Genomic DNA, 72,089 nt, shown 5'->3' on the forward strand with positions numbered 1-72,089 from the left:
GTATGCTTAACCAGATTACATTTCCCACACTAAAAGATGCAAGATCCTACAAAACACACTGGCCAGTGTTGCCAAGTGATTAGATCATAGGCCTGTGGACTAAAGGGTCACAGGCTTGATTCCTGGTTAAGGGCACCTACCTGGGTTGCAGGTTTGATCCCTAGCCCTGGTCAGGTTGAGTGTGGGAAGCAATCAATTGATGTGTCTCTCTCACATGGATGTCTCTCTCTCTCTCGCTCTCTCTCTCTCTCTCTCTCTCTCTTATCTCTCTCCCCATCTCTCCCTTCCACTCTCTCTAAAAGTCAATGGAAAATATCCTTGGATGAGGATTAGCAACAACAACAAAAAGATCCAACAAAAAATATTCTAGTCAATAACATCAGAATTATCTTCAATTCTCACAACCATTCATTCCTGGACCATTAGAAAGCAAACTCTCTGTTTATGTGCTCACTAGTAAGTTATCTGTGCCTATTTTTACAACAGGGCTATCATTTACTAACCTTTAGAGGATTGTTTTACAAAGATAAAATTAAAAAAAAATTGACTTAATCTGGAGCATTTTGATTTTGAAGTATGTACAAGAGACATCCATGAAAAAGTAGCTCTAAGGCATTTGGAAATGTTAGTGTTGAACTCACAAAACAAAGTAGCTTAGGAACATACTCAAAGAGTTGTGAATTATTTTCATATATTTACATTGAAAAGTTCATTGGAAAAAGTTAAATTGTAGCTAGATTGTGAAGGGTCACAGATTTAATAACAAGAAACTCATAACTATTTTACTTGCAAGAGCCGTGAAAGACATCTTGTGGGATTAAAAGTATCTGAAAGGGGGGCCATAGGAATGTCTGAAATGAGATGATGAGGTCCAGAACCAGAATCATGGCAATAGTCACTAATGTACAGGAGAGGTAAGATCACAGAGAGGCATGAAATACCATTTAAAAGAAAACGGAAACAATCTTTTGTTTTTTTTAAGACAAAATTTTGCTGTCTTGCTTAGCTTACTCTAAATAGGCAGAAGAGAAACAATGTGGGCAACATGTCTGAATGCTCGACTGAATTTGAAGAAACAGGGATTTTGATGAGCACGGGGATATCTAATTTTTACCTTAAGTGATTTGTATTACTTTGGTATTAATGTGGTGGATTTTAGGTTTATGGTTGTTTATATTGTTTGCTTTTCTGTGGAAATAAAGGACATAGGCTAAGTTTGACACAGGAAGAGTTAACATGGTATAACAACAAAAATCCATAAATCAAAATTAATCAGCAAATCCAAACTCTCTCTGCCTGTGGTTAAGGGTTTGAGTCAGTTTTATCCTACATCTGAAAGGACAGGTGTACTCTACTGAGGCAGAAAAAAAACAATCTAGGTCTAACATTTAAGTCTTGAATCCACTTTGAGTTTATTCTTCTGTATGGTGTAAGAAGGTTGTCTAGCTTTATTTTTTTGCACATGTCTGTCTAATTTTCCCAGCACCATTTATTGAGTAGACTATCTTTACCTCATTATGTGGTTTTGCCTCTTTTGTCAAATATTAATTGGCTATAAAGGTGTGGGTTTATTTCTGGGCTCTCTATTGATCTACATGTCTGTTTTTATGCCAGTACCATGCTTGTTTTGATTACTATGGCCTTATAATATTGTTTGATGTAAGGTAGCATGATTACTCCAAGTTTGTTCTTCTTTTTCAAGATTGCTATTCATGGTCTTCTTGGTTTCATATAAATTTTTGGAATATTTGTTCCAGTGCTGTGAAATGCACCATTGGTATCTTGATAGGAATTGTGTTCAATCTATTGCTTTGGATAGGATGGACATTTCAGTGATATTAATTTTTCTATCCATGAGTGAAATAAGCTAGCCGGAGAAAGGCAGGTACCATATGATTTCCCTTATATGTGGCATCTAAAGAACAAAGTAAACTAACAAACAAAGTGGAGACAGACTTATGGATGCAGAAAACAGACTAACAGCTTTCAGAGGGGAAGGGTTTGGGGACTCGGGGAGAAGGGTGAAGGGATTAAGCAAAGAATTAAAAAAAAAAAAAAAAGAAAGAAAGGCTCATGGACACAGACAACCCTATGGTGATTGCCAGAGGGAAGTGGGTAGGAGGAGGAAGAAGCTAAAGTGGGTATAAATGGTGATGGAAGGAGACTTGACTTGGAGTGGTAAACACACAATACAATATACAGATGATGTAATGTAGAACTGGAAACCTGAAACCTGTATAATTTGATTAACCAATGTCACCCTGACAAATTCAATAAAAAAAGAGATAAAGTTTTTAACGCCTAAAATTTTAGACATTAGACCTCTATGCAGGATGTCTTCCTAGAAGATTCACATATGTTAATGCCAGCATTGTCCTAGAACAGCAGTTCTCAACCTGTGGGTTGCGACCCCTTTGGGGGTCGAACGACTCTTTCACAGGGGTCGCCTAAGACCATCAGAAAACACATATATAATTACATATTGTTTTTGTGATTAATCACTATGCTTTAATAATGTTCAATTTGTAACAATGAAATTGGGGGTCACCACAACATGAGGAACTGTATGTATTAAAAGGTCGCGGCATTAGGAAGGTTGAGAACCACTGTCCTAGAGAGGAAAGAGACGGCAACGTTCTCTAGCTGTATGAAATTCCTCTAAAAACTCTATAAGGCTGGTATTGTCACCTAATAAATGAAACGGGAGTACAGACGTCTATACAACCAGTCGGAATTCAAACCCTTATCTACCTGATTCGAAAGTTCTCACTTTTTCCATTATGTCAAATGCAATTCCTCAAGGTGGCATTATTATGCATGTCCTTACAGTAGAAGACAGTATCTACACTAATAAAAGAGAAAAATGGTAATTGGCATACGACGATACCCTTTTCATTGGCTAATCAGGGCTATATGCAAATTAACTGCCAACTATGATTGACAGTTAACTGCCAACTAAGATTGGCAGTTAACTGCCAACAAGATGGCGGTTAATTTGCATATGTAGGCACAATGCAGGGAGGCGAAAGGGAAAGCAGGAAGAAGCCCCCTGCCACTGACAGTGATCGGAAACCCAGGGGGGAGCTAAGGGCTGGGGGGCAGGGCAAAGGCGGCCCTGGGGCCGCCTTTGTCCTGCCCCCCAGCCATGATCGGAGAATCAGGCGCCTTTGCCGCCCTGGCCAGTGATAGCAGGAAGTAGGGGTGGAGCCAGCGATGGGAGCTGGACACGGTCGAAGCTGGCAGTCCCGGGAGCTAGGGGTCCCTTGCCTGGGCCTAAAGCGGAGCCCACGATTGCGGGGCCGCTGCAGCTGCGGGTCCCCGCTGCCCGAGCTGGACGCCTCAGCCAGAGGCGTTAGGCCTGGGCAGGGGCGGAGCCTGCAACCACGGGGAGCTGGGGGTCCCCTGCCCAGGCCTGACACCTCTGCCAGAGGCCTCAGGCCTGGTCAAGGGGCCGATCTGGTGATTGGTGATCGGAGGGTGATGAGGGTCATCTCCTCTGGCTGAGGCATCAGGCCTGGGCGGGGCTCAGAGCCAGTGATCGGGGGGAGATGGGGGTCCCCTGTCCAAGCCTGACACCTCTGGCAGAGGCGTCAGGCCTGGGCAAGGGGCCGATCAGGTGATCAGAGGGTGATGGGGGTCTACGCCTCTGGCTGAGGCGTCAGGCCTGGGCAAGGGGCCGATCCTGCGATTGGAGGGTGATGGGGGTCAACGCCTGAGGGCTCCCAGTATGTGAGAGGGGGCAAGCTGGGCTGAGGGACACTCCCCCCACCCCCCCCCACACCCAGTGCACGAATTTCGTGCACCGGCCCCCTAGTGTGGATTATAAAAGTCACCACATATACCTATGATATATATACTAGAGGCCCGATGCACGAAATTTGTGCAAGAGTAGGCCTTCCTTCCCCTGGCTGCCGGCACCAGCTTCCCTCTGGCATCCTGGACCCAGGCTTCCCTTGCAGAGGGAGGCCCTGCCCACCTGCCACAGACCACTGGTCAGTGGCCTGGGCCTCCCTCTTTGGGGCGATCATAGAGCCCCCGATTGACTGCCCCATTGGCTGGTGGCCAGGGCCTCCCTTTGCAGGGTGATCATGGGGCAATTGTCGGACCTCCAACCAATCGTATCGCACCCACCTTGGCTGGCCTGGTGCCAGTGGGTGTCATAGCGTGGTCCTGGATGGCCATCTGGATGGTCGTCCGGACAGTCATTCCGCTGTCCAGCCATTCGGTCGATTAGCATATTACGCTTTTATTATATAGGATGTGTGTGTGATTGTGTGTGTGTGTGTGTATCACCATTACACATAAGCACACATACACACATATAAAGCATTCAGAAATTTCTAATTTAAACCTAATGAAATATCACTACACTCAGAGAACGGCAAAGAAAAACCCAACAAGAAACAAAACCTGACATTAGCAAGCACTGGTGACTATTTGGAGTTTAGGAGCATTTGGAATGCTCATACCTTGTTGGTGGGAATGCAACAGTGGTTTCAGCCACACTGGAAAAATCTGGCAGTCTATTATAATGTTAAGTATAAAATTATATAATCCACCAACCCCACTTTTGGTATTTTATATTAGGTTAATCAAATCTTCTGTCCACACAAAAAACCTCTATGTGAATGTTTATAGTAGCTTTCTTTGTAATAACCAAAAGCTAGAAATCACTCAAAAGTCTGCCTATTAATGAGTAAACAAATTTTGAATACATCTATACAATAGTATACATATGTATGTACCCATACCATGGAATGATGCTCAAAGGTAATATGGAGCAAACCACTAATACATGTAAAAACATGAAGGACTCTCAAAAGCATTATGCTAAATGAAAGAAGCCAGGCACAAAATGCCATATACATGTACGATTCACTTATAGAACTTCGTGGAAATGGCAAAACTATGGGGGCAAAAATCAGATCACTGGTTGCTAGGGACTAAGGTGTGTAAAAACTGTTCATGTGGGTAAAAACTTGTACTTGCTCTATTCACTAAAAAGGATGGAATTTGATTTATGTAAGGTATACCTTATTTAAAACTGCAAATAACTATAAAGGGTCAACTTCTCCATATGCAAGTTAACGTCAATAATCCTCATGTTAACACACACCCCTACACATGTACAAAGGTCTGTTTAGAAAAATGTACTTTAATAGAAAACTGAATGTTTATGTTTTGATCTCTTTAAGCTCTTATCATTTTGCCCTTTTTCCAAATCCCCTCCACAAGGTAGCATTTTTATGGAAGATTTTGTAATGAGTGAAGATACCAGAATATAGTAAGATGGCAATTTGTTCCATCTACTATCACCCAGCAACAGATGCAGACAAAGCATCCGAGTGTGAAAGGATTTGAGCTGCCACCAAGATTAATGGAAACCCAGATAGGGGAGTCCTCAGGAACTAAAAGCTTCCTCTGAAAGCCAGTGGAAAACAACTGTCTTAGAGTCACGTGAATACTATACAAGCTAAAACTTATAACTAAGTCCTATTGCCCTCCAGCACCACTTGAAAGCCTAGTGGGGCCTGAGAGAGGATGGCTGAAAACAGAGATTTATGCCATAAATTAAGCTCCTAAAACCCCAGTGGAATATTTTTGTTAGCCTCTTGTCCATATTTAACTGCTCTGCTAACTGTCACAAGAGAACATTCTACAAATGAGTTTGAATGGGCTCGAGAACAGGGAGTATTTAATTGGGGTGGGGGGGGGCGTGGGGAACTTTGTAAAAATAAAATTTAAGAGCTATTTTGCAATTCCTTAAAACTTGCCTCATGTTCTAATGTCTAAACATGCTTGGGCCATCGTTTAAGTTATTCTCCTTGACCAGTGGAGTGCACATTGTAAATGAGTGAAGATGTCCAAGGATAGTCATGTTTTTCATCTGTGAAAAGCGCAGGACTTTTTCTGAGAATTTCTACTCGCCCTGCCTCTTACTCATTTTCTGAATCAGTTAAGACCTTGGAGGTTCGGGGCATAAATGACATAAACAATGACACTGAGGAAACTTAAAATGAAGAACAGGACAAAACCAGAAACTTTGTCCCAGATGTGTCTTAACAGAGCCACCTATGCCATTAAATATCATTGAACATTTCATGCATTTTTCTACATGATTTGATAGCTTATTTGATATTAGTCATTGTCGACGCAACAAAAACTCCAAATAAATGATTATTAATATTTTAATATTTTTGCAAAATAAAATATGACAATTTTCTCAGCACTTAGTTTTCCATTCAGTTTATTGGGGTGACATTGGTTGACCAAACCATACAGGTTTCAAGTGTACAACCCCAAAAAATATCTGCGCACTTCATTGTGCTTCCATCACCCAAAGAAAAGTAAAGTCTCCTTCCACCCCATATATCCTTGCTTTGCCCTCTTCCACCTCCACTACCCCCTTTCACTCTAGCTATCACCACACTGTTGTCTGTGTCTATGTGTTATATACATATATTTTTTAATTAATTTATTATTATTATTTTTTTTGTTTAGTCCCTTCACCTTTGTTTCACTCAGCCCCCAAGCCCCATCTTCTCCGACAACAATCAGTCTGTTCCATGTACTTAAGCTTCTGTTACTCTTTTGTTTGTTAAATTATTTTGTTCATTGCTCACAGTGTGCACCAAGGTCAAGTAAGCTAGCAAGAGGAAAGACTTATTTAGAGACTATTTGAACAGGAAGAATCATGAATAGTGAATAAATAAATGGAGGGAGGTATATCACAAACTTCTTTGCATTTTGGGTTTGTATCTATATGAATTGGGCCCCAGCCAGTTTGGCTCAGTGGATAGAGTGTCAACCTGCGGACTGAAGGGTCCTGGGTTCGATTTCAGTCAAGGACACATGCCCGGGTTCTGGGCTCGATCCCCAGTGTGGGGCATGTAGGAGGCAGCCAATCAATGATTCTCTCTCATCAGTGATGGTTCTATCTTTTTCTTCCTCTCCCTTCCTCTCTGAAATCAATAAAAATATATTTCAAAAAAAAATATGAACTGGTCCTTCTCTCTATTCCCAGGGGCTGGATTTCAAAATACTAGGCTTTCTGGAATATTTACCTAGTTTCTTATCATTTCACTAAAGCTAAATCCTCACCACAAGAAATAATTGTTCCTTTTTAAAATGTGATTCTAGCAGCTGAATCATTCAGAATTATGCACAAACATTTATGCCCCTCTTTGGCTACACATACACAGAACCAAAAAAAAAAAAAAAAACACACACAAAAAAACAAACAAAAAAAACGCTAAGGAAAACAGAGAAAGCAGAATTGGTGTAACAAAAAATTCATTGACGTTAGTATAAGATGACTAACCAGGGAGCCCTAACTGGACAAGTGGAATTACTGGCAGGGTCATTAGCAAATGAGTAAGCAGAGAACTCAATGAAAGCAAAAAGATAAGTCAAGAAATCATGATAAAGGGTTGTGATAGATTCTATGTAATCAGCTCATGCTCAGAGAAGACATGAAGGTTTGAGATCTTGAAGGAGAACAAATTAATAAATTATTAGTCGTGCAATGAAAAGAACTGAAAAGGTGAGGTGACAGGTAATTCCCAGAGAGAAGGAACCTACTGGGAAAGGCTAATCAGAGAAGGCCTCTTTGAGTTACTAACTCAACTGTTGGTGGCAACTAACCAGAGAACTGATCGAAGAAGGAGCAATTAGTCAAAGTGTTCCAGGAATATGTAAAGTCCCAAGGGAGGGAAAGAACTAGTGAATTTAAAAAAATCATAGGAGGTAAGGCTGGCTTCAGCCCGTAGGAAGAGGGAGATAGTTGGAACCAGGCTACACAAAGCCTTGTTGACACATGATTCCCAATTAGGTCATTGGGTGAAAACTGAGGTGTTAGGGGTTTAGTATATATGTTCTTTGCCTGGTGAGAAATGACCACATAACTACAAGTAAATAAGTACTTTTCCCCTACCAATCTCAGGTTATTAACGTAAGCAAAATCTGGATTTTTGGGGGTCTTGTTTTGTGTTGTGTTTCTCCCCCTACACTTAAAGCATAAAGCTCTAAGTGACTTACTCTCATAAAAACTTAAGTAGGGTGGGGGATATAATGCTGTTCCGGTTAGATTTACTGTGGTTTAACACAGATGGGGAAAGTATTTTAAGAAGCTTAGCTATTTTGTTAAATGTTTACGACTCGTAAATTCCCAGCCTTTTAGGATTATCCAAATTGTTGACATTGATGGTGAATTGAAGGGAAATTAACCAAATATGTTTGTCTAATTAACCAGTGGGGTCTAGTAATAGCTGTCAGGGTTGGCCTGTAAAGCAGGGCTACTTATTTATTGCATGGAGATATGTTCATGTTATTTCCCTTTGAAGTTTAGATTTTTCAATTCTTTCCCACCACTTTCTGGAGAGTCATTGAATGAGCTGTTAGAACATAAATCCCAACTTCTCTTCTTTCTAAAAAGGAAAAAAAAAAGTAGCCTTCTAGTTTCATTTCTGCATAAGTCTGAAGTCTGACTCTTCCAAACTTCTATTTCTGTACCTCTCACAAAATACAGGAGGAAAATCACTCACTTCACATTTGGTTCACTGGTCATAAGAGATAAGGCATTTGAGTTTCTCATAATGGTTTCTAATCTCTTGGGCTAATGTTTTTACAATTCAGTGAATATATATCATCCTTGCTTAAGTAACTGTAGTAGTTAGTTATGCAAAGTTGTAATAATTCTGTCAGACCAAAGTGGTAACATTTAGCAAATTATTATAGGAACTCCTGAAGAGAGTAACAGACAAGGAGGAAGAGTATTGTCATTAAGGAATATAATTTCAGATATCCCTCGAGGTATTTTACATACAATCACACTCATCTTCACCAGCAGTACTCTACCATTTTTTATTATAAATTTGTTTGACACATGAGAAAATGGGTCCATGAGCCCTTAGACTGCATTGGGAAGCATTCATTTAGACCTGGATACTTTAAATTCTGAAGTCTGAGCTCTTTTCTTGTTTTGCTCAATGTTGACTCACCACAGCTATTACCCCAGTGAAAATATTCTCATATTCATGGTTACTTCTGTATTAGGCATACTCATTGGCATATTTTGTGTTTTGATTTTTTTGCTTGTTTGTTTTTAATTGAAGATGATGATGATAATGATGAGTGGTTGTCATTTGTTCATATTTCTCAACCCACTGAATGGGTCAAATAGTCGAATAATTTCATTTGAGTGTGACCATTTATATTTTGGGCTTTAAGGTGAAATATTAACATTTTGGTTATCTCAGCCTACAAGTAATATGAATTGCAGATGTACCATAAATATGAGCTATTTGATATAAAAATTATTATTGATCCAAAAGAACCACCTCTTATCAAATTCCTTAACATACTCACTGAACACTACAGGCAGGTTAAGGAACTACAAAGTAAGTGTTTCTGTATAGATTCTACTACTAATGAATACCAATTGCCTAACCATGAGATAAAGTATTTTTAGAGAAGTCTCTTTTAGATATAATTTTTTTTATATTAGGCTCATAAATATCTTGTAGATTAAACAGGATAATGCATTAAGCATTTTTATTTAAAATTCTAGAGGCCCCGTGCACGGAATTCATGCACTGGGGGGGGGGAGGGCTGTCCCTCAGCCCAGCCTGCACCCACTCCAATCTGGGATCCCTCAAGAAATGTCCGACTGCCCATTTAGGCCCGATCCCTGTGTGGATCGGGCCTAAACGGGCAGTCGGACATCCCTCTCAAAATCCAGGACTGCTGGTTCCCAACTGCTTGCCTGACTGCCTGCCTGATTGCCCCTAACTACTTCTGCCTGCCAGCCTGATCACCCCCTAACCTCTTCCCTGATAGCCTGATTGACGCCTAACTGCTCCCCTGCCGACCCGATCGCCACCAAACTGCCCTCCAATGCCAGCCCGGCGCCCCCAACTGCCCTCCCCTGTAGTCCTGGTTCCCTCCAACTGCCCTCCCCTGAAGGCCCAGTCCCCCCCAACAACTCTCCCCTGCAGGCCTGGTCACTCTTAACTGCCCTCCCCTGAAGGCCTGATCCCCCCAACAGGCCTCCCTTGCCAGCCATCTTGTAGTGGCCATCTTGTGGCCACATGGGGGTGACCATCTTGTGTGTTGGAGTGACGGTCAATTTGCATACCGATCGTGACTAATTAGCACATTTGGGCTAATTAGCATATCCCTCTCTTATTATATAGGATAACGTTGGTTTCCTTCTCTTATCCACACTAATAAAAGATAAAGATGCTAATTGACCACACCTTCGCTATACACTAAGCCATGCCCACCAGCCAATCAAAGTGACTATATGCAAATTAACCCAACCAAGATGGTGGCCGGCAGCCATGGAGCTGGAGTAAGCAGGAGGCTTGGTTGCCCAGGCTATGGAGGAAGCCAGCTTCCCGTCCGCCCTGAGGTGGCTGTGGCCTCTGCTCATAGCAACAAAGTTTCAATTATAGAAGACAAATAAATCCCAGATACCTGCTTCCAGCCAGCCTCCACTGGGAGCTTGGGTGGCTGGGGGTTGTGGCCAGCCTGCAAACAGCCATCAGCCCCTCACCCAGGATGGCCACACCCTCATGGGGTGAGGATCCCTGCTGGGGGGCTTAGCCAGTCTGAAAACAGCCCTCAGCCCCTCACCCAGGATGGCCAGGCACCCCAGTGGGGACCCTCACACTGAAGGGGCTGTAGCCAGCCTGCAAACAGCCATCAGCCCCTCACCCAGGCTGGCCAGGCACTCCTATATAATAAAAGGGTAATATGCAAATTGGCCCTAACAGCAGAATGACTGGGAATGACTGGTCACTATGACACATACTGACCACCAGGGGGCAGGCGTTCAATGCAGGAGCTGCCCCCTGATGATCAGTGCGCTCCCACAGGGGGAGCTCTGCTCAGCTACAAGCCAGGCTGACGGCTGCCAGTACAGCAGTGGTGGTGGGAGCCTCTCCTGCCTCCTCAGCAGTGCTAAGGATGTCCAACTGCAGCTTAGGCCTGCTCCCCGCTGGCAAATGGACATCCTCTGAGGGCTGCCGGGCTGCCAGAGGGATGTCTGACTGCCAGCTTAAGCCCAATCCCCCAGGGAAAGGGCCTAAGCCAGCAGGTGGTCATCCCCCGAGGGGTCCCAGACTGTGAGAGGGCACAGGCCAGGCTGAGGGAACCCCCTGAGTGCACAAACTTTTGTGCACAGGGCCTCTAGTTTTATATAATTCTTAAGTATTTTAGTGTTTGGAATTTATGGGGAAGGAGAGAGTGCTGCTTCTGCATTTTTAGTCCTTTAGAAAATTTTACTTAAGAAAATGCTGAATCATAAGTATACATAAAATGTTTTCTTCTTTTTTGGAAAAGAAATAGCTTTGGTATATTTACTTTAAAATCTGTAGGTAAATTTGCTTTGTATTTTTGGTTTTATTTTTTTAGTTATGTTGACAATGCTATATCAACTTGGCCCCAGGTTAGTAATTAACAACCCAGTCAGAGGTTGCTGGTAATTTTATTTGGAAAGAAGATTTTATAAAGTAAATTGGAATCATGAGTATTAGGAAGAGAAGATTTTTGAAATTGTGTTAAACATAGTAGTATATATTAAAAGGAAATGAGCAAAATAAAATCAAGTTTAGAAGTTAATATTAAGAATTTTAAAAAGAAGACAATCTTTATAGAAAAGACTATTGTTGCCCTCCTAAAATGTTTATGAATATGTTTCATGTCTTTAACTAAAAAAAAAAACAAACAAATCAAAACCAATAAAAAATTTTAAACCCACAATAAGAATGAAAAGGACTGGAATGTTTTTTTTAAAAAATTTGAATGCATAAGAATCATATATTGATATTCCACTGTCTTCTCTTTTTTATTTTTATTTGTATTTTTAAATCCTTACCCGAGGACATTTTTTCCATTGATTTTTTAGAAAGAATGGAAGAGAGAGGGAAACGCGGAGAGAAATATCGATGTGAGAGAAACACATTGTTTGGTTGCTTTCTGCACACGCCCTGACCAGGTTTCAGGCCGGGAAGGAGCCTGTAACCAAGGTACTAGCCCTTGACCAGAATCAAAACCAGGACCCTTCAGTTCTCAGGCCAATGTTCTATCCGCTGATCCAAACAGGCGAGGCTTAACTATCTTCTCTTATCTTGACTTTGTAATACATTAAATTTCAAAAAAAATTGAAATGGTGGAGGCTGTAATCATAATAAGTCAACAACCAGAGCATAAAGTAGGTGTTTTTGAAATGTAAGTGTGTGTTGTCCCCAGCCTCAGAGCCTCAGTCACAACAATATGCTCTGACTTAGAAACATGAGTGACATGGAAGAGCAAAGTGGAGAGTGGGGTTACTGGGTGATAGCAGCTAATGATTGGGGGTAACCCCACAATGATCTCACAGCAAGGCTATAAGATGCTTTTGCTTTTGTTTCTCATTCATCCACTTTAAGGTGCATTGAAGTTAAATGTTAAATAAAATTAGTAGTAGAGTTGTAGAAATAAAGTGTTCTAATTTGGAACATAATTGCAATTTAGATGTAAATAGAATCTTTTTTTTTTAATAACATGACTAAAACTTTTCAAATAAAAACTTTGTTGATATGTTTTGTTGAAATAAAAATCTGATCTGAGTTTTGACATAAAATTCAGTAAAAACTTACATAAAAATCTCTTCATATTGCAGAGATTTTACCTTAGGAAGTTATCTCTATCATGCCTGTGTTTTCTATATATACTAGAGGCCTGATGCATGCAAATTCATGAAGAGTAGGCCTTCCTTCCCCTGGCTGCTGGCACTGGCTTCCCCCTGGCACCCAGGGCCCAGGCTGGCTTCCCCTGGGCCCCCCGCAGGCACTCGGAACCTGGCCTGGCTTTGTCAGGAAGGACATCCGGAAGGTGTCTGGTACAATTAGCATATTACCCTTTTATTATTGCATATTGAATAGTGCAGATACTGACATTATAAGGAGATAAAAAGAACCAAGGCATATTTTACTAATCTACTCCTAGAAATGTATAGCAAAAAGTCTTTCACTCATAAACTATCGGACATAGAAGAGACCATAGCTGTCTTCTAGATGATGGTTGGCAAACTACCACCTGGGACTAAATCCAGTCCGATGCCTACTTATGTCCAAGAGCTAAGAATAGTTTTTATGTTTTTAAATGGTTGAAATTATAAAAATGAGGATAATATTTCATTTTGTGGGAAAATTACATAAAATTTAAATTTCACAGTCCATAGAATTTTATTAGAATACTAAAAGCCCAGTGCACAAAAATTTGTGCACTTGGGTGGGTCCCTCAGCTTGGCCTGTGCCCTCTTGCAGTCTGGGGCCCCTCAGGGGCCCTTTCCCCTGGCTGCTGGCACCAGTTTTCCTCTGGCACCCGGAACCCAGGCCTTCATTCTTCGCTGAGAGGGGCCAAGGCCGGGCCCCAGTGGCGGGGCCGACGTGGCTGGCTTCCCTCTTTGCTCTTCGCTCGCCGTGCCGGCCTTCGCTTGCTGCTCCTGCCTGGGGCCAGCCGGCTTTGCTCTGTCGCTTGGCGCCTACATATGCAAATTAGCTTCCATCTTTGTTGGCGGTTAATTTGCATATCTCCCTGATTAGCCAATGGGAAGTGTAGCGAAGGTATGGTCAATTACCCTTTTTGTCTTTTATTAGATAGGATAGCCATATCCATTATGTATATATTGCCTATGACAGCTTTCATATTCCAATGGCAGAGTGTGTAGTTGTGACAATGAGCATATAGACCACCACAACTAAAATATTTATTATCTGGCCTTTACAGAAAATATCTGTAGACCCCTGATCTAGATGGCAAATATGTTTCCTCTCCAGAATTGATCCTCAGGGCTTACTAAGACTCTTTTTGAAAAGGATTCTGCTTATGGGTTGGGTCGAAAAGTCCACAGTGATTGACAGGCTGTGTCTCTCTGAGACAAGGCAGGGGGATAGTAGCATTTTCTAGTCAAACATATTCTAATGTATAGAGTCCATTTTCTGAGTTTGTATTAAGTGTTAGTAGAGCACAAAATCATTATCTTGCCAAGTCTTATTTTCATTATTTCTGGTATCAAAGTAACCGTCTAAGACCAGCTTAGTGTACACTAAGAATCATGGAAAGCAATGTTTAAAAATACAGCCCCCATGCCAAAACAAACAAGATATAATTTTGTTAGTTTAGTGTGAGGATGAGGGACTTCATTTTCAAAGATGCTGAAACTTAAACAATGTTTATGAAAGACTGTGCTGTCCAAAGCACTAACTGCTCAGGTGAATGTAGCTATTTAAATTTAAATTTAATTTGAAATTTCGTCCCTCAGTTAAACAAGTTGCATTGCAGAGCGTTCTATCAGACAGAGCTAATCTGGAAGATTCATAGTTTTATATCAAAAAGTCATTAATCAGCTTTATAAATCAGTATTAGTTTGTTTTTATATTGTCAGGAATGTGCAAAAAAAGTTAAGAGATGCGTTAACTCAAAATTAAGAAGCCAATCCTCATTCACTATGTAATTCATCCATTTACCATTAAGATGACTAAAAATAAATATAAATTCAGTAAAACTTACAGTGCACTAAAAATGGGGGAAGGATAATATTTTTATGTCAGATACTTGGAAGAATTTTCATAAAACATAGTATAGAAAAGACAGAATTGAGGTAGGACTGATCAACAAATGCAATAGGAAAATTTGCCTGAAGAGTAAGAATTTGCTTATTTAGTGTAAGACAGTAACAGTGTATTTTATAGTTACCATATTACTCTCTTCATACTACTCAAAAAAAAAACCCCAACAATATAGAAATATGTAAACTTGTCAACTGTAAAGATGAACAAACAGAGAAATATGAGCAGATACATGAAACAGACAGTAATTCAAAAACAGAAAACCTGTGGAAGAAAAGATGCTTCTGCAAATGTATGGGACAGGTTTACTGCAAGAAATTAAAGAAAAATATTTTAAAATTTCTCTGATTCAGGGAACTGTTTAGTCTCCAAATAAGCTGCACCTATCAGAAAAGATAGCTTTCACGTGAAAAGGATGATTAACAAACGGTGGTAATGACATGAAGGCAGAAAATATATGTTGTATATCCAGAAAAATGAATCAGTTAATTATTATACCAGATTGGTAAATTGTCCCAGAATTTATAGTAAAAGAATTAAGGAAGTAAATATACTAATAAAAAATATAAAGGGAATCCATGACAACTGTAAGAAGTCAACGATACATACAGGATTAAGGAGAGTAGTTATAGGCAAAGCAATTCCCAAAGAAGTAGTGGAAGAATTTTTTGGGTGGTGGGGACTTAAAACTCAGGAAATATTGCTTACCTAAAATATGATAATCAAATTTGTAAATTTACAAAAAAAAAACCATCAAGATGACAGGAGAATAATTTTATTTATAAAAGGAAAAATATTTCAAGTTGAATTTACACTCTCCACAATTTGAAACATATGGAAGAGAAACAAACACAATACTCTTGAGAGAAATATATTGAAACTCAAGAATGTTATAGCCAGACAAGCTATTTTTCATATTTGAGAGCAGTAGAGAGAAATTAATAGACATAAAATGACTCAATGTTTTTACCCACAATCCTTTTCTGGAAAAAAATTAGAAACTATTTAAAAAAAACATTCTAGCTGACTGAAGAATGAATCAAACTACAACACTAAATAATGAGGATTACATGTTATAAAATAAAATATATTGAGTAATTAAAATAAATAGGGATTAGATTGAATTGTAAAAAGAAGGGTAGTGAGTAATTAAAACCAAGCAAAGAATCAATATTTAAATCACCGTTGTTAATTTAGTGAGAAGTTGAATATAGACAAAATTTTAAGGAATTCTTACCCAAAAAATTAAAATGTTTTAAAAATGATAATGTTCAGGATATGAAATCCCAAATTATACCAACAAAATATTAGAGTAGGCATGTGAATAATTGTTTGCAAAATGTTTCATTTTATGTGTGGGTGTATGGGGGTTCTCAATGACATATATTTTATTTTTGAAGTGATAAAGATATACATCATTACAAAAATAAAGATGTTTTACATGTGAATAACCATTAGTTGGAAAAATTATTTCCAAATTATAAAAAGTAAAAGATACAAAGAAAACTAGGATACATAAAAAACAACCCTGAAAATATACAAGTAAAATAACATGGAAGAAAAAACAAAAACAAAATCATTAATATAAAACTGAAAATCTTAAGTAGATAAATATGACAAGTTGATGATTTTTTTTCTCCTGATACCAACTCACTCCATTTACCAAAAGTTAAACACAATGATTTTCTTCCCTTATTACCTTAGCAATTATTTGTCTTTTTCAAACGTGACAGCTTTATATTTCATTTGGAAAGCTTCTTGAAGTAAACAGAAATACATTTGCATTCCGTAGTTCTCTGTAATTCTAGTTCCGTCACCTTCAATATTAACAGCAGCAGTCAAAACGTCATAGGTGTTTTAGGAAGGATTTTTTTGACTTTCATTTCTTTTTACTTGTGAAGTTCATATGCAGATGCCTTCATGTAAATGTTTTAAATTTATGTATATTGGGTATATATGTGTATGGATATATAATATTATGAACTCATTTATTGATATTTAAACTCTCTTGAGTCCCTGTTTTCTTGTTATTAAAATACAGTTTTATAATAATCTGAGCATTTCATAGAGTGTTCCACAGATTCCAAGATTTTCCATAGAAAGTGCCTAGAAAATGACTCAAAAGACCCCAGGGACTGTGAGAGGACAACTAGGTCTCTGGGTCCCCCACCATCACTTCAGTTCACAGGTGTGTTTTCAGTTGTCCTGTCAGGTTTTATAAAAAGAAAGTATTCTGCAACTTAAAATCTTTGAATACCATGATAGTAGATCCTCGCTTCTCAAGGACCTACAGTGTCAGCACATCTGGGCACATGTTAGAACTGTAGTCTTGCTCCATCTGGACCTTCCAAATCAGGATATGTACTTTAAAAGATCACTAAGAACCCATACCCAATTAAAGCTTAAGGAACATTGTACTTGCTGATCTCTAACGTCACTTTTAGATATAGTATTGTTCTTTTCCATACATTTATACAGTATATAGTTTATCTTTCTTCATTTTGCTTTCCTTTTTCCTGGGAAATTTGGTCCAGAGAAAAAGAAAGCCATCAAAGACATACAGCATAAAGGAACTTTTGATTGAATGGACATATGGATAATTGAATTGAAGCAGTCACCAACTTTATGACCTTTCTAGCGATAGTAACTATGGCAGATGAAAATTATCCGGGTTTATTTGATTTAAATCTCAATTGTTCCTGTGAGAAACATATATGAGTCCAAAATATCCTATAATTAGTGAAAAAATAAAATCAATCTTCCAAAGATAGTTCAAAAGAGAATGGGAGGATAAAAGAGTATTCAATATTGATAATGATAAAAATCGAGATAAAGTAATGAGCTCTTGTATTGGTAGAATGCTTTAGAGTTCACTAGGCATTTAAATATTCAAAAACTCACTGAAGTCATTAACAATTAGGGAGGAAGACAAATTAGGTATTCTCAACCAACGTTTACAAATTTAAGAAAGCCTGAATAAGTAGTCTATCTTAACCAAGACTGATGGGTATCATTTCTGTCCTAAAGTTGTCTCTCCCTTTCCTCTAATTTCCTGTTAAAATAACATTAGTCCAAGCACAGATGAACCACAGAAAAGAATGTCTTTAGTATATTCACAATATCTGATATTAACATTTTCCCAGTTGCAGAAATGTCTCTTTTTGGTGTCCATTTTTCTTATGCTTCTTTGTAATTTTTTAAACCTTTTTTATTTTCTCTTTTCACTTTTCCTCACCAGCTTCTTCATCCCTCCCTAACTTCAGGGGCACCTGAGGAGAGTCTCTGCTAAATTCCCAATAACTGATTCTACTTCTTCCACATCACTTCATCCTTTCAGTGGCTTCTCCATTTCCTATGGCCACCTTTCTTCTGATCATCCTGTCCTTAATGGAACTGGGGACTTGGTGTCGCTTAGCTCTCTGTTCTACCTCCTCCACTCCACCTGGCCCAACCACTGCACCACCAGAACTCCCTCCTCTGCCTAATGTTGTTATGGCAACCGACAATCAGTGGGTTGGGGAGACACCCAGCTGAGCCAAAATTGGCAGGAAGAGACACTGAGCAGCATCTGTGGGGGCTGATAAGGCCAAGTGTTAGGTCAGACCCCTCTTATAAAGAAAATGAGAGGGAAGCGTTGAGATAGAGCTACCAGAAATGATTCCTGACTTTGTGGAAAACCTGGAAATCTGCTTACAGGCCCTTATTGAGTTACAAGTGACTCTTTGCTTTGTAAGTCTCAAACCAGCATTTTGAATCAACATCTCCATTTCCAGTGCTAATCCCACGACCCCTAGAAAAAAAGAGAAAATGAAAATGAATCTAGGTCCTGGATGGAAAGTGCAGAATAAATTACTGGTTGCTTTATTTAGTACAACATATTGTTATATCCATCTTTATCTAAATATTAGCCCTGACTATTGTGGAGAGGGTTAAATGATAATTTTATATTTTAAAATGCATATGGTAGGATTAGAAGAGCATTCTTCCTTGCAGAAACAACAATAACCAATGAAGCCTTTAATGGTGGTTGCCTCATGTTTTCAAAATATCTCCAAGTACCAAAAATGATAAAAGAAATAATAAGTCTTTGGCAGTCACTCAGGGTCACGTAGAAGAATGGAATTAGAAATATTTGTTAGAACTCAAACTCTAGGTCTGCTGCTATTGCACCTGAAACACGTGTCATTGTAATATTCAGTAATTTAGAATATTGAAATTAGCAAAGACAGGCCAGGTTTTCTCTGTCTACAAATGAGAAGAATGAGGCCCAGAGAATGGAAGGGGCTGGCGGTGGCCCACACAGCTTCTGAGCTGTAGACCTGGGTCAACACTTCAATCAGAATATTTCATCATCTTTCCATAAAAACTGCGTTAAGCTTTTTAAACTGAAATAAATTTCGAGAAGAGTCCCTTGGACCTCAATATTGGGGAAACTATATGCATGCACTCAAGGCTGCATTTTCGTCTCAAGGGGTGCATAGCACAGGATGGCTCTGCAACGAATGATCCATCCACAGTCATATTCCCACTGATGCCATCAACCTGCCTGTGGGATCTTAGCAAACTTTTATGCTGGTCAGGGAAGAAAGACTTAATTACGATAAAAAAACAGAATAGAAAAGTTATAATATTTAACAGCATAAAAAATAAAAGGAAGACAAATAAATAGGAAGGGGAAGAAAGCAGGAAGTAGTTTAATATGCTGAATTCTTGATTTTAATGAGAGAAAATTAACAAATACTATCTCAAGTAACCCATGTTTAAGTTTATTACTTGAAAGTTATAATATTAACCATCAGACATCCTACAAAGAGCAGATACTATTTAAAATTGAATACCTTTTGGAGACCTATGATGGCAGAGTAGGTGGAAGTTGCACTCCACTCCTCCCATGATCAAAATTAAAACTAAAATATAGAACCGTCAACTGGAATAACCACATGAAGACTAGCTGAACAGAAGTCTCATAACTAAGAACCTACAGAAGAAGCCACATTGAGACTGTGAAACAGGCTGGTCCTGCACTCACATGTGGTAATTAAGAATCTAGAGTGACATCTCAGCTACACAGGTCCCTTCTAAGGAGCAAAGGGATCTCAAACCCACACCAGTGCCAGGAAGAGGAGTCCACATAACATGTAGCTGTGTAAACCAGTGGAGATTCCATCCAACCGAGTGAGATGGGAGGCATCTGGAAACTGAGGCATCTTCTAAAAGAAACAATATACTAGTACAGTATCTTGCTCCCTGATACTCACCCTGGGCTCCAGCTGAGGGAAAATAGCAGAAAGGATGCTGGGTTACAGGGAGAGACTGAGTTGTTTGGCTTCAGAGAGAGAGCTGGAGGGATAGTAGCTAATGTACCTGTGTTGAGTTCTTCTCTCACACCACCCATGGTGGCCATCTTTCCTGGGTCAACCACTCCCTCCATATGGCATTAGCCTGGAGAGCTACACTAGCCCCACCTTGACAATCTCTGGAGAACCACAACCTAGCAACCTCACACACAATGTTAGGCTCTGTCGGTGGTGGCCAGCCTGGGCTGGAATTTCAGTCTTTTTTGAAAAATGTTTGAGGAATTCTGGGTAAGTTAGGGGGTGCCAGAGACACATAGAGAGAGACTGAGTTTTGTTGCTTTGGGGTAAAGGTTGTTTTTGCCACGCGGCAAACTGGCACCACGGGTCCTGTGTTGGGCCTACTTCAGACTTGTCATTAGCCTAGTAAGCTGTATTAGTGCCACCCTAACAACTCTCTGAGGTCTGGCCCTACCCAACTCATACATGGTTGTAGGCTCAGGGGCTACTGGAGATACACAGGGAGAAGATGAATAGAGTAGCTGTAGTGACAGGACTGACTTCCATGTACTTGATGGTACCATAATTCATGTATGAGCTTGCAATCCATAGGCCAAAGCATAACCTAAACTAGTATGATGAATTATTACCATTTGTGACAACATGGGTAGATTTAGGGGATATTATGCTAAATAAAGTAAGTCATACAAAGATAAATACCATATGATTTCACTTATATGTAGAATCTAAAAAACAAAACAAACAAAACAGAAATAGACTCACAGATACAGAGAACAAATAAAAGATCACCAAATGGGAAGGGATGGATAAAAAGGTAAGGGATTAAGAACTGCAAATTGTCAATTACAAAATAGTCATGGTGAAGTAAAGTACAGCATAAGGAATGTAGTCAATGATATTGTAATAACTATGTATGGTGTCAGATGGATACTAAACTTATTGTAGGATTACTTTATCTATATAATAGAAGCCTAAGTGACCGTATGGTGGAACAACCAGAATGACTGGTTGTTATGATTGCACTGACCACCAGGGGGCATATGCTCAATGCAGGAACTGCCCTGTGGTGGGAGCACTACTCAGCCAGTAGCCGGACTCATGGCTGGTGAGCACAATGGTGGTGGTGGGAGCCTCTCCCGCCTCCACAGCAGTGCTAAAGAGCAGCGAGCAAGTGGGTGGAAAGGAGCAAGGGGTCCTGGATTGTGAGAAGCATGTTTGATTGCTGGCAGGCAGACATCCCCTGAGGGGTCCTGGACTGAGGGAGGGTGCAAGCTGGGCTGAGGAACATTGCCCTCTCCAGTGCATGACTTTTGTGTACCAGGCCTGTAATGTTATATAAATGTCTAACCACTATGCTGTACATATGAAATTTAGATACTATTGAATGTCCACTGTGATTAAAACATAAAAACAGATTTAAAAAATTAAATATATTGAAAATTCCTCATTGGGATTTTGAAATGTATTAAATTTGAATTTTTGCTTTAAATAAGTATAATTTCTTTAACCACTAAAGGAGATAATTATGAGATTTTCATTCTTCTCCTTCCCCATTAATCCATTTTACTAGTCGGAAAAGTTTACTAAATAAATACAAAGTCATAATGAACGCTGTTATGATGTTTTTACACACAGTAGGATTTCATTCTTCTTCATATCTAATAATCCATTGTATTTATGTAACACTTATTTATTCATTCAGATATTGAATCACATTTAGATTGCTTCCATATTTTGGCTTTTGTAAATAACATTGCAATGAACATTGTGCTGAATATATCTTTTCAAACCAGTGTTACGGATTTCACCCTTGGGTTCACATGGTAGTTCTATTTTTAATTTTTTTGAGGAATTTCCATACTGTTTTCCATTGTGGCTGCACTAATTTACAATCTTACATACAGTGCATGAGTATTCCTTTTCATCTACATTCTCACCAACAATTATTCATTAATTTATTGATGATAGCCATTCTGACAGGTGTGAGGTGATATCTCATTGGGATTGAATTTGCTGTTCCCTGGTGATTAATGATATTCAGCTCTTTTCATAAGTCTGTTGGCCATCTATATATTCTCTTTGGGAAAATGTCTATTCAGGTCCTCTGTCCATTTTTAGTTTGATTATTTTCTCGGTGTTAAGTTGTATGAATTCTTTATATATTTGACTATTAACCCTTTATCTGATGTATTTTTGGTGAATATCATTTTTTGTGCAGTTGGTTGTCTTTTTGTTTTGTTGATGGTTTTCTTCACTGTGCAAAAACCTTTTAGGTTGATGGACTTCAAGTTGTTTGCTGCCTATGTTTTTTTCTGGAAATTTTATAGTTTCTGAGTCTTATATTTAAGTTTTTAATCCATTTTGAGTTCATTTTAGTATATGGTGTGATAAAGTGGTCTAGATTCATTTCTTTTGAATGTATTTGTTTAGTTTTCCCAACACAATTTATTGAAGAGACTTTTTCCCCTTGTGTATTTTTTCCTTCTTTGTCCTACATTAATTGACCATTTAAATATAGTTTTAATTCTGGGCTCTCTATTTTGTTCCATTAATGTATGTGCCTATTTTTGTTCCTGTATCATGCTGTTTTGATTACTATATTATTTTAGTATAGTTTGATATTATGTAATGTTATACCTCCAACTTTGTACTTTCTCAACATTGCTTTAGCTATCAGTGTCTTTTGTGATGCCATATAAATTTTAGGATTATTTGTTTTAGTTCTGGGGAAGGTGTCATTAGTATTTAAAAGGAATTGGATTGAGTCTATAGATTTCTCTGTGGAATATGGACATTTTAATGATATTAATTATTCCTATATATTAAAAGGGCATATACTTTCATTTACTTGTGTCTTCTTTAATTTTTTTCAATGTCGTATAGTTTTCTGAATACAGGCATTTTATCTCCTTGGTTAAATTTATTTCTAGGTATTTTATTCTTTTTGATTCAATTATAAAATATTGTATTATTAATTTCTCTTTCTGATAGTTTGTTATTGGTATATAAAATGCAACTGGCTTCTGAATATTTATTTTGGATCCTGCTATTTTACTGAATTCATTTATCAGTTCTGGAAGTGAGTTGTTTGTGTTTTTTTGTTTGTTCATTTGTTTTGTATGGAATCTTTAGAATTCTCTATTTACTGTGTCATGTCCACTGTAAATAATGACAATTTTACTTCTTTTCCAATTCAGATACCTTTTATTTATCTTTCTTTTCTGATTATGCTGGTTTGGAATTCCAACACTATAGAATAAAACTGGTGAGAGTGGTCATCCTCCTACTTTTACTGATTCTTGATTTGATTCAATCTTCTTAAACTTATTGAGATCTGTGTTGTTTCATAACACGTGGTCTATCCTGGAAAACGTAACATGTGCACCTGAAAAAAATGTTTATTCTGTTGCTTTTGGGTGAAATGTCCTAAGAATATCTATTAACTCAAATTGGTATAAAATGTCATTTATGACAGATGTTTCCTTGTTGATTTCTGTTTGAGTGATCTACCCATTGATGTCATTGAGGTTTTAAAATCTCCTACTTCTCCCTTTATGTCTGTCAGTATTTGCTTTATATATTTAGGGGCTCATATATTGGCTACACAGACATTTACACAAGTTATGTCCTCTTTTGGATTCATCTTTTTATCATTACAAAATGCCCTTCTTTGGTTCTTGTAACAGCCTTTGTTTTAAAGTCTGTTTTGTCTGTGATGAGTATTGCTATGCCAATGTTTTTGTTTTCGTTTGCATGAAATATCTTTTTCCATCCCCTTACTTTCAGTCTGTGTATGTGTGTTTTTTTTCTTTTTTATCTCTCTTGTAGGCAGCACATGTTTGGTTTGTTTGTTTGTAATTCATTCAGTCACCCTATGTCTTTTGATTGGAGCATTTATTCCATTTACAATTAAAGTAATTATTGATAGGTATGTAGTTATTGCCATTTTTTACTGTTTACCATTTATTTTTAATCCCTTGTTTCTTGGTCTCTTGCTCCTTTTTCTCCTGGATCTTGATGACTTTCTATAGTGTTATGTTTGCATTCCTTTCTTTTTATTTCTTGTATCTGTATACATTTTGGTTTGTGGTTACAATGTGCTTCATATATACCAAGCTATGTTTATAGCAGTCTATTTTAAGTTGATGGTCGCTTAAACTCAAATACATTCTAAAATCACTGCAATTTTTACTCGCCCCCTTCACGTTTATGTTTCTGACATTATTTTTTCCTTCTTTTGTATATGTGTGTTTGTGTATCCCTTAGTTCATTGTGGTAATTACACATGATCTTCTTACCTTTGTCTTTAAACTTTGTACTAGTTTTATAATTAGTTGATTCATTGCTTATACTACCTTTGTAAGTAAGTGAGAATTTTTTCTTTTCTATATTTTCTTATTTAACTATGTTATCTTTCTTTTCTACTTCAAGATGACCCTTTAGCCCTGGCAGGTTTTACATACTGGTTAGAGCATTAGCCCATGGACCAAAGGGTCGTGGGTTCGATTCCTGGTCAAGGGCATGTACCTCGGTCCCTGTCAGGAAGCCAGGTGAAGGCAGGCAAACAATGTGTCCCTCTCTCATGTCAATGTTTCTCTCTCTTTCTCTTTCCCTCACCTCCCTCCCTTCCATTCTCTCTGAAAAAATCAATGGAAAAAAATATCCTTAGGCGAGGATTTAAAAAGATTTAAAAATATAAAAAATAATTTTTTTAAAAGATGACCCTTTAACATTTTTTGCAATGTTGGTTTATTGGTGATTAACTGATTAACTTCTTTAGCTTTTTCTTATCTGGAAATATTATCTCTCTTTTGATTCTAAATAATAACCTTACTGGGTAAACTAATTTTGGTTATAGGTTTTTGTCTTTTATCACTTTGAATATTTCATGCCATTCACTTCTGTTGTGCATAGTTTGAAAAATCAGCTGATAGCCACTTGGAGCTCCCTTGTATATAACTAACTGCTTTTCTCTTGCTACTTTTAAAAATTCTCTTCTGTATTTTACCTTTGGCATTTTAATTATGCTGTGTTTTGTGTCTTGTTGTGAACCTCTTTGGGTTTATTTTGCTTGGGACTCTGCACTTCCTGAACTAGTAAGTCTATTTCTTTTATTTATTATTTTTTAAAATTTATTATTATTGTTGAAATTATTACAGATGCCCGTTTATTTATTTATTTACTAGAGGCCTGGTGCATGGATTTGTGCACATTGAAAGGACTCGGCGAGAAGGGCCGGGCACGCCTTGGAGCCAACCTCCTGCGGTCCCTCCCTGGCCAGCCACACCTGTGGTGGCCCTGTGGCTCGAAGGGCATCTGTGGAGTGAGCTGGGCCCCTCTGGCAGGTGGGGTTTCTCAGTCTGGCCTGCGGGGATTGGCCTGAAACCAGCAGTCTGACATCCCTTAAGGGGTCCTGGAGTGCAAGATGGCACTCTGCAAAGTTGCTGTCACTTGGCAGCTCCTGCTTTGAGTGTCTGTCCCCTGGTGGTCCTTGGGTGTCATAGCTACTGGTCGGATAGTCAGACTGTCAGACGGTCACTTAGGCTTTTATATAGAGATGTTATTGTTAATCCTCACCCAAGAATATTTTTCCATTGATTTTTTTTTTTTTTAGAGAGAGTGGAAGAGAGAGGGAAAGACAGAGAGAAACATCGATGTGAGAGAAACATATCAATTGATTGCCTCCTGTACACACCCCAACCAGGTCCCTGGCTAGGGAGGAACCTTAAACCAAGGTACATGCCCTTGATCAAAATTGAACCCAGGACCCTTTGGTCCACAGCCTGATGCTCTATCCACTGAGCCAAATGGGCTAGGGCCTCTTTATTTATTTATTTGTTTGTTTGTTTGCTTGTTTCTTCCCACTGACCTCCCCCTCTTCCCTGCACCCACCTCTCTCAAGCCTTCACCACACTATTGTCTGTATCCATGGGCTATTCATATATGTATATAAGTTCCCTGGTTAATCTCTCCACCCCCCACCCCCAAACCTTCTCTCTGAAATTCATCAGTCTGTTCCATAGTTCTATGTTTCTGCATCTATTTTGTTCATCGGTTTATTTTGTTCATTACACCAAATTAGAGAAGTTTTCAGTCAACTACAATTGATATTCAATATTATTTTATATTAGTTTCAGATGTAAAAAAGACAAATACCGTGTGACTTCACTTATATGTGCAATCTAAAGAACAAAATGAACAAACAAACCAGAAATAGACTCATAAATGCAGAGAACAAATTGATGTTTGCCAGAGGGTAGGAGGGTGGAGGGGATGGGTGAAAAATTTAAAGAAATAAAATTGGTATAAAATATTAATGAGGATGTAAAGTTCGACATAGGGAATATAGTCAATAATATTATAAAAACTATGTATGTTTCCAGGTGGGTACTTATATTATTTGGGGAAACACTTTATAAATTATATAATCATCAGTCATTATTTATTCAAATGAGTTTTCAATCCTTTTCTAGCTCTCTTCTTGTCCTGGAAATCCTTGATGCAAATGTATGATGTTGTCTCAGAAGTTTCTTCAACTATCCTAATTTTTAAAAATTCTCTTTTCTTTATGCTGTCCAGATTGTGTGTTTTCTGTTATCTTGTCTTCCAAATCATGGGTGTGATCCTGTGCTTCATCTAATCTGCTGGTGACTCCATCTAATATATTCCTTCATTTCAGTTAATTATATAATTTTGACACATTTATTTTCAAGATTTCTATATTCTTAAAATTTTTTTTATCTCTTTGTGTATCTCTTTGTTGAAATCTCACTGAGTTTCTATATTCTTTCCTTATGTTCATTGAGCATCTTTATAACCAGTTTTTTGAACTCTATATTTGATAACTTGCTTATCTCCATTTCACTTAGTTCTTTCCCTGGAGTTTAGTCCAATTCTTTTATTTGGGACAATTATTTTATTTGGTTGATTCCTCAATTTGTTTCTTTGTGTTAGTTAGAATTGCTAAGTCTCCTGATCTTGACAGAATGACCTTATGTAGAAAGTGTCCTGTAGTTTCCACAGCATCAGTCTCTCTGGTCCCCTGAGCCAGGTTATTTGGGAGTATCCCCTGTGTGTACTGTTTGTGCCTTTGTGTTGTAGTCAAGACTCAATTTCTCCTGGCATGTCAGTGGGTGGGGTTGACCGTCAGACTGACTCTCTGTGAGGACTGGCCATGACCACAGCAGGTGAGCTGCTGTGCAGGGACTGACCCCACAAGTGGGAATCACTTCAGCAGGGCCCCGAGGCCAAGTGAGTCCTTCCTTCATGTGTGTCATTTATGGAAATGATTAGGAGCAGCTCCGGTGGAGTCTAAAGGGGATCACTGGGTGTGTTAGTTCTGGAGATTTCTGGGGGGTACTCCAGGGCCGGCCCAGTCAGCTGCTGCTTACGCTGAGCTTGGGGCCACTTGGTAAGAGCTACAAGCTGATCTATAACTGGTTGTCACTTTTGTCAAACTCGGAGGCACCTCTGCGAACCAAGCCTCGATGCCACGTCACGTGTACCTGTCTGGAACCCTTTGATGGGCACGATGATGTAAGCTGAGGCCAGCCGCCACTTATGCCAGTCTCGGGATACCTGCAGAAACTGAATACTGCAAGCTGAGACCAGTCACTGTTTTTGCTTTGCTTGGACCCACTTGGCAGGAACTGCAATGTACACTGAGGCCTGCCCCTGCTTTTTTGGAATTTGTGGATCTTTGAATGCGTTTGCAGTGTGAGCCAAAGTCGTCTGCTTATATGCAGAAGGTGTGGAAGAGGCTCTGGTGGGATGCGTGTACTGGGTGGAAGTGGGTGGTTTATCAGAGGATCCCCAGGGAGGGGCGAACCATGGTAGCCAGGTGAATGGAGAGCACAGCTTTGTCTCCAGCTAGGCGGGAGGGGAACTCTATAAAAGAACAATGCTATCTGCTAGCACATTCATATCAAGAGAGAGCTCTCCAAAACTTGCCTCTCAATTTAGTTCCTCCCATATCTCCCTGGTGCATTTTGGGCTGCAGTCCCTGCGCTGGAGCTTAGAATGGGTAAGGCTGTGAGCAAGTGACCCTGTGCATAGGCCACTCAAAAGCAGCGCTTCAATATCTAGTAGCCTTTTGTCTTTCTCAGAGGCAGCCCCCACTGTTTTCCACAGTTGGGTATTATGGGGACTTCTCTTCCAGGTACTAGTGCCGTAGGCTGGGGAACGCACACAATATGGGACTGGGACACCTCACTCCTCAGGTGGTACCTCCATAGCCATGCTATCCCTCCCAATTCTTAATTGCCACACTTGGCTGTGGCACCTGACTGTTCTGCCTCTCACCCTCTCCTACCAATTTGATGTGGCTTCTTCTTTATATTCTTATTTATCTGAATTCTGTTTATCTAGTTTTCAGGTGGTGCTCAGTGATTGTTCTGTAATTTAATTGTTATTTTGATGTGATCATGAGAAGAGTTAAGCACAGACATTAGCTACTCTACCATTCTGATTGGAAGTGTACCAGTATTTTCTTAAAACATTTTATTTCCAAAATAATTTACTCAGAATGAAATAAAGATTTTATTATTATTATTATCATTATCATTATCATTATTATTATTATTTTTACTTAGAGAGCTATGGAAAGATAAAGACTTGGGTCCAATATTTATTTCATCCTTTCCTACTGTGTATAGACATAGTGAAGTTATTGATTGTGCATGACATCTCCTAATATACTTAGCTGATTGCATTTTATCTTTGTCTTCTCAGTGTCATGTTTTAGTCTTTCCTAATAGGTAAATGAGCTGGGGCTGGGGGGGTGGGGGCAGCTGGGGGGGGGGGGCGCCTGTTCATTTCAGATAGAGGCTCTGTGTAGTTTCATACAAACTATCAAGTCACCAGAGGTTTCTGCAAATGTACAAAATAATGTATGATTTGGATTGTCTGGTGACTCCATCAGAAGATGTTTGCACTTCCTTCTTTTGGCAAAGGCAATAATATTTCCTAATTTCGGCAATTCCCTGACCTTATTCCGTCACTAACCCGAACACACACCACCATACTTATTCAGGGGATCTACACATACACATGTTGTTAACAATGAACTCCCTGGACAGTGGGACCCCAAAGCAAACCTGTCTGCATGTCTGAGAGAATTAGAAGATGATCCCGCTATTCATCTACCTCTGTACATCAGACCGTCTTTCCAAAGACTGTAAACAAAGAGAAAAAAATTTTTTTAGTGAAAGAGGAAGGCAGAGGGGCTCTTCCTCTGCCATCCTCTTAAGTGTATATTCACGTACTTTTGCATCGCATCCCAGAGTCCTACCAGGACCCTTGTTTTATTGATGCTTCTTTAGCTAGACCTACGTTATTTTCTCTTTTCTCACAGGATTTCATTTCATTTGGGCCAACTCTAGTTTAGGATAAAAATATTTTTGAGAAACTTTTTTGCCACTGTGCATTTGTATAAAATATGTTACCTTGAAATATTTGAGGTTAAAATATTTATTTTCTGAAGACAACTATAACTTTTATCCAAAGTATATGAAGCACAGGGTTTATTAGGAGTATTAGGAGCATAGTGGTTTTCTTGTTTCTCCTCTGTCTTACTAAGGCATTATTATCTAACATAAAATTAATACATCATTCATTATCTCACCTAGAAATGAGAATTTCTATTGGCTTTCCCCCATATTTTAGTCATCTCTTATTTATACATAATTTTTAGTTGAAATCATACTATGTAGATAAGTTACCAATGTGCTGTTATCTACTTGATGTCTCATGTCATTAAAAACTTGAAGGTATTCAGTCATTAAAAAAATAAAAATTGTCCAAAAATGCATTTTTTAGAAATTTAGACATACTAGTATTTATAAAGATAAATAAACTATTATGCATAGTCACCTTCCTTAGGCAATAACTATTAGCATTTTAGTATATTCTCTTTCACTCTTTTATAATATATTTTCCTTTCCACAGTTGACATATTAATCTTCCCTGTGTCACCTTTATTTTTTATTTGTGAATAATTAGAATTTTATTTATATAATTAGAATTTTATGTTGAAAATCTCTTCATAAAGATTTTTAATGGCTGCATCATCGTATACCATAATTTTAGTAAACTACTTGGAACTTAAATGTTTAAAGGTGTTGTTTGCTTACAAGTAAACTTCTAGAGGATTTATTTCATTGGTAATGGAGGGCCAGGTAGCCATGTGTGAAGGAGGACAGCTGGAGCAATGTCGGGGAGCATGTGAGTCTATCCAACACGGTGACCTGCTGCAGGACACCAACCTGTCTTCCAAGGGTGCTCCTGCCAACAAGCCACGGAGCTGAGGAAGAGTATCAGGGATTGCTTGATCCATTTTTTAAATATTAAAATGATATTTCATTATTATTTTTATTATAATCTGACACAATTACAGATGTTCCCCATTTTCTACCCATTTGCCCGCCTCTACCAGGTCCCCACTCCTACTCTTCCTCTGGCCACTCATCACTGCACTGCTATCTGTGTCCATGGCTTATGCACACATGTTCTTTGCTAATCTCTTCATCTTCTCTCATCCAATTGCCCTCATCCCCTCCCCTCTGGCCTCTGTCAGTCTGTTCTGGGGGTCCATCCATTATTAAGTGGAGTTTTGTGATAAAAAAAATTATATTAGCAAGCTGGAGGAATTGACTTGGTCTGCAACACCTTAACAAGTTGTCGTGCTGTGGAAAGAGAAACTTTGAAATTAAAGCTATTCCTTTTTGTTTGTTTCTCAGTTTTTTTTCCACAAAGACCAAAGACATCAGCATGAGGTTACTCAAAGGTCAGTGTTGACTTTGATTTGTTATAAAACAAGGGGGTGAATTCGGTGGATTGAAGGACTTAGTGAAATTAGGCATACATCTGTTCATTTCTTTTTATTGTAACTTTCCTTCAAAATATTTTACTATTACAAGGTATACAACACTGCAGTTATTGGCTAGCAAACTATTGTAATTTAGAAAAAGTTAATCATAGTAAATTTGCCAGCCACTGTGGTGCTTTTGTAGTTTTGTTGTCTGGGTACTTTTTCCATTCCTCCTTCCCTTCCTTTCTTCCCTTTTTCTTTATTTTGTTTAGGTTCCCAGTATAAAATCATTCTTTTATTTAAAGCTAATAAGACTAACATTAAAATGAAAATGTAGAATTCTGGTTAAGATAATAATTTGGTGTCACCACAAGCTTTCTCTTCTCTAATGTCGCCAGTGAAATGACAAAAAAGAAAAGAAAAGAAAAGAAAAGAAAAGAAAAGAAAAATTTCCTTAAACACTCAAAAGGAAAAAAAGAAAGAAAGAAGAGAAAGGAAGGAAGGAAGGAAGAAAGGGAGGGAGAGAAGAAAAATAGAAAGGGCATCCACTATTCACAAAAGAGAAACGTGGTGGTGTTTCAGGAATGTGGAATCCAGGTGAGCCTTAACCGAAGTGAAAATCAATCAGCCTGACTTTTCTCTTGTACAAAGGAAAAGCCTATGTGGGACTTAAAAGGACAGAAACTCACAGACACTGCTAGGATAAGAGAGAAGGGAGGTGGAAATGGCAGTAGGTAAGGGAAGGCCAGAGGGGAACTTCTACCTTTCCAATTGCCATACTCAAAACTGCAGACTGCAGCTCTCAGCCTGCCTCCACTTTGCCTGGATGGTGTCCTAACTGGCATTAAGACAGTGAAGTCTATTGAAGAGCAGTTGTTTACAACTAGAGAAAGGGGGGAAGTACTCCAACTATCTCTGGGCGACTGCAAGAAATACGATTATCTATCTATCTATCTATCTATCTATCTATCTATATATAGATATATATATATAGTAGCTTTCTCTTAGTCAGCACTTCAGGAAGGTGCAGCTCTGTCTTTTATTTGGTCAGGGAGTCCTGTTGAGTAAAGTGGGGTTAACTACTGGGTCTGCTTACTAGGAAGGCCAGCCAGGTAGGGGAGTGAGTGGTGCCCAGTGATCTGTGTATCCCCACCATGAATAAGTCTCCGCAGGGGAACCTTCTGCTATAGTTTCCTCACTACTGGATATCCCCAGGAAATAAAGAATGAACCTGCCAAAAGATCAACAAGAAAGTGTTTGTTTTTAACAATCACATGTTTAATTGTTTTCTTAATTGATGCTATATCAATCTTATAAAATAAAAATTGCTCCCAAATTTTTAAAATTTCCCCAATTAAAATTCAATAGAGGCAGTAAAGAATAGATTCAACACGTTAGAAAAATAAATTAGTAAAATAGAAGGGCAGCTCTCAAAATTCTTTTGTAACTTAAAGGAAAAGTATAAGATAATTCTGATGGAAAAATAATAGTTAAGAAGGAAATAAACATGTTTACAGTAGAAATTTACATTATTCACAAGGTACATGAAAATGGAGAAAAAATTATTAAATCAGGCCCACTGGTGTGGCTCAGTGATTGAGTGTTGACCTCTGAACCAGGATCACAGTTCAATTCCAAGTCAGGGCACATGCCAGAGTTGCGGGCTCAATCCCCAGTGTGGAGCATGCAGGAGGCGGCCCATCAATGATTCTCTCTCATCATTGATGTTTATATCTCTCTCTCCCTCTTCCTTCCTCTCTGAAATCAATAAAAGTACATGTTAAAAATACATATTAAATCAATGAAAAAAAAAAAAACTCCCTAATTTGAAAATTTGATTTTGGTTAAATACCAGAGGGGAAAAAGCAATGATTAGAATTGGTCATAAAAATACTTGGTTGAAACATTTTAATTTTGGATAATGCACATATTCTATAAGGATCCAACAGAGAAAGTCAAGTAAGGTACTAAACAAAAGGATAAAACAGGTTAGCATCAGACATCTCAGCAACATAAGTGCTGTTAGACAGTTGAAGTCATACCTGCAATTTTCAATGAAAAGAAAATATTCTGAACATAGACTTCTATACCCATTGAAATTGTCATTCATGTACAAAAGCAACAGAAACACAATCTTAGTCATGAAGCGTTTACAAGGTAATGCATTTCTTCTAAGTAATTGCAAGCCAACAAAATAAGTAATTAGCTTTCTCATATGGCATCAATAACCAGTTTAAAATTATAATAAAAAAATTTATATTATGCAACAAAAGTATAAAGTAAAATATCTAGGAATACATTTAATGAGCGGTATGCACAATCTATCTACATAAAACCCTAATATGCAAATAGACCAAATGGAGGAAGACCTGCAGAACCACCAGTTGGCAGTGGGCGGGGCCGGTGAGCGGGCGGCACCAGGCCACCAGCCAAGGCAGGTGCCAGTGGGGGCCCTTTGATCACCCTGTTGGTAACCCCACAGATCAGACCTAATCGCCGGCCAGGCCTAGGGACCCTACCCTACCCTACATATTGGGAACAGTCTCTTAGATTTAAAAATTAAAACCTGGCAAGCCTACTCTAACACTGAAAAAAACAGGATGATGCAGTGATGGCATGCATGGACTCTGGCCTGCACATTTTGTGGTCAGCCCTGATTCTGATGATTATAACTGTGTGACAAAGCCAATTACTTAACTTCTCTCTGCTTCAGTTTTTCCACCCATAAGATGGGGAAGATGGTACTATTGCCTCAGAAGGATCATGTTATGTACTACTTTTTATAATCAGGGCACAAAAATGTAGCTGCCCATACAACAGCAAGTTGCCTTTCACCTGTATGAAAAGTATGGTCACTGGTGCATGCAGCGTCCCAGATTGCAAGAGGGATGTCCGACTGCTGGTTTAGGCCTGTAAATAGGCAGTCAGACATCCCCCAAGGGGTCTGGATTGTGAGAGGGCACAAGCTGGGCTGAAGGCCCTCCTTCCCCCCACCCCATACTCGAATTTCATGCACCAGGCCTCTAGTACGGTACTATCATTCATTCAGAACACCATTCTCCCCAGTGTATGTGGGCATCATCCAGTTGGGTGAGGGCCTGAACAGAACAAGAAGGCTAAGAAAGGGTGGCTGTGCTCCTGTTTTGTCAGGCTATCCATCTCCTCCTGCCCTCAGACATAGGCACTGCTGGTTCTCAGGCCTTTGACTTAAGACTGGGTCTTACACCATCAGCTCCCCTGCTTCTCAGGCCCTCAGACCCAGACTGAGTGACACCAACTGGCTTTCCTGGTTCTCCAGGTTTTAGATGGCAGATCATGGAACTCCGCCTATGTAATTGTCTGAGCCAATTCCAATATTTAATATATATATTTCCTGTTTCTCTGGAGAACCCTGATTAATGTAGTCATAGGCCTCAATACAGAGGTGAGTTAGGTTGCTTTCATTGCACATAACAGCAAAACACACACACACACATTCAGATTCAATTCATAAGCTTCCTTTGTTGCCAATTCTTTCACCCAGAAGGGAGGGAGTTTCCTCGAGCCAGAAGGCATGTCCCAGGAAAGAGGCACTGCACTCTCTTTTCTTGAAGCTGACTGACTAGCTAACTGGGGGTGGCTCTCATTCCTATTGGTCCCCACAATGCAGTCCTAGCTGGCTTACCTCTCTAATTCAACCTCCTCCATTACTTATGCACATTCAAATTTCAAACACACACACTATCTTGACAAGCACTGAACATTTTTAGTCCTACAAATTTCTAATTTAGCCAGTCCTTCGCTAATCATCTAAAAGGCTCATGTTAATAAAAATGGAGGAAGCCATGTCCAGAGGGAATTTCTCAGGATTCCTACTGTTTCAGCATTCTCCACTCTCGCACTCCAGGCCTGGTTATGTCTTACTTGGCCCTGGTCTCTTAGTTTTAATATCTCTTCCTCTTGGAAGATTTCCCTGACGCCCCACCCTTGGTGTTGTTAGGTTCATCTGTAAAGTGTTGCCAAATACCTTTACCTTCCCTCTGACATTCTCTTTGTGAATATTTATTGCCTGTGCTCTGAGATTCCTGAAGGCAGAGTGTGTATTTGTCGGGGCCCTGGCCATATCCACAGACCCTGGCGTATGGTGGCTATACAATGAGTATAGATGAATAAATAAATACAACAAATTGTGTCACGCATAGAGCTGGCATTAAAAGTTTATCTTCACTTTTCCCTTTTTATCCCCAGGAGACCCAATCCTCCAGAATTCAAAGAAGAGAATTGAACTCTTCTCACATTAAGCCTATCTTAAAAGCTGCTTTCAGAAATTCCAGTGCACACTCACACACCATTATATGTTATTTCAGGCTGGTGTAATAATAAAACTGTCAATCCTATGAATAAGAACTTTCTTTACTTGGATCCTTGCTCACATTCATGTATATTTATGTATTATTAGAAAAGCAGCATTCTTAAGATTTCTTAGATTGTTTGGATAAGATATGACTACTTTTCCCAGCCTTTCTTATAATAAGAATCTTTAACAAGCTCTTTAAACAGTTCATGCATGCTACCTTACATTTATATGTAATATAAAGTATAGTGGAATCCTTTTTAAAAAAGGATTTTCTTAATATAATATTTAAATAATGAAAGTATTTCTGCTGTGTAATACTATTGTGCAAGTAGACTACATATAAGTGTTGTGCAGGGAAACATGCCAATTCTTTAGTTTCTGTGGAAGAATAATTACAAAAGATTATTATTTATAGGGCACAGGTAATTTTTTAATCATGTATCTTTAATTTAGAATCTTTCTTAAAGGGCGTTAATTACAAGAGCTGTTTTGCATTTTTTAAAATTTACAGTTTACATTCAATATTATTTGGTATTAGTTCAGGTGTACAGCATAGTAGTTAGATAATCATATACTTTACAAAATGTTCACCTCGATAGAAACATCAATGATTTGACTGCCTCTTGCACTACTGGGGATGGAGCCTGCAACCCTGGCATGTGCCCTGATCAGGAAGGGAACTATGACCTCCTGGTTCTGCGGTCAACTCTCAACCACTGAGCCACACCAGTCATGCCACCTCAATATTGTCAGTGCCCACCTGGGACCATACATCATTATTACAATATTATTGGCTATATTCCCTATGCTGTAATTTACATCCCTGTGATTATTTTGAAACTACAATTTGGACTTCTTAATCTCATCATCTTTGTCACCCAGTTTCCCAACACCCTTCCTCCTCCCTGGCAACCATCAGTCTGTTCTCCGTATCTATGAGTTATTTCTATTTTGTTTGTTTATTTTGTTGTTTAGGTTTCACATAAAATTGAAATCATGTGGTATTTGTTTTTCTCTGACTGACTTAGTTCACTTAGCATAATACTCTCTATGTTTATCCATGGTATCTCAAAAGGTGAAATTTCATTATTTTTTATGGTTGAGTAATATTTCATTGTATATATGTACCACCACTTTTTCATCCACTTGTCTGTTGATAGGCTCTTGGGCTGCTTCAAAATCTTGGCTATTGGAAACATGCTGCAATGTACGTAGGAGTGCATATATTCTTTCAAAATAGTGTTTTGGATTTCTTACTATATATATTCTTACTATATAATTGGAAGTGGAGTCACTAGGCAGTTGCATTTTTTATCTTTTTGGGGACCTCCATACTGTTTTCCATAGTGGCTGTGCCAATCTGTATTCCTACCAACAGTGCATGAGGGTTCCCTTTTCTCTATATCCTCAACAACACTTGCTGTTTGTTGATTTATTGATGATAGCTATTCTGACAGATGTGTGGTGATATCTCATTGTGGTTTTCATTTACATTTCTCTGATGGTTAGTGATATTGAACAAATTTTCATATGTCTGTAGCCAATCTTCATGGCCTCCTTGGATATTCAGGAAGTCTGCACTTTTTAATTGGGTTATTTGGTTTTCTGGTATTTAGTTGTATAAATTCTTTATAAATATAGGATATTAGCCCCTTATCTTATGTATCATTGGTGAATATGTTCTCCCACTTAGTAGGTTGTCTTTTCATTCTTTGATGTTTTCCTTTGCTGTGCAAAAACATTTTAGTTTGATGTAGTCCTATTTGATTATTTTTTCTTTTGTTGCCCAAGCATATATATCAGAAAACAATATGGCCAACTCCATTTATTAAGTAGATTATCTGTACAGGTTTGTATGATCTTGCTTCCATTGTCTATAATTGACCACATAGCCATGCATTTATTTCTGGGCTCTCTATTTGGTTCCATTGAACTACATGCTTCTTTTTATACCAGCTCCATGATGTTTTTATTATTATACTAATAGTTTAATATCAGGTAGTGTAATACCTCTCACTTTGTTCTTTCTTTGCATGATTGCTATTACTATTGAAGGACTTTTGTGTTTCCATACACATTTTTGGATTATTTGTTCTAATTCTGTGAAAAACTTCATTGATATTTTCATAGAAATTGCATTGAATCTATAGATTGCATGGGTAGTATGGGCATTTTAATGATATTAATTCTTACTATTAATGAGCACAGTGTGTACTTCCACTTATTAGTATCTTCTTCAATTTCTTTCTTCAATGTCTTATAATTTTCTGAGTACAGATCTTTTTACCTCCGTGGTTCAATATATTCTTAGGTACTTTATTTTATTTAATGAAATCTAATTGGGATTGTTTTCTTTATTTCCCTTTATTATAGTTTATTATTGATGTATAAAAATGCAATATTTTTTATACATATCTATTTTGTATTCTGCTACTTTAGTGAATTTATTTTATCAATTTCAGTAGTTTCTGGTAGAATTTTTGGGATTCTCTATATACAGTATCATGTCATCTGCAAATAATACCAGTTTTATTTCTTTCTTTCCAATTTTGTTGCCTTTTACTGCTTGTCCAATTACTGTTCTAGGACTTCCAGTACTGTGTTGAGTAGGAGTAGTGAGAATGGACATCTCTGTCTTGCTCCTGATCTTACAAAAAAATGCTTTCAGTTTTTTTACCTTAAAAAACTTAGCATGATGCTGGCTGTGGGTTTGTCATATATGGCTTTTAGTGTGTTGATGTGTTTCCTCGATTCCCACTTTGCTAAGAGTTTTTATAAAATATGGATGCTGAATTTTTCAAGTGATTTTCTCTATCTATTGATATTATCATATTATGTTTATCCTTAAATTTGTTTATGTGTTGTATCACATTAACTAATTTATGGATGTTTAAATAAACTTGCATCCCGGAAATGTATCCCACTTGATCATGGTGTATAATCTTTTTGATGTATTGCTGAATTTGGTTTGTTACTATTTCATTGACTACTTTTGCATATATGTTCATCAGGGATATTGGCCTATAATTTTTTTTTTCTTTGTAGTTTCTTTTTCTTGTTTTGGAATATAGATAACGCTAGCCTTGTAAAATAAACTTGGAAGACTTGCCTTCATTCTTGGAATAGTTTGAGAAGGATAGGTATTTGTTACACTTTGAATATTACATCCAACAGAATAGAAGAGATAATAATAATAATAATAATAATAATAATAATAATAAACTTCCAACATGTCCTTGCTGGGCAGCTCATTTGGTTGGAGTGTCATCCCATACACCAAAAGGCTGTGGGTTTGATTCCGTCAGGGCACATATCTGCTGGTTCCCTGCCTGGCTCTGTCTCTGAAACAGCCTCTGGCAGTTCACAAGTTGTGTGAGACAGATTCTTAGTGTGTCACCAGGTAGGGGCAAGAAGTGTTCGTCAGGTTGATACAGATTAAATTTTGGTTCCCATGTTGTTTTTGAAGCTGCTCAGCAAATGTCTCAGGATACACCAGCACTGCCCAACATCTGCCTGAGATTCGTGGACCTTTGCGGTGGGGCAGAGCCTCAGGGAGTTGTGTGGATGAGGCCAGCAGAGTTCACCTGGCTACAACAGACCAATGTTTGACTGTGTGGAGGGAAGGCTCTGCACAGGAATGTAGGCACCTGCTCAGCTGCATGGGAAAAATGGCCATGCCCACCAGGCCCACAACTCAGTTTCTTCCCCTGTGACCCACCACTGCTCAAGCCTGCCCCAACCTCCTCGAGAGAATGTTAAGAAGTATTGCACCTTGGGCTGGGCTGGAGTCTGCCCAGGAGTCATTCCTGCAGAGCAGTGACTGCCATTGCTACTCCCTAAGCTAATATCTCATGGAACGGGATGGTTGGCCCGGAAAAGATGGCATCTGTGGGTGGTGTGGGAGAGGGACCCAGTGGAGGGACACTTCTGCCTCTCCGCACAGCCACACCACTCAATTTCTTCCTTTATGACTCCAGGCCCCTCTGAGCTTCCATCGCTCTGCTAGAGTCCAGGGTGAGTGCTGCAACTGAAATTCTTGCACTGGCCCTTCAAGAGAGTCACCCCCCTTCTCCCTAGGGCAGGCAGGATCCCCAAAATGTCTTCTGAAATTTACAACCAGATATTGTATAGGCTCGTTGTGTAGGCTTTTCTTTCCAGCTCTAGTGCTGCAGGCTAGTGAGCCAGGCTTGGGGTGAGGTCCCTTACTCCATCTGGGCAAACCTCCTGAGCAGAGATATCTCTCTGGATTCTCTCCCACCACAGGTGGTTGCAGGCCAACCCCGTTAGCATTTCTATCCTTTCTACTGGTCTTGATAAAGGTTTGTCTGTAATTTCTTTGTTGTAAAACTTCTATTCATTTAGTCTTCAGGTAGTTATTCAAGTTTATTGTTTCTCTTTTTTTTTTTATTGATTTCAGAGAGGAAGGGAGAGGGAGAGAGAGATAGAAACATCAATGATGAGAAAGAATCATTGATTGGCTGCCTCCTGCACGCCCCACACTGGATATGGAGCCCGCAACCAGGGCACATGCCCTGACCGGGAATTGAACTGTGACCTCTTGATTCATGGGTCGATGCTCAACCACTAAGCCACACCAGCAGGCTGATTGTATCTTACTTTAGCTGCTACTCTGATATGGAGTAGGCAAGTGTAACTTTCACCTATTCTGCCACCATCTTGAACCCCTCAGGAGCCTTTTTGATGTTAGGAAAAAAAAGTTCTGATGTGTGCTAATCTAATAATTTATTTAGTGCTTCAAGTCATGTGACCTGTTTGGTAGAAACAACAACACAGTTTAACTCATTAAGTGAAGATGTGTGGCTCTACCAAGGGCAAAAGATTGTGTATAAGACCACAGGGTGACTTGTCTCAGCCTCATGACCACCAGTGCCTTATTGATCTTAGCTAGGAAAATGGCCAAAACGGCTCTGATTTTAGCCATTGTAGGCTGCTTTTACATAGGGAGGAAATAGAAAGAAAGCTCTCTAAATCTATAAAAATATTAAAAATTATAAGGCGAAAATTGAGCCAAATAAGGAAGAATGTATGGAATTTCAGACAATTGACTTAGACTTGGTCCTCTCTTCCCGACCCACCTCATTTCACCATCTTTTTCATTGCTCTTCCCTCCTGTCGTTGACTGTGAATTTCTGTTGTGTAATTAAGTTCAGTGGGGCAATGACGTGGGAGTTCTGATGAGGCTCATGGTGAGGACAAGATATGTGCGTTATGTGGAGGCGTTGATAGCTCTAAGAGGCCATGCTTTCTATTCAAACCAGGAAAAAGTAATAGTGTTCTAAGACACAAACAGTCAAGGAATCCTCTCATTCTTTCTTACTCCTGGTACTTTCCTAGAGTAGCCAGTCACTTACACCGAAAATGATAACACAGAAGGAAAGGGGAAAATAGGGCAACCTATAGATCTTTTTATTTTCTTCATTCCCTTATTCATCAATAAGTCAAAGGTAGAGAATGTTGGTAAAATTTGCACATAAACAATAAATAAATAAAGATAATTGAATGCAGCAGTTCCTTCCTTTATCTTTCATTAAGTATATATTGAAAGCTTGTGATATATCAAGTATTGAAATGCTATGGGCTGAAGTATGTCCTCTCAAAGTTCATATACTGAAACCCTAATCCTCTATGTGATATCTGTAGATGAAGCCTTTGGGAGCTTTAGGTTTAGATGAGGTCATGAGGGTGGGATCCTCCTGAAAGAATTAATGCCCCTAGATAAAGAGATTAGAGATACCTTGCATTTCTCTCTCTCTCTCTCTCTCTCTCTCTCTCTCTCTCTCTCTCTCTTCATCATGTGAAGATACAGCATACAGCAAGAAGGCAGATATCTGTAAGACAGTAAGAGGATCCTCACCAGTAAGAAGGTACCCTCATCGCATATCTTCCAGCCTTCAGAACTGGGAAAGATAAATGTTTCTTGTTTGAGCCACCTAGTCAATGGTATTTTGTTGTAATCGCCCAAGGTGACTAAGACATGAACAAATGTGGCTCCTGCCTTTGGGAGAAATAAATTTTAACAAAATACACACCAAATTAAATACAAAATAAAACTGTAGAAAGTGCTGTAAAGAAAAAGAGCAGGGTGCCAAGAAAAAATAAGACGGTAGCCTGATTTAGATTGAGGTTCCATTGAAAGATGATGATTTTTTAGGAAACTGCACTCCAGACAGAGGGAATAGCATGTATGAAATTGGAAATAATTTTTTATGGACATAGCTGACAGAAGTCCCTTGTGCCTATAAGTATAAATACTAGGGAAAGACTGTGTTTTTATTGTTGTGATTTTTGCTTAAAGTCTGCTTTATTTTTATACTTTTTATATAGCTATAACTGTTTGATAAAGTACGTCTTAGTACAGTGATGCCGAACCTATGACATGCATGTCAGAGGTGACATGTGAACTCATTTTTTTGGTTGATTTTTCTTTGTTAAATGGCATTTAAATATATAAAATAAATATCAAAAATATAAGTCTTTGTTTTACTATGGTTGCAAATATCAAAAATTTCTATATGTGACACGGCACCAGAGTTAAGTTAGGGTTTTTCAAAATGCTGACACGCCGAGCTCAAAAGGTTCGCCCTCACTGTCTTAGTAAGTGAAGTACAGAGTAACCACACTTTCTAGACTAAAAACCAAACCACAAAATCAATGCGGTACAAATGTCCACAAGGACTTTGATACTTTGTGTGTGATTTGGGGAAAGTCACTCTTCTCTTTGTACATCAGTTAGTCATTTTAATATGTATATAATGACAGTCCTCTTTAAAACCAGAGGCAATACAAATGAAGCCCTAAACATGGGCCTCACAAAGGATAATGCTCAATAGGTGATAGCAAATCTTAATATTGAGGTCAGGACAGAAAGTTTAAAATTCTCAATGGTCTCCTAACAGCCTAGGATCCATATTATGTGCTTTTGAGCTATAACATCTAACTTGGTTGATATAATATATCTGTTATTATTAGTGATTACCAATTACTACCTGATCACCCCTAATAATTTTTAATATTTTCCCCCTATAATTTTTAATATTTTTATAGATTTAGAGAGCTTTTGTTCTATTTTTATAGATTTAGAGAGCTTTCTTTCTATTTCCTCCCTATTTAAAAGAATTTGGAAAGCATGGATGTTGTAATCTTAAGTTCAAATACAAACACTAAGTAACTGAATCAGTCCCACTACTCTAGAACTAGAATTCACATTGTACTCAAAATGACTATTCTAGGGTGTACTAAAGATCTAATTCCAATCATCTAGTTTAATTTCATAAGTTTAAACTCTTAGGTTTTTGAAAGGGCAAAATGACACCCCCCACACCCCTAACTTGTGTTTGTTAGTGATCATCTGCCTAACTGTAGTCACATGATTATGGAGGTGAAACAGTCCCCTGAGTTCAGAGATGCCTATCAGACACTATGAGAACTGTCCAGTGTATTTCTCAGGGGCTTTATGTGTCCAATGTAAGCCCTCCAGTCTTCCTAACTGAACCTTCAATGATCCAGTCACCTAGTAATTAAGCAAATATTGATTAAATACCTATCATGTGCTAGGTACTGCTCAGTAGCCTATACCCAGCCTTTCAGTGTGAAAAAGTAGAAAAAAAAGAGATCAGATAGAGGTTTGCAAAAAATAATTCTAAATTTATGAAAGTTAAGTTAGATCTACTGAAATTAAAAAAAAAACACAAAAAAATACTTGAAAAAGATGTGTATTTTATAAACGAAGCTTAAAAATGCCTAACAGTAAAAATTTAGATTTAAGCAGTCTATTGAATCATTTAAGCAATGGTTGAAAATGAAAGCCTTTGATCCAATTCAGCTTGCAAGAGTTTAATTTTTCACATTAAATAAAAAAAGAATGGCATTTGAATCTTCTTAAGTAGGGCCTCCTTTCCCTTTCTTAGTCATCAATTCTACCATTCTCTATTGCCCTTAAACTTTGCCATTTATGTTGGTGTATGGTCCCTAAAAGAATTTTATTTGGGTCCAGTGCCTTATAAGTTCTTCCCTGTCTTAGAGCAAAAAGCTGTCCCATGTCACAGAGAACTTAGCATTAGCCTGAAACTGTTAATATAAAATCATAGCGTAGCCCTGGTCAGGTGGCTCAGTTGAGTGGAGCACCTTCCCATGCACCAAAAGGTTGCAGGTTGGATTTCCAGTCGGGGGCACATATCCAGGTTGCAGGTTAGATCCCTGGTCAGGGTGCATATGGGAGGCAACTGATTGATGTTTCTCTCTCTCTCTCTCTCTCTCTCTCTCTCTCAAAATCAATAAAAATATATCCTTGGGTGAGGATTAAAAACAAACAAAAAAATAAGAAAATAAAACACTATGGCTTAGTAGAATGCGGGAAGTTTCTGGTTTGGTTTAAATCAGGATTTTGAAAGACACAACAATATTTACACAAAGTCCTTCCTTATAACCCTATATAATAAAGAGCTAATATGCAAATGGTCATCACACCCTCACACCTTAATGGCTCAGACACTCAACACTGGGGAGAGAGGAATGGGGACCAGCCAGGCTGCGGCCCGGGAGAGGGACAAGCCTCCCACCCTGCAGTCCCGGGCACCTGCAGCTGTGCCTGCGCCTGCAGCACGGGAAAAGGACAAGCCGCATGTCCCAGGGTCCCGGGAGACAGTGGCTGGGGCTGCGGTCCAGGAGAGGGACAAGCTGCCTGCCTCATGGTCATGGGTGCCTGCAGTTGTGGCCCAGACAAAGTTGCCCACCTACGGTCCCCTGTAGCTGCGGCCGACCTGGGCGAAGCTGGCCTGGGTCCTGGGTGCCTGCAGTCAGCCAGAGGGAGGGAAGCCTGGGTCCCAGGTGCCTGCAACCTGCCAGAGGAGGGAATCCTGGGTTCCAGGTGTAAGGCGAGGCAGAGGCAATTAGGGGCAATCAGACCAGCAGGGGAGTAGTTAGGGGCGTCAGGCCAGCAAGGGAGCAGTTAGGGGAGTAGGCAAGTAGGGGAGCAGTTATGGGCAATCAGGCAGGCAGGCAGGCGAGTGGTTAGGAGCCAGCAGTCGGACATCCCCCAAGGGGTCCCAGATTGGAGAGGGTGCCGGCCAGGCTAAGGGAACCCCCCTCCATGCACAAATTTTGTGCACCGGGCCTCTAGTAAAACATAAAAGGGAAAAAAAATTGGATGTGAAAAGCTATCATTTCTTGAACTCTTAAAATGTTACTAAAACCATAAGGCTTTGAAATTATTATTTTATCTATTACACTCATTATTGCTAAAATGAAGCCATTTCTTCAATAACAGCCCTGTGATAGGGTTTTGCTTTGCTAGTTAAAGAGATAATACAAACTAGGGGAAGTGAGAGGCCACACGCACCAGGGGTGAGCCATGGAGCTCTTTCTGGGTAGGACTTCATGAGTAGCCCCTAACCAGCAGAGGCACACCTGCAGGTCAGTGAATGGATGTTCAAAACGGAGCCCCCCATGGGAGCCCACTGTCCAAACCCACAAGGTGCTGATACTGCTCCTGTGTTGTAAGCTTGATTCTTTGTTTTCACTCTCTCATAATTGAGCCTAATTGACTTGAATTGACTATATAGCACTTATTCACCAATTCGGATCAACTAGTAGGTCTTCTAAGGTCTGAGATAGTACAAAGAGCAATTTTTTTTTTATAGGGGACAGATGGGGACAATAGTAAAATAATAAGTGGTCATGACCACCATGTAATTTTATTTCCTTCAGCATGATTCTGGGTATTATGTTAAAGGCCTAAAATGAATTGAGAAACTCGATGCAGGAGAGTCTAAATTCAACATCATGCTAGAAAAGTTGGGCACAATAGTAATAGTAGCCACTTTTCTTTTTCTTTTTTAAATTGAGCACCCATAAAGGGTTAGGAACTATATATTACATTTCTTACAGTTCAAAGAAGTGCTATTAAATAGAGGTTGTGACCATTTATTTTATGGAAGAGGAAACTTCCACTCAATAGCTGACCAGAGAGTCAAGAGTCCATATGTGTTCAGCTTCACCAGGCTGCCTCAATTATATTTACAAGTTTAAACCTGACTCTGGGAATCGTAGAAGGAAACCATCCATCTTACTGTGATCCAAACACTAGAAAGGCAAGATAAAAATAAAGAGAAAGCAGGAAGGTAGAATAGAGGGCAAGGTGGGCATTTGGGAAAACTTTCATAAAAATAGAAGAGCAATTAAATTGATGTATTCCAAAATGGTCTGGACTCACACACCTATAGCCCTGGCTGCTGTGTTTTATCTCATTAAATGCCTGGTTATGGATGGGCAGGTTTGCCATCTGTTTGAATAATAGTTTTCTGTTCTCCATGAACTGAGATGCAGTGTCGAGGACAATTAAAGCGTCATTTCCACCACCATCTCTCTTGGTGGGAACTTTGATATTACAGGACCATTGTGCCACGACCACACTGACATACTCTGCCAGCTACAATTTCACTGCTTTCCCACCGAAGGAGGTAAGTCTTTCTGGCCAAAATGCAGGCTGTACAGGCATGAAATTCCCACTCAGAAAAGAACAGAAAACAGATTAGGAATAGTTCCAGCACCCCTCCTTCTTGGCAATCCAAGAGTGATGGATATGACTTCCTGCGAAATCTTCATAAGCTATTTTCAAAAATTCAGTGTAAAATTAGCGGGCAATGATTAGTTTTGTTCCCAAAGTGACATGCTTGGAATTAGAACTAGAAGAGAAACCAAGTGGCTCTACATATGACAAAGGAAAGAGATCCAGGAAATAAATCCTTTGGGGACACTCTTAAGAGGGCCTGACAATGGTGGCTGCATGAGGAGAGGATGAGTAAAGGCACATCTCCAAGACGTGGCTTTAGAACAGAAGATAGGCTTTGGTGCTACCTGTTTTAAATCATAGAAACATCATACTGTGATAATAAAAATAGAATTATTGAGCCATAGCTGTGAACCAAACAGAGTGATAAGTACTTTATAAATTAATCAAAGCCTTACAACAACCCCAGGATATAAGTATTGTTAGTACGAGTCTTTCTATTTTACAGACAAGGAAAGAGATTTTGAGTTTAATTGACCTAGTTGATGCATGCATGAGGTGAACTCTTAACTCTAGCAATTTGTCTTCAGATTCTGTAGGTACTGGTTAACATAACTTATTGACCAGACCAGGACACTTTGAGAAGTAAAACTGTGCTATTGGTAAGTATACCAGGACAACAAGCATAAACTTGGACTGCCCTAAGCAAACTGTCCTGGGGAATAGAGTCACCATTTTCACACTGCTTTTCTAGTAAGTTGAATCAGTATATGTGGCAACATCTCATAACAGTTCATACTTAGTGTTTCCTGGTGCATTGCAGTAGTTCAATTATTCTTTTTTTAAAAAATATATTTTATTTATTTTTCTTACAGAGAGGAAGGTGAGAGGGATAGAGAGATAGAAACATCGATGAGAGAGAAATATCGATCAGCTGCATCCTGCACATGCCCCCCCCACTGGGGATGTGCCTGCAACCAAGGTACATGCCCTTGACCGGAATTGAACCCGGGACCCTTCAGTCTGCAGGCCGACGCTCTATCCACTGAGCAAGACCGGTTCGGGCTCGATTATTCTTCAGTAAATAATTTTTCTCAAGGATGTGAACCCCTAATGCTCTTGCTTCAGCCCAGGATGTTATCAAAAAAATATATCAAGCTCCATTCATCTCTAGAAATAGGTAAACAAATTTTGACAACACTGGGTAAGAAAAAAATGGGCCATTCCCCGTTTGCATGTTTTTTAAGAATTGGCACTCACCACCACATAGATATGTGTGTGTATGTATATAATGTGTATATGTATATAATTATAATATATCCTATATAATAAAAACCTAATATGCTAAGTGTCCAGTTGTCTGGTCGGCCATTCAACCAATCAAAGCATAATATGCTAATGATATGCTAAGGCTGCTAAACCTCTTGCTATGACGTGCACGACCACCAGGGGGAGATGCTCTGACCAATAGGTTAGCTTGCTGCTGGGGTCTGGCCGATCAGGACTGAGTGAGATGGGCTGGACACTCCCTGGAGCCCTCCTGTGGTCCCTCCCCAGCCTGATCATGCACTGGTGGGGTCACTCAGCCTGGCCTGCACCCTCTTGCAATCCAGGACCCCTTCAGGGATGTCGGAGAGCTGGTTTCAGCCTGATCCATCATGCCACTCCCCTTGGGAGGGCTCCAGATGCAGGGCTCATGGCTGGCGAGAGCTGCCGTAGCAACGTGAACCTCTCCTGATCAGTACTGATTGGGCACGAGCCCACAGCAGGCACAGTGAGATCGAGATGAGTGGGAGTGGCAATAGGAGCTGCAGGCATCATTGGTCTGAGGGTTTTCAGAATTTGTGCACCGGGCCTCTAGTAAAAAAAATAAATAAATAAACCACACATAAGATAAGAAGTGAGTACTTAAAAGTCAAGTTTTAGTGATATTTGTTCTGTGGCAATAAGTACAAATTATTGCATTAACAGATTGTTTCTGTGTCATTGGGTAGAGATGCCAGACAACACATGGACTAAGGACGAAAGATGGTTGTGGAACCCTAATTCCTTGCCTTCTCATGTCCTTTCAGAGTATTCTCACAGAGAGCCTCTGATGTGAACAGTGAAATCCCCACAAGTTGAGAGGAGTTCATTGAGAGAACTTCAAGCTGGAAGGATTATTTATAAGATTCTTGTGAAGATTATAGATGTTATGGGCTAGAATTGTGTACCTCCAAAACATATGATGCAACCCTAACAATAACTCAGAGTGTGGCTTTATTTACAAATAGGATCATTGCAGATACTATTAGTTAAAATGATGTCATTAAGGGGTGCTAAACCAATGTCACTGGTGTCTTTATAAAAAAAAAAGAAAATTTGGGTTCAGAGACAGACATGCACAGAGGGAAGATAATGGAGAGGCACATAGGACGAAGATGGCCAAGTGATAACTAAGTCAGATGTTGGAATGATGCTGCCACAGCCAAGGAATGCCTGGAAGACTCAAGTGTCTCCCCTAGAGCCTTCAAAGAGAACATGGTCCTGCCAACACCTTGATTTCGAACTTCTGGACTCCAGAATTGTGAAAGAACGAATTTCTATTGTTTCAAGCCACACAGTCTGTGGTACTTTGTCATGGTAGCCCTAGAAAGTGAATAAAATACCCAGTAATATTTCAGCTCATACATTTTGATTGTAAAATATGTATGTTTGTTTTTTATGATGGTCACATTCAATTTTATGGCAAAGTCTCCTTCCTGGTTACTCCATCACTTATTACCATCCTGTCTCAAGGAACCTTATCTCAGGTAATCTAAATACAAATAACTGGTCATTAATTGTATTATTTGATGCCATTTTGATCCATATTAACAACTCCAAAAAATTCTAGGAGATGATAAAAGGTGACAGTCATGACAGTTCTGGATGAAGAGGGAAGATTTCAAGCAAAATATTTGTTTTGCTTTCCTGATAAATTATGTCAAAAAGAAAATAAATGTCTTCCTATTTTTCAGCAACCATTAGGATATAATTTTTAATAGAAATCATAAAAATGTGGGCCTTCATGAGCTATCTCATTATGCTATTTAATAGGGTCAGTTTACTCTAAACTCTGAATACAGTAATACTAAAGAGAAAACATTACTTGTTCCAGCATTTTTTTGCTTCTCTTCCATTTCACCACAATTTTTCTTATCTAATACTAGAGGCCCAGTGCACAAAATTTAGTGCAGGGGGGTAGTGTCCCTCAGTCCAGCCTGCAGCCTCTCTGATCTGGGATCCCTTGAGGGATGTAGGCCTAAACGGGCAGTCGAATATCCCTCTCACAATCCAGGACTGCTGGCTCCCAACCGGTCACCTGCCTGCCAGCCTGGTCATCCCCTAACCAATCCCCTGCCAGCCTGATCAACGCCTAACTGCTCCCCTGCCAGCCCAATTGCCCCTAACTGCCCTCCCCTGCCGGCCTGATCACCCCTAACTGCCCTTCCCTCCTGGCCATCTTGTGTCCACATGGGGGCGGCCATCGTGTGTGTTGGAGTGATGGTCAATTTGCATATCACCTCTTTATTAGATAGGATGTTTTATTGTATTGGAAAAAAAGTTGCATAGATATAGATAGATAGATAGATAGATAGATAGATAGATAGATAGATATAGGGAGTGGCTATAGGGTCAAACCTCAGACCGACCTGTGGCAAAGCCACATACAAGTCCCAGCTTGGAGGGCAGAGCCCTCCTAGCACAATTAAGCTTGGCCTTATAGTCCTCCCTTGTTCCTAGGTAGCTAATGGGCTGTGGGAGGTGCAGCAAGTGCTGCCAAAACAAGGCTTGAGTAACAAAATAGATTTGAAACTCGTAAGAACATTGTAATCATATTGATCACGCCCCTTGTTTTGCTTTGTGTGATCTGACTATAAGGTAAAGCTTTGGCTTATAGACTGGGTCACTGTTTCCTCATCCAGGCAGTGATCCACCTGGTCCCAACTGTATTCTCTTGTCTGTCTTCTTTAACCCTTCACTGCCCCTCCTCAGGTTCACCCCTGGCCGTGCTGGATGTGGTTCAGATAGATGATATAGATTATTGTCTTGCACAGTGATTGCAAGTTCAATTATGAAACTACGTGATCCTACACAGTAGATTCCAAGTCATGCCAGGTTTAGTCATCAAACCCCAGTTGTCTATTTCACAAAGGAGAGCTAGGGACAATAGATAGCAAATGACAGGCAGCCTGGATATCTAGCTATCTAATACCTGTCAATGATTCAAAGCATAAGATTCTACCTGTGATCAACAGGGACCACTTTAATCTTTGGCTCTTTCACCCATAAAAACCCATCTAAAAAATTCCCATTCATAGTTTAAAGTGAAAAATCTGCAAAGATAACTTAGGAGTGATTCAGACAGTGTGTAGATGGGTGCCCACTGCCGGGAAAACCAAATTTGACATAAGCATATTTCGGTTACCTCTGTGCTTTGGTATCACTTGATACAGGACACAGCACTATATTAAGTGGTGTCTTAGTTTGGCTTCCCCTTAAAAGAGACTAGATGAGAGTTTGTGTGCAGGTAGTTTGTTTTGGGGAAAGTGATCCCAGGGATCAAGAATGGGGCACAGAAAAGAGTAAAATAAAGAAGAAAGTAAGACCAATACAAGGGACTGTTCTCAGATTGGGTACCAGGGCTTGACCTTGTCAGGACTTTCTGAGGGGGCTATTGAAAGATGGCTCAGAACTGTGTGTTCCAGAAAGGGAAGGGTGGAGTGTTTATCCACTGCTTGTTCTGACCAAGGATCAAGGATTGCTCCGTGTGGCTTTAACTCCTTTACAATTTTAGACTGTTTATGTATGTTTGCCAAATAGATAGCACAGGGGTCCCACCCCACAGCATCACAGCAGCTCCAAGCATAAAGCTAGCAGTACAAGGTGCAGCTGAGGCGAGCTGTTCTCAGGTTATGTCTGTGAGAAGCTGGTAGCTGTAGCAAGGTCAGCACTGCTATCAGCCTTGAAGATAGGAGGCCCTGGGACCCAAGAGGTCAATGCTTGCCATTCTTTGCACTGTTTGGAGCCACTTGTGCTCTCCATTAAGCTCAACCTATCAACAAGTCTTCATGTTGGCAGCCAGGCACATTCGGTAAAACGCCTGAAAACAGAAAAGCTCATGCAGCAAGGTCCACCTAATGTGCTGCAACTAATCCTAAAATTTTAATTGATAATTACTGTCTTCCTAAACTGATGCCCATGCTAGGTTTCATTCATTCTGGCCTCACAGTTCAGCTGGTCTAAGTTCCTTTCCAGATGGGGAGACAGAGGCTTTCACATCTAAAACATGTAGTCTTTCACCATGCACCTTGCCTGACCGTGGCTGCTACAATTGGCAGTTATTGTTAGGCCTGGAGGCGGTAAGAGGTACAAGAACAAAGCCGTGGTTCTTTGTACCTTCAGCAGCTCTCATTCTTCATGGTAATACGGGCCACAGCGGCTCTCACTCTTTATGGTACTAATGGTCACTTAATCCTCCGATATGGCCATTTCTTTCTTGGTCTGCTGTTCTGTTGGCATGATGAGCCTGATATGAACAGGCAACAATCACAGACTTAGGTGAGTGGGCTTCTTACTACTAGTATATGCCGAGGTGGAAATATTCCTCCCTGATTCCACAGAGCCTAAAGTAGTACAGATGGAGCACATATTGTCCAGGTGGGTACAGGAGTCATGGTGAGAGGGACCCATCCTCCCTACCTCTTGAGCCCCAAATTGTTTATTGTTGGGGCACAGTCCCTTTACGAAAGATTGACACTATGTTTATTATATATACTTGTGTTGTAATGGCAGTGTCTTTTCTCAAGGGAACCTCACTTTCCCTTAAGGCAAGGCTCTGGGAACTGGGCAAGATATGCATTTCCATTGTAGTGGATGACATCAGCTCTCTGCCCACTAACTCTCTCTCTCTCTCTCTTTTTTTTTTTTCTTTCTAGTAACACTAGTCAGGTCATCAGTCTTTCCTCTCAGAACATCATGGTCCAAGAATCACCACTATTTTGTAGGTGATTGTCTTGGTGAACACTGTGATGATTATGCCCATCCTGCCTATTTTGGTATGCACCACCAGCTGGCCTCTGCCTTTCCAGAATCCTGACATCCTCACTGAAACTAGGGGCACAGCATCACCTACTATCAATACCAGACCTACAAACTGCCACCACTGAGCTTCTGAAAGAACCCAAGAGTGGCTTCTCTGTCTCACATAATAACTGCATGTCCTTGTTAGGATATTAAACTCCAAGTGACAGGATAATTAGTGTCCTAATTATTCCCTATATAATATTATAGTTGACCCTTCCCTATGCCAATTCCCTAAATAGCCACTTCTATATGTGTTTCCCTGGCTTCACTTGTTAAATATTAATCAGGTCTTGCAATTCTTTGGGTGTACAAGTTCCTACCAGAGAAGGAACTGTATTTCTCGGCCAGGCCTGTGCTAAAACCTACAAGAACCAAAGAGGAGAATCAAGAGATTGTAAGCAGGACAAGCAACTGTCCCAAATGAGTCTTTGCAGGGTCTTTGGGAAGGAGAAGGCTGCTGTTCTCTGGGGAGAAGAAAGCTACTTCTGCTGCCTTATTTCAAGGGTACAGGAATGTCTTGAAGTTCAACTTATCCAGGTTAATCCACCTAAGAGTTTTATCCTGGGTCTTAGGGTTCCACATTTTTGCTCTCAAGGTTCATAAGTCCTGATTTTCCACAGGCGACCTACTGATAAACCATATTCAGTCCCCTTTTGGTTCTGCTAGCCTTATAGTTAAATCTTCAGCCTGATTTTCAGCAGCCTGCCTTGCTGCTACAAAAGTTAAGATCTCTGAATATGCTACCACAGAGGCCTTATGATTTGACAGTGTGTTTTGAGTTGATCGTTGACTATCTTGAGTCATTTTATTTATATTTTTTTAAGGTTTTAATAACACTTACTGGAAGCCAGCCAATTTCACAATCCTATTTCAAGTGCCATAGGCCAAGGCTTTAACTGTTATTGTACCTTCTCACCCTCTCAACACTGGAGAGTCTTAGGAATTGTGTCACTGCTTAGGAATTGAGTAACCGCTGGAGGCCTACATCAATAATACAGCCCTTATCACCATCTAACTGGGAAGAGATCCCAATCTAAACCCAATCCTGAGGGTCTGTTTTCTAAGGCCACTTACTAAAATGAACTATCTCAGTCTAGGTTCCCTCAGAAAGCAGAGTGGGAGCCAGGGATTGTGACAGGTTAAAGGTAATTCGAGGGAAAAGGAATGAGGGCTGGGGCGAGTGAACCAGGGATGGGATTCAAGCCAGGGTGACAGAGTATTTTCCTGTTGAGCACCCTGAGGACCACGAGGGCTCCCTTCCGTCAGGACCCTCAGAGAAGCCTTGCAGAATCCGCCTCAGAATGGCCCACCTGAATGATGGAGGAGAACAGCACTTAGCCACACCTTTTACCTGCTGGTCAAGAACATTGACTCCCTTGCATACCCAGGCTGCTGATATGTGGGTCCTGGGTAGGTTCCCACAGGCATCCGTGCTCTGATCAAAAGTCCCAGGCCAAAAAGTGAGAGATCTGTGATGCAGTGGAGGGCAGGTGCTGTCAGGTTACACCTGTTTGCAGCTGGTTACCTTGTTGAGGCTTAGAGAAAAGTGGGCTGAACGGGTGTGAGGCTGGGAACAACAGGTCCAATACAGGTGGGAAGACACTTTTAAAGTTATGTAAGGATCTCTGGGCCAGGAACAAAAGAAGAAAAAACATGAGAAAATTTCCACATATATTTTATAGAATGGGTTTTGATTTTTTTACATAAATCTATTAGCCATTACTAAAACTAAGTTTTTCAGTCTTTTGCTAAAACGAAGCACACATTATTTCTCAGTAAATGCTTTGAATAGAAACAATTGAATAAGTATTTAAAAGTAATGAAATATCACTAATCTTCTGCAACCTGACTTATTTAAACAAGTTAAAAGACAACTATACTTCTTGAGAGCACCCAATTAGAAAATGATCAGAAAAGTCTTAGATTTGCTTTGTTTACAATGTTTGAGTCAGGGAAACAATATTGCCTTTTTATTTTATGAAATAATACTGATTTTTCTCCCTAGTCAGGGTCCATTTTCTCCTCTCGAGGCCTGAGGGTGGCCATCTGCTTCTTCTGTGCTTCTGTCTAGCATTTAACACAATCTATCATAAATTCTCTGGATTCCAGACCGTGAAGGTGATAACTTTGCACAATGCCAAAAGGAATTCCATATTTGTCAATGCAGAAAAAATTTTATTCTGCGAACTTTTGGGCTAATTATTACATCATCTTGTTAAATGAATGAATACATTGAAATCATTTAGAGCAGTGCCCAGCACATAGTAAGAGCTCAATAAATGGTAGCTTTATCATGATTGTGATCATCAGCATTATCATTATATGGAAGCAGCCGAATCTAACAGAATAAGCACTAAGTTCATGGTCAGAAGACATAGTTTGTCTGACTTTACCATTTATCAGTCTTGTGGCTTTGGTGAAGCCATTTAACCTTTTTGAGACTCAATATTCTTATCTCTAGAAGAAAGATAAATTTCACTTCACAGCATTGCTATGAGGATAAAATAAGATCAGTGACTTGTTGATTTCAAAGTGCTAAACCAGTAGAGGCATTTCCAACAAATTGTTAATCTAAGCATCTCTCTGGTCACTATTGTTGCTGGTGACCAAGAGGAAGTCCTGCATTCTTCAAAACCCCAGATAACTCTATTGTATGTAAAGATGTTTATTCCCCTCACCCCTCCAACTTTGATTTCATGTGTAATATAGGCTTCTTTTATTTACAATGGAACTTCGATTCTCTAATTTAATTCGTTCTGGAAGGTTGTTTGAAAACTGAATCATTTTTCCTAATTAGAAACAATGTAAATTGAATAACTCCATTCCAGACTCCAAATGATTCTATGTTTGTTTGCTTGCTAATCCTCACCAGAGAATATTTTTTTTCCCCATTGATTTAAGCAGGACATGGGGGGAGAGAGAGAGAAAGAGAAACATTGATGTGAGAAAGACACATGGATTGGTTGCCTCAACTGGGGGTTTGAACCTGCAACCCAGGTACATGCCCATGACTGGGGATCAAACCCATGACAATTCAGTGTGTGGACCAACACTCTAACCACTGAGCCACATGATGATTCCCTGTTTTAACCTTTCTTATACACAGTACATGTCTAAGATACAGTTTAATCTATAAATACATACTTTAAAAACAACAAAAACTATGAATTGTAAATAAAAATTTAACAAAAAGGAAATGAAATGTATAATAAAAATAAAAATTTAATAATAATAAATAGCAACAAAAGCAAGAAAAATGAAAATATTCACAGCACAATTTCCTGAGATGTTAAGGTGAGGTTTAGTGGTAAACTGACTCATACTTGTGCATTTTCTCCTTTGTAGCTTGAGAGATGTGTGACTGACCATAGAGGTATCGGCATGAAAGGGTTCTCGAGCTGAGAAGCGGATTGTTTGAGAAGGGAGACGTTCAAGAACCAAGGTTTGACTGTACTTATTTGGTTCCTTCCTCTGCTTCTTTAATTCCAGCATCCCTCCTTTCCCATTGAAGCAATCTGAATTTGATTTTAAATAATCCCATAAATTGAACCCTGGCTGGTGTGGCTTAGTTGGTTTAGAGTCCTTCCATGCACTGAAAGGTTGCTGGTTAGATTTCAGATCAGGGCACATGCCCAGGTTGTGGGTTTGGTCCCTGGTCCAAATGCATATGGGAGGCAACAGATTGATGTTTCTCTCTCTCTCCCTCTTCCTTCCTCTTCCTCTAAAATCAATAAAAACAGCCCAAACCAGTTTGGCTCAGTGGATAGAGCATCGGCCTGCAGACTGAAGGGGCCCAGGTTCGATTCCGGTCAAGGGCATGGACCTGGGTTGCAGGCACATCCCCAGTAGGGAGTGTGCAGGAGGCAGCTGATCAATGTTTCTCTCTCATCGATGTTTCTAACTCTCTATCCCTCTGCCTTCCTCTCTGTAAAAAATCAATAAAATATATATTAAAAAAAATAAATAATAAAATCAATAAAAACATATATGAAGTAAACAAATACATAAATAATCCAACAAATTAAAAGAATTATAACCTGTTTCTTTTCCTACATTTTTATTATTTTTTCACTTTCATATTTTTCAGAATGAGAATGTAATTATTTATACATAGAAAATATATTTAATTAAAATGAAATTCAAAGGCCAACTCGTATTTCATTCACAAATATGAATTTCTAATCAGAAGTTTAAGAGCAACTTACAAATCTCTGCAAATGAGACAGAGTATTATTTTTAAATGGCACAAGTCTATAGATTGCTTATAGAAAGATTTTTATTTCTGTAAGGTAAAGAAATGATTTTTAAAGTGAAGTACAAGAGAGATTTGGTTTGTTTTCTCTATGCATTATGTAACTAAATCAGACAGCTCACCACCCCAAGTTTTGATTAGGTTTTGAGTTAATTATTAAACAATAGCTATTTTTAGAAATTTCTGAGATTCATAAACTATAAATACATATTTGTAAAATCTAACCCTTTTGGGTTTTAACTGTCAACACAGGGAATATAATAAGGTTGTTAATATTGAAGATGAGAAGGCAGCTGTAGTCCCTACTCTGTGAAAAATCATCCTTAACATTGCCTTTTGTGTAATTTTCCCAAAAGACAGCAATCATATTGAAATCATATTGAGAAGTGACCCAGGCTTAAAAGAAGGGCCAGTGAAGACAGGATGAGATCCCAAACTGACAAGGCCAATGATCCAATTTAGACCACAGCAATTATTAATAAACTAGTCAGTACAATGGCTGGAAGGGCTGTTTCCATTTAAATCCTGTGGGATGAGCATTGAGGCAAAAGTTCTAGAGTGATATTCTTCTCCATCTATTCTTTGTTCCTTGGACATACAATTGATTTTGTTACTCTTTTGCCTCTATAACTTTTGGAAAGTGTGAATGGTTTGCTTTTTACTGTTTTCATTAAAGCCCAGGTTTGTTTTTTTGTTTTTGTTTTTGTTTTTGTTTTTGTTTTCCCACCAACTCATCTTGTCTCCTTCCAAATAGAAAGCACTTTGGAAGGTCGTTTTATTGATCTAAGTGATCATGGGCTCTGGGGACAAACCTAGACAAGTGGATTATTATTTTAAACTAGAGGCCGTTGCACAAAGAGATTCATGCAATAGGCTTTTCCTTCCCCTGGCTGCCATCACCGGTTTTCCTCTGGCACCTGGGACCCAGACCTTCTCTGATCCAGCTGGAGCCTTCAGTCTTTGCTGCTCCAGCCAGAGCCTTCAGTCTTTGCATGCAAATTAACCGCCATCTTTGTTGGGTTACTTTGCATACTCTCCTGATTGGCTGGTGAGTGTAGCAGAGGGACGGTCAATTTACATGTTTGTCTATTATTACATAAAAAAAAATCCTTGTTTCCTTCTCTACAAAATAGGGATACCAAAATTACATACCTTACAGCATTTCAGTGACTATTAAATAAAATAATTCAGGTGATTATATGCTTACTTATTGCTATTGCTATTTACTTAGTTAGTACCATGTATTCATTGACTACCATTTCCAGACACCATGAGAGAGGCCAGGAATAGAAAGTTAAATAAGGCATAGTCCCTGTCTTTAAAGTGCTTGCTTCCTAATATGTCAAAACTTAGAGTTATTCTGTGGACATACTAGTATTTGCTCGAGTTCTGAGTTATTGCCATATATGCACTTATGCATGTATATGCATTTTTTAAATATTCTATGTCAAAGTTTAGGAACTGGATCCTCCTAGCAAAATTAGTTCCTCCCAAATCTCATTTGCAATCCACTAATGGAGAATTAGGCCTTTCTAGTGGAGAAGCATTTCCATATTTCAGAAATTCTTAGCTGCTGGGTCAGAGAGTGTAAACTCCCACCCAGTTTTTTTTCACCAACTCATCTTGTTTCCTTCCAAATAGAATGCACTTGGAGAAATTAAATAAAACCTTGACACAGTGAGAGATTATTTATCTTAAATGAGATTGAAATGTTCTTGACCTTAAGCAACCTGAAAATTTGTTGGAAGAAAACAAGCACATTTTACTAAGGATCTGTGAAATAGCAATTACTGTGAATACTTATCAAGGTGCTAGTATGCTGATTCTAGTAGATAGTGTCAAATGAGTAAGACACAGGTAGTATGCAAGGGTGTAAGTGGGTGGGGGGCGGGGGTGAAGCACTAACTGGGAATTTAGCAAATGGCATTTAAAGAAGGAGGGAGAGAGATTCAATGCTCAAGATAATCCTGTAGCTTTCAGGTATCTCTGGTGTGTTTTTTTTCCTGAGGATAATTTGAAAAGAGAACCAAATCAAGAACCTCTTCAAAGGCTCAAATACCACTCTGAGTTAATGCCTGTGAGAAGAATTGCTACAGGGTAGATGAAATGCAAGGAGAAAGAAAAATACCTGTATCTATTTTAAGAGACTCTGTAAATTCACTTATTTCAGTAACCATTGTTCACATCTAACCTTGCAAGAAAAATGAACATGGACTCTCAGTGGGAAGCAGAACTCAGTTGGAATGGTGTCTCCTGTGATTGTAATTTTAAAAAATCAGATGCACACTTGTCTCATCGCTGAATACAATGGATGATTACGGCGTTGAAATTAAAGGACCAAAAATCTAGCCACACAGGCAAATAAAGCCACTATGAGAATTTTTCCATGTAAATGCAGCTCATTTCAATGCCATGTTCTATTCTTAGTGTTAAAGCTGTTACGGAGTTATAAATTAAGGGAAGAGGTGTTCAGAAAAAGTTTCACGTATCTCTTTAAAAAATGTCAATCAATGTAACAGATAATTATTAAATTGTAATGAGGAATTTATAAGGGTCAAATCACAGAAGTGAAGGTTTTTAGTGATTTCTTTGAATATCTCCCTCCTTTTACAGAAAAGAAGATTCTGAGGTGGAAAGATTACCAGTAAATGACTGGGTAACAGTCACACAGATTGAGAAAAGCTGCACCTGAATCCTCTGGCTATTTCTGCAGCCCTAAATGTTAGCTGCTCTCATCAGAGTATGCCTAGTTGTGATGCTCACTGGCTCCTAAAATCAAGTAGCGTTTACCCCCACCCTACCTGGGGCTCCCTGTATTGGTGGCCCCAAAGCCACATGGAGTGTTCAGTCTGAAATATGTCAGGGTGAGCAATCATTTTATTTTTATTAGTGAATTTTACTTTCTTCATTCCCAAACTACCCTTTTCAAAGGAAAAAAATATATATATATAAGTATGTTCATTTGGGGGAAATAGTATGTTAGTTCCAAAGCTTTATTAGTATTAATTAGCCAGCATCCTTGAATATACTGTGGCAAGAAGCAAGGTGTGAATGCTTAAGTTATATAACATTTAATTCACTATATTTGAGAATCTACTTCCAGGTGATGCGTGCACTTTAACCGCAGGCCAGCCATACTCTGCTTTGGCCAAATGTTCAAGAAGAATCATGGACCACTTCCCCAAAGTGTGTAATGCCTTAAAGCTATTAGAGAAGCCCAGAGGAGAGGAAGGATTCCTGGGATAGTGATTCCTCCATCAAGGTAGAAAGCCAGAGGTAGTGTCTTTGGTTCGTCTCACAAGCCACATCTGATGAGTGATGACTGCCCAGTGCTGTGCTGAGAAGGACTCTGAGAGCAGGGAAGAATTCTTGGTCAATCACAGACTGGGGAGTGACTATGTATAAGCTAAGTGTGGCCTTGGAGCAGGGAAAGACAGGGAACTATAGCCAGACAGGAAAAATGCCCTGGAGGCAGAGCTCTGTTACTCAAAGAACAATGCTGGCTTCTTTCTGGAAGTGATTTGGAAACCAGAGAGCTCAGATTAAAAAAAAAAAAAAAAAGCTAGAGAGATCTTAAAATAAACAAGTGAAAAATGTTTCCTAAATAATTCCATACACACTTCTTTCCTTTTCTTCTTCCCTCCCTCAAACCCTTACTACCTTTTTTTCCTTCCCCTGTCCTTCCAAGTCTTCATTTATCATAGGCATGTATTTCTTTCTTTCTTGATTTCAGAGATGAAGGAAGAAAGAGATAGAAACATCAATGTTGAGAGAGAATCATTGAATGGCTGCCTCCTGCATGCCCCCTACTGAGGATTGAGTCTGCAACCTGGGCATATGCCCTGACTAGAATTGAACTGTGACCTCCTGATCTCCTGGTTCATAGGTCAATGCTCAACCACTGAGCCACACTGGCCAGGCTTTTTCTAACTTCTGAAAGGGAAACCTTAGGTCATTGATTTTTTTTAATTTTATTTTTTTAAATATATTTTAGTGATTTTTTACAGAGAGGAGGGGCGAGGGATAGAGAGTTAGAAACACTGATGAGAGAGAAACATTGATCAGCTGCCTCTTGCACGCCCCCTACTGGGGATGTGCCCACAACCAAGATACATGCCCTTGACCGGAATCGAACCCGGGACCCTTGAGTCCGCAGGCCGACGCTCTATCCACTGAGCCAAATCGGCCAGGGCAGGTCAATGATTTTAAACTTTTTCTTTTTCAATATCAACATTTAAACCTATTAAAACCAATAAAAAAAGCAAACACAAATAATTCTTAGTTTTTATATGCATTCCAGAAACTTTGATATATTATATTTTCATTACCATTCACTTAAAAATATTTCTAATTTCTCTTGTTATTTATTATTTTTTCATGGGTTATTTAGAATTGTTATTTAATTTTCAACATTTAATGTTTTCTTAGATATTTTATAGTTATTGATTTCTGACTGTGGAAAAGAATATACTCTACGTGATATCAATTCTTTTAAATTAATTGAGGCTTGTTTTATGATCCAATGTGTGGTCTAGTTTGGAAAATGTACCATTTGAATTTTTCTTTAAGTTACTCCTTACCCCAAGGGTTTCCTAACCAAAAGCCTTAGAAAAATACCAGAGTGCCTACTCTTTGATGGATCCTGGATTCCAAATTTTAAAAAAATATATTTTTATTGATTTCATTGAGTGGAAGAGGGAGAGATGGAAACATCCATGATGAGAGATGTGGATGAAAGGGGCCACATGCTAACCTGACTAACTCAGGGAAGGCCTGTATGGCAGCCTTGCAAACTCGTAGTCCTAAAGTAACCACAAAGGATGGTCTGCAATTAAAAACTTTTTACTTAAAAAGCAGCTTATAGTGGGTAGTCATATCCCAGGCCAGTATATTCCCTGACAAAGATCAAGTTTTGATCTTTACTGAGCCTATTGTCTTTTTGCATCTAAGATAACATACCTGTGGAATATCAGGGTACCTTGTAACTTCCCTTTTCCGGACCCCTCGGGACACAACAGATGGCACCAGGGCTCAGTCTACAAATTCCCTCGTTGTTATTGTTATTATGTTAATTGTTGAGTATTAACTCTCCTGTACCCACCCATGTAAAAGAAGCATATGTCTAGCATTTTACTTTTGATCCAATCCCAAAGGTTCACAACCCTCCCACCCCCCGCTGCTTTTACTTTCTTCTCCCATTCTCCCACCTTCCTAATCTATCACCAATGGATTTCTTGTAACCCATTTATGTCTCCTTTGATTGCAATGTATCAAAATAGGTGAGAAACCACCATTCTCTGGAGTATTATCTTAATTCGTTGAGTTTCTGCTTCCCAGCAATTATCCACAGTTTGGCCCAAATAAACCCACAAAAATTTTATACAGGTTTGAATGTTTCTTATGTTGACAAGGAGAACCATTGATGGGCCAGCTGGCTTCTGCACACCCCCACCAGGAACTGAGCATGTGCCTTGACTGGAATCAAACCATGACTTCCTGGTTCATAGGTTGATGCTCAGCCACGGAGCACACCGGCCAGGCTGAATTCCAATTTTGACTGTCTACAGTGACTAGCCTACTTCTGTGGTAGTTTTCTATCTCTTAGTGCCCATGGTCGACAAACTGCAGCTCGTGATCCACATGCGGCTCTTTGGCCCCTTGAGTGTGGCTCTTCCTGAGCCTTAGGAGTACCCTAATTAAGTAAATAACAATGTACCTATCTATGTAGTTTAAGTTTAAAAAATTTGGCTCTCGAAAGAAATTTCAATCATTGTACTATTGATATTTGGCTGTGTTGACTAATGAGCTTGCCAACCACTGTTTAGCCTATCAGTTGAGATTCAGCAAATGCCTTAAGGGGGAAAGCAACACTGACTGTTGTGCTCACCTCCCCAAGTGTCCTTTCCTAGGGTATTGCTACCCCAAGTCTTCTCATTTTAAAAGCTATATGATGCTTCAAACATCTGTTTTCACACTATCTCATCCAGTTTTTCTAGTTGTTCTCAGCAGTAGGACTGGTGTCTGATACAAACTAATTCCACAGACAGGAGTGGAATTCTGAACTCTTCATTTTAAAAGGCCAAAAATATCAGACTCCAGATATTTAAGTTTTAAGGTTTTGAATAAAGTTAGGCAAGAAACAGTCTTATTAATTCACATTTTGGGATTATTATTAGTAATTTGTAATGAAACACTCCATCATTTTAAGCAAATTCATATACAGTATTAAGGACTCCAGTAATATACCCACAATATGGTTTTCATCTTCAAAGTTAACACTTTTTAGGAATTTACTTTCCAAACATTCTCTATTGTTTCTGCTACATTTCAGCCTTATTCCTGGTTCTCTCAATTAAAAGGCAAACAAACTCATTGAATTCTTAATTGTTCCCATTATTATCAACCTAAAGGTTCTAGTAACCACAAGGTCAAAGAACAAAATTTGGCTTTCTGTCATGCTCTGTTAACCTATTTTTTAATAACTTATCTTTTGCAGTGGTGGAGGATGAAATCTACAAATTAACACTTTGCATAAATAATTTGCATAAACTGAGGACCTGTGCTCCTTAAAATATTAATCCTTTCAGTGTGGCCTTTATGAGAAAAGGAATCATATGAGATCAAACAGTGTTCTTTCTAAGGCTATAGGTAGTTCATAAACTTCAAGTCCCTTTGAGCTCTATGACTCTGACTCTAATGCCCTGTTTCTAATGTAAACCGTTTTAATTAAAGCCTGGATATGAATCTACATAATGAACTGCAGAAATTAGAGAGTTATATTTTTTAGGTGAGTCATGTCATCTACTCTTAATAACAATATTTATTATTATTAGTTTAGTTTATTGATTTGAGAGTGATAGAGAGATTTATTTGTTATTTCACTTATATATGCATTCATTGGTTGATTCTTATATGTGCTCTGACTGGAGATCCAATCAGTAACCTTGATGTATCTGGAAGATCCTCTAACCAACTGAGCTACCCCTCCAGGGAAACACCAAGCTTAACATCAAATATTTATTTCTTTATATGTTTTCTGAAGCTATAAATACATTTGCCAAATAGCTCTGAATTGTGGATAACACTGACTTTAGGGTAACATTGGATATAAGCACAGTTAAGCAATTAGATGCATTTATTTATTTGCCAAAGTCTTTTAAATGAAATGAAACAAAACAAGCTTATGAAACTAATTTTTAAATCTATGTTTGCTTAAATCTTAACTATATATTTCTATGTAAAATGAAAGAGCAATTGAAGTAGTGTTTATATAATCATCATCTTATTTGTTTGCATCTTAATCTCTCTTCTTTCACTACCTCCTTCATACCTTTTTTCTCTTTTGACCTCTCAATGACATGGAGTCATCTACAGTGTCTGCTTAGCCTGGCTCATTCCCTAATGGAAAGAGTGTGTTATTTACATAGTGTCTTAGAAAGTCAAGTCATTTTTATAGTGCCCTCCTCAATTCTCTCTTCATGTCTCTATTATTTTGTCTAGATCAGAAAGTTCAACTATACAAAGATTGATTGAATCTGAATCCCTGAGAGGAATTTATTAGGTATCTTGTTCCCTTCCATGTAGAATACAGGACTACATTCATAGGACAGCAACAGATCTTCATGAAAGAAATTCTTTGATACACAGACATTGGGAGGTTACCTGCAGGTAAAGTGTCTTTCACTTAACTAACTCTTTTCGTAGTATAGGAAGATTTTTGCCTTTGTAATGAGTGAGAATTTTACTTGGAAAAGTGCATCTCATTGGTTCCTTTCCCTATTATTTAATCTGATAGGAAGAGAAGATTTGGCAATTTTGTAAAGCATTCAAATCTTTGATAAACTCAGGTGACTCAAACTTCTGAACTTGTTGAGATTTCCCCTTTTGTGAATACAGGAAAGGGTATGAAATCCATTGTTGTGGAAAATCCACAAAGCTTTCCATGCAAAGCATCTGCATGGAAGTGAAGTTGGGATTTTAACCTCTGGATTTCCTAGCTGATTCTTTTCAAATTGACTCCGGAGGTTAGTTTTCCAAGGAGAACACACACATTCTTGGAACAATGTCCTCAGATATTATAAAAATGTGATTCATAGCCTTTCTCTAACTCCAGAATTAACATAGGGAATTGTTTCCCACCTCCCACCCTACCCCCATCTCTTGTAGCTTTGCTCTATCTTGTCTACAACCAAGTGTCCTTTGAAACAGAAGCCAAGTTAGAATTTTCCTTACAATATTTTCTTTTGTTATGTAAATCCCCAGTTCAACTATATGATAAACACTTTTGTTCATCTATGGACAAACCTATTCACAATAGAATATTAAATAAAAATATTCTTCTGATCTATCTATTTTACTCTTTTTTCTTTATTTTTTGCTATCACCATTTATCCCCCCTCTACCCGCTTTCACCTCTACCCACCCCCCACGCCCTGCAATCACCATACTGTTGTTGGTATCCATGAGTTCTCTTTTTTTTTTCTTTTTTACTCAATCCCTCCACAACCCCCCAATACTCTCCACCCACCAGAGCTGAGTGCCTGCTCTTTATCTATGAGTCTGTCTCTATTTTGCTTGTTAGTTCAGTTCATTCATTAAATTCCACATATGAATGAAATCATATGGTACTTGTCTTTTCTCTGACTGGCTTATTTCACTTACCATAATATTTCTCTGATTTAAACACCATCTTCTTTATCCTTCAAATATTCCCTCTTCACATTTTTGTTCTTAAGCAAATATGTTTTACTAGACCCATAGTTCAATAGACTTCATGTTATACATATTTCAAGTTAAAGCTTCCTTAGCTTCCTTTCCCAAAAAGAACTTTAATGGCCAAAACTGACATTCATCAACCAAGAAACGTTTTATAGGAATACAATCTGTCAGTAGTATGAAAGTTTTCTCTTGTGGTTAACTGACTATTAATATTGTAGAAGAATCAACAACAACGAATTATTTGTGATTGGGCTGATTTAACTCAACAGTGTCAGAAAACCATGATTAATGAATCATTTGTTCTCACAATTTACAGATTACAGAAGAGACAGGATTTTAGTTTCTTGAAACTTGGCAAAGTTCATTGCTTGAGGTGAAATTATCCAATCGTTAGAAGTGACCGGTGGATCACAGGAACTTCACATGAAAATGACCCCAAAAATAGTTTATATAAAAGAATCTTGATATATTAAAATTTTTCATGGAGGGGGTAATTTTACACTAAGGGTAAGAGAGGTGGCTGGGTACAATGACTAAAGTGCTCCCAACATGTCACTCCTTTCTTCTGTCATAGGTTCTAGATGTAAAGATTAAGTGTTTTACTAAGAAAAAGGTAGAGAAGAGAAGGACATAGTCAATAATAATGAGTCCTCAAGATCTTATGATAAAATGTTGTTTTCACCAAAAGAAAATTAAGCATTAAGTCCTAAAAGTTATGCATGTATGTAATAAATTAACTTCTTTCCTATGATGGAGAACAGTATTAATATGTGCCATCTTTGATAAAATTGATAAGATTGTCACTAAACTCAATATCTGTAGTCTGTGATTCAGATGAGGAACCTTGGTTGTGAAGGATGATAAACCATGAAGCATTTGTCAAGTTTTTCAAAGTTCAAAATGTATTAACAGGAAATTGAAAAATTCAAGATGATTGCTTTGTTTCATTAAATACTAAATAGCAAGCTCTCTAGTAACTGTTTTTTCATGCCTCAAATAATTTTTAAAAAGACATGTTAGATTTTCAAAGACTTCTTAATTTTTTATTCCACTATAATCCATTATATTGGTGTCTAACTGCTTTTAATTATTTGAAATAAATTGTTATGATGTATCAGAAAAGTCTAGACCTGTGTATTCTGAAAAAAGAAAAACAAAACAAAACTGTTCTTTCAGAGCTGATGAAGAAAAGGGAATTCTTAAGAATTTTGGAAAAAGTTGAAAGAGTCTTAGATCTGATTTTAAGTCCCTCTTTTGGAAAGAGAAGCTGTTTTATATTTAGTAATCTTTATTTTCAGTTAAAGCCTAGCCATTTTCCTCAGAAAGTAAAATCCAATCTTGACATTTTTTTTCTCTGAAGGCTCTTTAATTTTACCAGAAACTTAAGGTATCTGATAAAATTCAACTCTACTGGATTGAGAAATCTGAGTTGACACTTCTCTCCCAATCCCACTGAGAGCAGCAAACTGGTGGTGGTGATGGTTCTTTTGAAAAACACTTTCACCTTCTAGCCCCATTTCACTCAGAAAGGATGTCTGGGAGCATCCTGCAGAAGTATTCGCTACTGCTCTGGCTCACATTCAATTGTGTTCATACTTAATTTGCTTGGAAAGGTTAAAATGAACATAAAATATATAAAAAAGATATTCAATTCTCTTGATGGTTCTTATAAAATCTCTGAAAACAATGGAGCTTCAAGTTTATTTCTTTTGGATCCCAAGCCAAATTGTGAAACACTTGGATTGGTGACATATAATCTCCCATTAGCTATCTTCAATAGCCTATTGCGCAAATTTAGTGCAAACCACGGAAGGGCACCTGGGTGGTCTTACGTTGGGCTGGTGAGTGGACAATTCTAATTCAGATTAGCAACCCACCAAAATCCCACAGAAATTGACTCTACTGGTAACTATAGCAACCCTCCTCCCAAAGAAAGTTGTTCAGTTTACGAAGCAGTCCCACAAAAGCACACATATATACAAAACTTGGAATTCTTGGGAAAATAAGCAACCCAATTTCACTCAGTTGGACAGTCAGCAAGTTAGTGATTTTGCGGTTTGATCCTCATATGGTACATCAATCATGGCAAGTTTCTCTCTCTCTCCATTCCAAGTAAAACCACTACTTCCCATGCAACATGTCATTACCATCACAATAGGATCTGCTTAGTAATAGAGTTTGGATTGGATCCTTAACTTTAAAGCCCTGTTTGAAATTGCAGCTTCCTTCCTGTTTCAACTTAGCTTTAAAACAGACTTGGCGTGATCTTGGAAAATCACTCTCTCTTTTCATTTATGGTTCCATTAGCTCCCAAACCAGTTTGGATTTTCTGTTTCCCCATAAGAAACCAGGTTTCCCTAAGCATACCATCATTTTTCCATTTCCTTTTTTCTTAAGGAAGAATGGCAGTCAAGTGTCCATGGTGCCATGAGACGGGACCTGAAGTTCTCTACTGAGTGGAAGCATAATTTGTAGATGCCCAGCGTGGTGACAACCCTGCCCCTGGGTATAGCACTAAGTCAGGTAAATAAGTGTTAAACTATCAGGAACACTTTGTAATACTAGATACTCTCAAACTGACAATATAAATTTTTTAATACCTAAAGTGGAATAAATTATTTTCTATCTCATTTGATTTCTTAGACAGCTGATTTTAAGTGGGAAGTCATATGAACTTGAACAGTAACAATAACACAGCACGGTTACTCTGAAGGGTGCCAAGTACTTCCACAAACATTTACAAACTGTTCCTCATGATGTTGGCAGGTAAGCGAGGAGCAGGTACAGTCAGTCCAATTTTATGCATGGAGAAATTTAGTAACCACAGTGGTATAGTTCCTGGCAGGTTCTTAATAGCTAAAAATACATTCTCACTTTTTTTTACTTTACTTCATTTTATTTCCTAAAGTTTTAAGCAAATCCATGCCTTTAGAGGAGGCTTTTAAGAAATTTACACATTCAGGTAATTTAGCTCATTCAACTTTTTAAAAATATATAATGAGATAACACTAACAACATTATGAAGTTTTGCATCCTGCCATTTCCAGTTCACAATGCGCTTTTACATCTTTTTCCCCATTAAGTTTTCAGCCTAATTCTGTGATGTTAAAATTAGTCACAACATTGTTTTTGATGTCTAAACAGAATCAGGGAGCTTGATTTGGGACCAAGATGCTAAATTTAGTATGAATTACATCCAAGAGCTGAACCCAGATATGATTTCAAACCCCAGGTGCTCTCAGCATTATCACAGTGTCCCAGCGGGGAGCTGTCTCTTGTTGCTCAGACAATGACAGAGAGAAGTGATGCCTAAACCTGCTGGACTAGGTGAAAAGGGCAGACTTGAGTGGGGGTCACAGAGTCTTGAGGCTGTTTGAGGCTATTCTCATGGGTTATGGAGAGTGGTTCTGGAAGCTGAGATGGTTCTAAGTTTTCCTATTTTAAAAAAATTGCATGGAGAAAAGCAAAAGGACTTTTCCTTTTTTCTCTTCCTCTTTTCTCCTCATCTCCCCCAAGTCTCTTGCTTCTAGGAACCTCACTTCGGTCATATAGTAAAGTAGATCAGCTGTTATTAAAGGAGCTTTTTGTTGAGAAACCTGAAAATCTAACCACCATTATAACTTTAAAAGAAATTCCCATTGGGAAAATGTCTTAAATTCTAAGTAATTGACTTATATTAAAATTTATTTCTTTTCCAGCACAAAATAAAAGTTTCTATATATTAGTTGTTTCCACTTTTTTACTTTTAAGTGTCTCAGCAAGGATTGGAGAAAGCCAACATTTCGAAGTAAGTTGTCGCTAAAATATTTGTTCTTGTCCTTTTTTTATTCTGCTTGCTGGCTGACCTAGGCTGTTTCTGTGGCACCTGCTCCCATCTGCTCCAGGCTGAACTCTTTCAAATGCAGGTATAAATAACTTTTTCAACACATTTCTGCTACTCATCCTATTAAGTGCCCCAACCAAATATAAGTTTCTATTGGTCTAAAAATAGATCTCCTGCCATCTGGAGTCCCAAGTTTCTGCATTTTCTCTTTTACCTCAGAGCAACTCCAGCAGTCATAAAAGAACTTCACGTGATGTAATTGTATCTGCTTCCAACTGCTCTGAATGCATTCTGGAGCTTTCGTTCTGAGTGAATAATTCTCCCGTGTTATTATCAGGCTTCCTGAAGGGATCAGATGGTCATTCATTTGGACATTTTCAAATCATCAATTAAAACTAAAAGAATCCTAGGGTTTGATTTTAGCTTCTTCTTAACTTTTTTATACTATGCATATGTAGACTGGCTGCAAAAACTCTCAGATTAATCAAAACCACCATGTTCCCCAGAATTCCTGAAAAATGAAATAGGTAAAAGAGAGCAAGTAATTTTTTAGTTTTATTTTCCATTGAAATAGATGAAAATAAAAATACATACTTAAGTCTATACCTGAGTTTGCCTGTGTGTTTTTTAATTTTCCCATTTTATGTTATAATCGTGATTTAATGTGAATTCTTTCAATTGAGATTTAGAAGACGGAGTGAACATTTCATGTGAATTCTCAGTTCTGTCCCTATGCCCACCTGAAATGACCAGACCTCCTCCATCTGACACTTCAAATAAGAAACTCAGAAGCTATTTCTAACATCTCACTTTCTTCACATCTCAAATGCATTCAAATGCTAGGTAGTCAAGTACACACATCCCTAGCACCTCTTCAGTTCATTCCATCTCTCCTTTCACTAATGCAGGCTAGGCCAGACATATCTCCCTGCATCCCACTGGACACCCCAGGCCCATTCTCCTCTTCTTGAGCAAAAGTGATCTTGTCAAACAAATGTTTCAAGATATCATCCTCAGCTTAAAACCATTTAAAGCTTTATGCCTTGGAATAACTTAGAAAAACTCTCATGAACCCTTGCCATGTGGCTCAGCTGGTTGGAGTCCCGTCCTGTATACTAAAAGTTGTGGGTTCTATCCCTAGTCAGGGGCCATACCTAGTTTTCAGGTTCAATCCCTGGTCACGGCACATCTGGGAGGCAACTGAGCAATGTTTCCCCTGTATATCAATCTTTCTCTCCGCCCCCCAACCCTTCCTCTCTCTCTCAAATAAATAAACATATTTTTGGGTGAGGATTAAAAAAAAAACTCTCATGAATGGCCTCCTAACCTCTCTAACCTCAGCTAAAATATTTTACTTGTGTACCTTAGCTCTAGAATGCATTATAGCAAGTCCACAAACACTCAGAATAACATATTTGCATTCAACAGGAGAACCGGCAAGAAGTATATTGATGCCAGATTTCAGGAAAATTTCCCACATTTTATGAATAGCAAACACAGGGAAGTTTGTTTTATTTCTAAATGTTGCGTTGATATATTTTATCAACATTTTAAAAGTTCCAGATTGTGAAACTTTTATTTTTGTAGTTCTCCCCTCTTCCTGCTCACAGTATTTTCCTGAGAAATTTCACCTTGTTTCCTGACTTCCCTTATTCCCGATATGAGTCTCCATCAATCCGCTCCTTCCAACTCTTCTGATATCGAAACTAAGTTTCCTAATAATTTCCTGACCTTGGGTGTGCAGCAGCAGCATATTAAAATCAATCCTAGCACATTCTCAGTCCCCTTCCCTTTCTGTATACTGTAGTCCAGATGTGTGCCTGCTCCTGAGTGGCCTAATTTAGTGAATGGCCACACCCCCAGGCAAACTCCCAAAGGCCAGGCTCTCAAAAACAACTCTCTTTCTATTTTCTAAAGTCAAGAAGTTATCAGGAATTCCATATCAGCTGTGTATACCTGATGGCTCTCCCATCTAATCCCTTTTATTATCTAGGAAGGATTCATTTCAATAGCTTCCAGGTTTCTAGGATATTAATTGGATATTACCAATCAATTAATATCCTAGAAAAACACAAATTGAAAGTTTATTATTGAATAATTCTATGATCTAATTTTGCACTACTTGGCTGCTTGACCTCAAAATTGAGACATTTGAAAATCTTTTGTAAAATAAACACTCAACCCTGCCTTTCCACATTAGCTGAAACAAGCTAAAAATGCCTGAGCCTGGATATCCACTATCTTTCTAATTTGGCTCAAATATGTACATATTTTTAAATCTGGTCTTCTAAAATTCACTAGACAATGGCAATTTTTATCAAGTGCAGTGAATATCTAACCAGAACAGTCACATCCTCATCATTTGGGAAGCTGTTAGAAATGAAAATTTTGAGGCCCTACCCACACCTACTTAATCAGCTATCTGGGGTTTAACAAGCCAGCCATATGATCCTCATGCACTCTAAAGTTTGAGAACTACTGTTCGGTTTGTCATTATTACAAACATCACATCCGTTTAAACCCTCATCCCTTAGTTCTAGAAATATCCTATATCTGAAATGCTCTTCTGCCTGTTTCCAACTCTCATATTCTTCCTTCAGAGATCATTTAAAAAATGGCTGCTTCTTAAAACTTCTCCAATTTCCCCAGGAAGAACTAAATAATACTTCTTTCTCTCCAAATTGCTGTATTTATTGTAGCTTTTCTATAATATAATTTGACTTACACTTAGTTAAAAATAGGTTTGTTTTTCTTGATAAATTGTGAACTCCATGAGGTCGCCAAAGTTGATTTTTCTAAGTAAATGCTAGCAGGAAAGGAGCCATATCTTGCTCAATAATATTAACTGCTCAATTAAAAAATTAAATTATAAGAATACATTTATATTTTGCTATTTTTATAACAAATAATACAGCATTTACTAATCCAATTTTTTAATATATGATTTTAGTTTTAAATAGTCTCCTTTTCATAGAATATTTTACTGGAAAAAATGAAAATATAACACGCAAAAATTGTAACATGTGCAAACAACTGATTCCTAGAAAGGCCAAAAGAATAAGTTGTAAAGTTTATGAACCAAGATTCATGGTCCATTAAATTTAAACTGCAAATAATTAAAAAGTATCTCAAGATAACCACATCATAAAATACATATAATTTGGTAAACGTAAATTTTATTCTTTCCAGAGTTTCAATTCTAATAGATTTAGATTTTCTTTAAACAAAATTGATTTTCTCTAATAAAACCTAATATCACTTTTATAATCACTTATAAAGAAAAATAACCAATAATTATTCACATGTAGGATTGTTTCTACTGTGATTTGTAGGGCACAGCATTTCAGATTACCAATCAATTAATATCCTAGAAAAACATAAATTGAAAGTTTATTATTGAATAATTTTATGATCTAATTTTGCACTACTTGGCTGCATGGCCTCAAAATTGAGACATTTGAAAATGACGGTGTCATTACAAACCATGATGATATGAGAAAATCTCATCTTCTATGAAGGCAAACATAGCTTTGCCATATTTTACTCTATATCTATGCACAATAATATTTTTAGTATCAGAAAGTATT

Source organism: Myotis daubentonii, chromosome 10 (assembly GCF_963259705.1).
Source record: "Myotis daubentonii chromosome 10, mMyoDau2.1, whole genome shotgun sequence".
NCBI classification, from domain to species: Eukaryota; Metazoa; Chordata; class Mammalia; order Chiroptera; family Vespertilionidae; genus Myotis; species Myotis daubentonii.